The 66,936-nt window shown below is 29.1% G+C and overlaps 5 protein-coding genes across 6 annotated transcripts; 2 read left to right on the plus strand and 3 right to left on the minus strand.

Annotated features, from left to right (window-relative positions):
• The first annotated feature begins 3,619 nt into the window (after positions 1-3,619).
• LOC137833531 (uncharacterized) lies at positions 3,620-4,264 on the plus strand. Its single transcript, XM_068641878.1, has 2 exons — positions 3,620-3,703; positions 3,749-4,264. The coding sequence occupies exons 1-2, from the start codon at positions 3,620-3,622 to the stop codon at positions 4,262-4,264; spliced, it is 600 nt and encodes a 199-aa protein (XP_068497979.1).
• Positions 4,265-11,168: 6,904 nt separating this feature from the next.
• LOC137831729 (GABA transporter 1-like) lies at positions 11,169-14,997 on the minus strand. 2 transcript variants are annotated; one of them, XM_068639528.1, is made up of 7 exons: positions 14,706-14,997; positions 14,338-14,568; positions 12,956-13,053; positions 12,624-12,810; positions 12,140-12,270; positions 11,832-12,065; positions 11,169-11,602 (listed from the first exon to the last, which is right to left on the minus strand). In XM_068639528.1, exons 2-7 carry the CDS (start codon positions 14,558-14,560, stop codon positions 11,222-11,224), a joined length of 1,254 nt encoding a protein of 417 aa, XP_068495629.1. In that variant the 5' UTR covers positions 14,561-14,568; positions 14,706-14,997; the 3' UTR covers positions 11,169-11,221. The 2 variants fall into 2 exon arrangements, with proteins under 2 accessions (XP_068495629.1, XP_068495638.1); XM_068639537.1 differs by having other exon boundaries at positions 14,689-14,817.
• Positions 14,632-29,715, minus strand: LOC137833540 (uncharacterized). Its single transcript, XM_068641884.1, has 9 exons — positions 29,702-29,715; positions 29,445-29,554; positions 28,706-29,350; positions 28,107-28,595; positions 27,637-28,001; positions 26,881-27,447; positions 22,442-22,647; positions 14,906-15,012; positions 14,632-14,819 (listed from the first exon to the last, which is right to left on the minus strand). Exons 1-9 carry the CDS (start codon positions 29,713-29,715, stop codon positions 14,632-14,634), a joined length of 2,691 nt encoding a protein of 896 aa, XP_068497985.1.
• A 1,265-nt stretch (positions 29,716-30,980) lies between these two features.
• On the plus strand, positions 30,981-32,741 carry LOC137833547 (uncharacterized). The gene is made up of 3 exons (XM_068641892.1): positions 30,981-31,367; positions 31,763-32,002; positions 32,331-32,741. The coding sequence occupies exons 1-3, from the start codon at positions 30,981-30,983 to the stop codon at positions 32,739-32,741; spliced, it is 1,038 nt and encodes a 345-aa protein (XP_068497993.1).
• Positions 32,742-37,242: 4,501 nt separating this feature from the next.
• LOC137827976 (GABA transporter 1-like) lies at positions 37,243-42,428 on the minus strand. The gene is made up of 7 exons (XM_068634364.1): positions 41,985-42,428; positions 40,462-40,692; positions 39,006-39,103; positions 38,674-38,860; positions 38,270-38,400; positions 37,962-38,195; positions 37,243-37,676 (listed from the first exon to the last, which is right to left on the minus strand). The coding sequence occupies exons 1-7, from the start codon at positions 42,091-42,093 to the stop codon at positions 37,296-37,298; spliced, it is 1,371 nt and encodes a 456-aa protein (XP_068490465.1). The 5' UTR covers positions 42,094-42,428; the 3' UTR covers positions 37,243-37,295.
• Between the last annotated feature and the right edge of the window lie 24,508 nt (positions 42,429-66,936).

Here is a 66,936-nt window from a genome sequence, read left to right on the forward strand (position 1 = left end):
AACAAAGATTCTAATTTGAAGAAGTCACTGAATGAAAGTTGGATGAATGAGTTTCATTACAAGTAAGGTTCTTTTCTTCACATACTTGTCCGTGAACAAATTGGGAGTTGTTACGCCATAGTCAACATAAGTTAGGTAGTTATGAATAAAAATACTAATGATGAGAAACATGATGAACTGATAGTCAGAGGTTAACATAACATGACTAAGGCAGAATAAATGACGGTGTTGATTAGATTGTAGATGGAGCTTGTTGAGCTAAAAAGAGTCGTGTATTGGCCTAATACCCTGTCCCACACCTTTGGAATGGTAGGAGCTGTTGAACCAAGTGGTGTTCAATGTTTTGAAGAATTTAAATCCTTTGAAGGATGTTGAAGCCTCTGCTATGCTTGATGTTGCTGTACTGGTTTAAGCTTTGTTCTGGGGTAGTTTATATGTTGTAATCCACCCTGTGATTAAATCTAAAGCATTAGCATTCTCAATCTTTGTGAAAACAAAATGATTTCAAACTAAGTAAAAACAACCGATTGTTTTGTCGAAACAACCGATTGTTTATACTTAGGTGTTTTGAGAAAAAGATTGAAAACTGTTTTGAATGGTTGAACTGTTAAGTACCAAAACAACCGATTAATTTGAGGAAACAACCGATTGTTTGTTTTGGGACCATAACAAAAAAACTGTTTTCTTTGACTGAGCTTTAAATGATTTAACTGCTTACGCTCCAGTCATTAAATGCTTTGACCAATCTTTTAATGCAATTTAAGAGTTTGTTAAGATTTGATAACAAACTACATCTTTGAATATATTCAGAAAAATAGATTTAAGAATTAAGAATTTTTGACAAAGTTTTTCTAAGAGAGTTTTTCAAAGTGCTGAGATTGCTAAGTGTTTGTGATTGATCAAAGTGCTGGAATAGGATTCTGCTTGTATTGATTTCAGATTATCTTCTGTAACAAGTGTAATCCTTGTACTCTGTTGAACAATTTCGTTTCTGTGTTTGCTGAGATTGGCTGTGTGTTCTTGAGGTGTTCAAGATCAGCAATCTTAGTGTTGGCCAAGGAGAGTGTGTTTCTTGAGGTGTTCAAGGTCATTCTCTTGGTTGTTGTGTAAGTGATCAAGTGGTGATTGCTTACTGGACATCCTCAGGGTTTCTGAGAAGAATGGATGTAGCTCTGGATTTGGAGTGAACCAGTATAAACAACTGTGTACAATCTCTCTATCTCTAACTCTTTAAATTCAGTTTATTTATTGGTTGCTGGTATAAACAACCGATTGTTTCTACGAAACAACCGATTGTTTTTCTGGTACTATAGCTTTTGCTTGCTGTTTTGGCTAACTGAATTACTGAATCAATTGGTTCCTGAGATAAATTCATTCTAGTTTTGAAAAGTTTGCGAAAACCCTCATTAAACAATTCACCCCCCCTCTAGTTTAAAACCATCTTTTCTAACAGGAGCAACCCTCTGAAACCCCTTTTATGAAGGCATCTTGGTAGCAAAATTTTCCTCAAGTTGGAAAGGACAGTTGGTGATAAGTCAACCTCATCATCTAACCTCCGTAGCACTAGTAAATATCTTGCAAGAAAAAGGGGAACCACTATACCTATTTATGGAAAGGTTCAAAAAGTAGCGTTGAACATCCAAAACCTTAGATCTAAGGTAGCTTTCCACCACATGGTCACGACTTGAGATTGAGGCCACTCGCGAATAACTTGTGTAAAAAGCTAGCGGCCAACTTGGATGAGCTATGGTTAAGGGCGCAAAATTTATGTAATTGGAGGAACTGTGACAATTTATAAGCAAGGACAAGTTCGAGATAGCCCTCAAAGAGAAAGCATGCTGAGAAGTTTAGCCGACAACAAAATACTATCAAAGTTAGAGAACACAAAATGAAAAAATTCACCAAACATACCCCTCTAACTGCAAATCAAAGTCGAATCCTAGAGGAAGCCCTCAATGTTGAAATCATCCCTATGTAGAAAGGTAACAACCCCATCGAACCCTGACACAAGAAATTAATATTGGTACCAAAACAAATTCGGCCACATAATTGAAGAATGCCAGACTCCGAAAGACAAGATTGAGGAGCTAATACAAGTATAACACCTCAAACAATACATCAAGGAAGCCATATACCCAACAAGACCTTGGTCCTTAGAAAGAAATAGTTGGAATAGATATGACTATCGTGGAGGTCATTGTTGAGAAGAGAACGAGCAGTAAAGACCATCCCAATGACCTAGATCAAGGGAAACCCGAGACACCCCCCTAAGGGGGTGATGAACACAATCGCTAACTAATTTTTTGGATGTGGGCCTTCCGCCTCTGCTTGAAAGAATTACCTTTAAGTAGTTCATCAGTAATGCAATGACGTCCTCACTATTGAACAAGGTGCTTTGATGTTTCCAAATCTTCTTTGAAGACTTGAAGAATTTGCTACTGTGTGTATTGTTTAGTAGATTTTGAGTTGTTAATTTACACCTAGTTATGATCCAAGTTCATTTGATTCTAAATATCTTTTAAAAGTTTTGGTTTTCAAATCTGTGTTAATTTTAGTTAGTTCTTGTGTGGTTTAAATAAGTTGAAAAAATTTATGTTCAAAGTTTGGTGACTACAACAATTTTTCAACCGGTTGATTTATGTGACAATTGATTGAATTACACTTAATGTTTCTAAAAGGATTTAAAAATTATTTGTTTCTCTTTTCTCTTTTTTGTAAAGAAAAAAAATCGGTTATTTTGATAATTGAATTGGTTGTTTTATGTGCAATCTTTAAGAAAAAAAAAATCAATTTGTTTTGGAAATCAATCAAGTGTTTTTAACATAATTTTGTTATGTTTTTCAAACTATTTTTAAATGCTTTTAACTGATTTATTTCAATTAATGATAAAATGATTTTAACCTCTTTTTTAAAGTTTATATAAAGACTTTTATGATCATTTCAAGTAGAAGAAGAGAGTTTTATAAAAAAAAACTTTTCCAAGAGAAGATCAAAGAGTTTTTACTCATTCTTGGAGTCTTGGATCATTGCTTGTGTGTGAAGTAGGAATCTAGGTTTTCTATTCAATTGTTCTACGAATTTGTACGAATTTGTAAAGCCCAAATGTATTATATTTCTTTATTTTAATATTGTATTATGGTGTAAAACAGTTTTAGAAAGTGGTTTTGAAAAGTGTGATGTTGGCTAAGAGTGTTGTGTGTTATTGAGGGGTTTAAGATCAACTTTTTTTGTGTGGTTTTGTAATTTGATTTTGATTGCATAGTGAATTCATAGTGGTTAGCTGAGGATTAGATGTAACTCTTGGTTAAAAGTGAACCTGTGTGAATCTCTTTTTCCTTCTCTGATAAACTGCAATATAATATTTTCTATTATGCTGCATTAAACAATCAGTTGTTTCAATTAAACAACTGTTAATATTTCTTAAAGAACTGCTAATCTATTAAATATTCCAGTTGAATAGATAAATCAATTGATTGATTTTACAAATCTTTTCACCCTACTTCCAATATTTGCGAAAACAATTCACCCCCTCTTGTTTAGGCCATACGTTCTAACAATTGGCATCAGGAGCTGAGTTTTTGAAAGTTACTCAAGTTTCAATCCTAAATCTTTTTGAAAGATGGCTAAAAAACTACCCTTTAGAGAGGTGGCTTCTATAAACAGACTACCTATGTTTTGTGGGCTGGACTATAAATTTTGGAAGGTAAGAATGAAAATTTTAGTTGAGTCAATTGATAGAATAATCTAGGATGCTATCATCAATGGTCCTTTTATTCCTAATCTTGAAAAAGATGATGCTTTTATTGAAAAAGCTTGGTCCCAATGGACTGGGAGTGATGGGAAAAAGACTCAATATAATTATATTTCCAAGAACATCATAACCTTTGCTTTGAATTCAGATGATTTTTTCAGGGTTTCTCAGTGTGGATTAGCAAAGAAAATTTTGGACATTCTTGAGGTGACCCATGAAGGTACAACAGACATAAAGAGGACAAGGAAGCATGGATTAGTTCAAGAGTACGAATTGTTTAGGATGCTAAAAGGGGAAACCATCTCTGATGTACAAAAGAGATTTACTCACATAGTAAATAATCTTATTGGTCTTGGCAAAGTGTTTGAAAGAGAGGAGTTGAACATCAAGATCCTAAAATGTTTGGACAGATCTTGGCAGCCAAAGGTCATTGCCATTTCTAAATCAAAGGATCTGACTGCATTGACAACTGCATCTTGTTTGGAAAGCTCAGAGAGCATCAACTTGAGATGAATCGATTGAATGACCAAGAAAATGAAGAAAAGCATGTGAAAAACATTGTTTTAAAAACTGCAGCACAAAAGATTGATCAAGACTCAAGTGACTACAGTGGCAGTGAGACTCTCAATCTGCTCACAAGGAAATTTGGGAAGTTCTTGAAAAAGAACAACAGGGACAAAGCTCAATCATCAAACATGTATAATAACAAGAAAACAACTTTGTTTAATTATGCAAATTATACTTGTTATAGATGTGGAAAACAAGGTCACATAAAGGTTGAATGTCCAACCACTATGAGCAAAGAGAAAGGTGTTCACAGGAAGTATGAGAAGAAAGGCAAAGCAAGAATAGCATACATAGCCTGGCAGATCAATGATGATTTTTCTTCAAGTTCTTCATCAAAGGATAATGAGGAAGTCAACCTATGTTTGACGACAAATGAGGAAGCTAACACATTATCCCTGTTAAACAATCGATTGAAAGGGTTAAACAAATGGTTGAAAAATCGAGTTAAGGCCTTAAAAGAACAGTTAAGTCATTCAAAAACTGATTTTGAAAACCTGTAAATTATTTACAAAAACTCTTCTTGTAAGTGTGCTAATTCAAGCTTTTGTAAAAACTTTGATTTCCTTCAAAAGAAGGTTCACTATCTTTTAAAAACAGTAGAAAAGTTTTCCAAAGGGCAGTCCAATTTTGAAATTGTTCTTGCTTTTCAAAGTTGTGCTTTTGGCAAGGCTGATCTAGACTTTAACACAAACAACAAGAACAAACCTTTTTCCAATTTCTTTGAAAAAAAACAATTATTAAATCATTTCAACTGGCTAAAACTTGCTTTTACTGCATGAAAAATGACCATACTGTTAAATTCTACAAAGCAAGAAGGTTTGTTGTTCCTAAAGATCTTTTGAAATGAACTCGCAAAGTTCAAATTAATACCATTGGACCCATATTCATAAGGGACCAAATCTTGCTCCTTAATCTATTTCTTGCAGTGTTCTTTGATAGCCAAGAAACAACTTTGGTACTTGGACAACAGTTGTTCAAAGTACATGACAGGGGATAAAAGCAAATTTGTCAATCTGCTCCTTAAGCAAGAAAGTCATGTTATATACAGGGACAATAACAAAAATAAAATTTCTTGTAAGAGGAATTGTTGGAAACAAGAACACATTCTTGATCAATGATGTGTTGTTTGTTGAAGGTCTAAATCACATCCTCCTCAGCATACGCCAATTGTGTGATAAAGGTTATCAAATAACCTTCAAGCCCAACACTTGTGAAATATGCTTGCCCACATCACATGAAATATTGTTAATTGGTAAAAGAATCAACAATATTTATTTGCTTGATATTTCAAACTCTGCATCTGAAATAGGTTGTCTCCTAACCAAACATGAGAAATCATGGTTATGGCATAGGAGAATAACACCCATTCACATGCGTCATTTAAACAAGTTGATTTTGAAAGATCTAGTTGTTGGTTTACCCAAACTCAAGTTTGAGAAAGACCATATATATGAAGCATGTCGAAATGGAAAGCAAATTAAAAATTCTTTTAAACTGAAAAATATAGTTTCAACTTCCAGGCCTCTTGAGTTGCTTCACATGGATTTGTTTGGTCCTTCAAGAACCATGAGTATTGGTGGAAACAACTATGCACTTGTTATAGTTGATGATTTCTCTAGATTTACATGGACACTATTTTTGGAATTCAAGAGTAATACATTTTCTACATTTAAAAATCTTGCCAAGAGATTGCAAAATAAATGTTGCAGTAATACTTGTGTCATTTGCAATGACCATGGGGGAGAATTTCAAAACGAAAAATTTAGTTTTTTTTTTTTTTTTGAAAACTGTGTCTTCATAATTGTCTATTCCTAAAACTCCTCAACAAAATGAGATTGTTAAAAGGAAAAACATATCTATTGAGGAACTTGTTCGAATCATTTTAAGTAAATCTTCACTACCAAAATATTTATGGACTGATGTTGTAAGCACAACTTGCTATGTAATTAAAAGAGTCCTCATTAGACCAATTTTGAAGAAAACTCCTTATGAACTATTTAATGGAAGAAAACCCAACATTGGTCATTTCAGAGTGTATGGTTACAAATGTTATATTTAAAATAATGGGAAGGAAAACCTTGGCAAGTTTGATGAAAAAGCGGATAACGACATCTTCCTTGTTTATTCCTTAAGTAGTCATGCATATAGAGTTTATAACAAAAGATTAATGACCGTGGAAGAATCTTTTCATGTTGTTTTTTTATGAAACTAACCATACAGAACATGATTATCTTAAGAAATCCACAAAAGAGGATGATTAGGATACAATTCTGCAGAAGATGCATCTCTACCTTAAAAAATAACTGGATGAAACTGCGAATCAACCAGTTGAAATCCTGCATCAGACTGATCTTTCCAAAGAATGGAGAATCCCAAGAGACCTTTCTCTGAACAACATCATAGGACAAATTGATAAGGGAGTCTCTACTCAAAACTCTATTACTAATTTATGCAAACACATGGGAATTGTTTCTTAAATTGAACACAAACCTATTTCTTGTACCTAAATCTGATTGCATGAATGTCATTAGAACAAAGTGGATATTTAAAAATAAATTGGATGAATCTGGTATGATAACTAGGAACAAAGCTAGATTGGTTGCTAAGGGGTATAATCAAAAAGAAGAAATCTATTATGATGAAACCTTTACACTTGTTGCTAGATTAGAAACTGTGAGATTACTGCTTGCATTTGCTTGTATGAGTGGCTTCAAACTTTTTCAGATGGATGTGAAAAGTACATTTCTCAATGAATTTATCAATGAAGAAGTTTATGTTTCTAAACCTCCCAACTTTGAAGATCATATACATCCAAATCATGTATACAAGCTTAAAAAGGCTTTTTATGGACTAAAGCATGCCCCAAGACAGTGGTATGAGAGGTTTAGTAATTTTCTCTTATCTCATGGCTATGAGAGAGGAAAAATTGATAAGATTTTTTTTTTATTAAAAGGTCTAAATCAACTATGAATCTAGTTCAAATATATGTTGATGGTATCATTTTTGGAGCTACTAATGAAAACCATGATTGTAACAGCTATGCATGGAGAATTTGAAATGTCCTTGATGGGGGAGTTATCCTTCTTCTTAGGACTACATGTTAAGAAATTAAAGCAAGGAATTTTCCTAAGTCAAACAAAGTACTGCAGGAAGATCCTAAAGAAGTTTGATATAGAAAACTACAAAAAGGCTTCCACTCCAATGTTAACAAGCTCTGACATGAATGCATACTTGGCTGGAAAAGTTGTTAATCAAACGAAATTCAGAGGGTTGATTGGATCTTTGATGTATCTCACTACTAGTAGGCTTGACATTATTCAACATCACCTACGAACTATTAGCCAAAGATCTCTATTACCTATCAACTATTACCCATTGATCTTTATTACCTACCAACTACTACCATTGATCTCTATTTACATACCAACTACTACCCACTGATCTCTATTACATACCAATTATTATCTATAGATCTCCATTACCTACTAACTTTTAACCCACGAATATTTATTACCTACTAATTATTATATCTCTATTACCTACCAAATATTCTAATAATAATAATAATTATATACATAATATTAAAAATATTATTATAATATGAATATTTATAAAATGATAATTAATATTCATAAATAATAATAATCAAAACTAATAAATATACATATTATTAATATTATAAAATAAATAATACTAATATAATAATATAAATAATATTATTAGTATTATATTAACAATCTGAAAAATATGAATATTATTATTAATAATATTAATATTATTAGAAATATTAATAGTATTAATAATATTGATAATATGAATGAAATTAATAATATTAGTAATAACAATATTAATAATATAAATACTATTTATATATTAGTAATAACAATATAAATAATATAAATACTATTTATATATTAGTAATAACAATATTAATAATATAAATAGTATTTATATATAAATACTATTAAATATTATTTATAAAATTAATAATATTAACACTATTTATAATATTAATAATACTAATAATATTTAATAATATTAATAATGCTAATCATATTTAATAACATTGATAATATTTAATAACATTGATAATATTTAATAATGTTAATAATATTTAATAATGTTAATAATATTTAATAATGTTAATAATAATATAATATTCAATAATATTTAATAATATTTAATAATATTAATAATATTTAGTAATATTAGTAATATTTAATAATATTAATAATATTAATAATATTTAATAATATTAATAATATGTAATAATATTAATAATATTAATAATATTTAATAATATTAATAATATTAATAATATTTAATAATATTAATAATATTTAATAATATTTAATAATATTAATAATATTTAATAATATTAATAATATTTAATATTATTAATCATATTTAATAATATTAATCATATTTAATAATATTTAGTAATATTAATAATATTGAATAATTTTAATAATATTTGATAATATTTAATAATATTAATAATGTTTAATAATATTTATAATATTTAATAATATTAATAATATTAATAATATTTAATAATATTTAAAAATATTAATAATATTTAATAATATTTAAAAATATTAATAATATTTAATATTATATTAATAATATTTAATGATATTAATTTTTTATGATATTAATAATTTTTAATAATCTATACTTATACATACCTCTTTAACTGCTTTCAATTTTTTATTTATTTTATCTTTACTAGCGGGAACACAGGCACTAACGTGCCTGTCTATCCGCATTTTTTATTTTTTTAGTATTTTTTTATTTTTCAAAAACAATTTTTCTTAATAACATTAAAATGAGAAGTTAAAGAGTAGTGGAGAAAGAAAGTGGGAAAGTTGAAAGTAGGATATGTGGGTTATGTGTAGTAGAGAATCATAAAATCTCTTTCTTAAATCAATTTTAATAAAAAAAATATCAGTTTAAATCAGAAAAAGTAACGTACCAAATTTTCACTCTCCGGCTAAAGTGGTCCACAAAATATTACATTATTTAATAGAGAAGAAGATCTTTAATAGAGAAAGTAACTAATCAATCTCTCCACTCTCTCCATTCTCTCCACTCTCCAGTTAAATAATAACAAATAAAATAAATTAAAAAATTATTTTATTAATTTTTGAAATTATAAAATGTCCAAATAACCAAAATAAATTAATACAATCAATTATTAAGTAAGGATAAAATGGAAAAAAAATTAAGAACAGTTAAGAGGGGAATAAGAAATGACACAATGATCATAATACAATAATAAAATTAAATATTAATATAAGGATAAAATAGGAAAAAAAAAATTAAGAGCAGTTAAGAGGAGAATCCCCTTTATATATATATCCCCTTTATATATATAATATATATATAGGTATAGATATTAATATTTAATTTTATTACTATTATGATCAGTGCGTCATTTTCTATTTTTTTTAAAACATATTAAAATAGTTATTCGAAGTAGTTTTGAATATAGAATAGTTTTTTTTAATATAATTTTCTGTAATATATCTCAATTTCTTCCATTTTTGTTGTTTTACAATTTTGTATTTTACCACCATTCTACTCTCTTCGCTTTTTGTTACTTTATCTCTCTTTTTTCACAAGTGTTTGGAAATTCAATAGCATGCTCTCAAGCTCTCTATATCTCTCATACATATAAATACACATAAATTTATATTTTATTTAAATAAATATAAATAAACATAATAATAATAAAAATATAGTAAAAATGCTTGTGTTCCTACTAGTATTAATAATATTAATACTATTAATAATATTTAATAATATTAGTAATATTAAAAATATTTAATTATATTAGTAATATTAAAAATATTTAATAATATTGATAATATTAATATTAATATTATAATAATTAATAATATAAATTATATTAAATATATGAATAATATTAATAATATTTATATTATTATTAAAAATCATACAGTATAATAAATAATCATGAATTGATTCACTTTATATTTATATACCACCTGTTTGACTTTGTTGCATGTTGGTGTGGATGCGTGTGGTGTGGGATATGAGAGTGATAAGAGTTAGGTTAAGATTTTTATAAGAAGGGTGGACAATTATAAAGTGAGGGGTATGTGTTTCCAAATGAGAGGGTTTCCAGAGGGGTCAAAGAAATGAGATTTGCAAAAATACAATGTTTTAGGGAAAATATATTTTTGGGAGAATGAGGAATGTTGTGGAGGGAATGAGAATAAAATTATTTTTTGAGAAAAAGAGAATGTTGTGGAGGGAATGAAGAAAAAATATTTTTGGGAAAAAATAATGTTGTGGAACGAATGAGGAAATCTATTTTGGAAAAAATATGAATATTATGGAGGGAACAAAAATGCGGAGAGTGGTCTACTTCATAAAATGACAATTCTAAATGACATATTTTGAAGTAAAAATGTGTCACATATTAAATTGTCGTATTATATGGATAATTATAGCAGTTTTTAATAATTGTCGTATTAAAACCATCACACCTTACATGTTTTCTTAAAGTGTAAATAATTAGTTTGAAAATTTAGAGACTACTAATGGTAAGGAAATTGTCGAATAAAGTAGTTACAAGTTTTAGAAGATTAAATGCATATAGAATATTTCTTAAGAGTATCTAGTAATACTATTAACGATATTATTTATATTTTGTAAATGTTAGAGAACATTGTTGTAGAATTCTAAAAGTTATTTTCAATGTATAAAATACCTTTGAATATAGTACACAAAGCAAAGCAAAGAAGAAAAATAAAAACACGAGTTCAATTCTCAATTATTTATCTTCGTCTAAATATTGCACCTTTAAAATAACACCAAGATATATGAATTGTACCACCAGATTTCATTAGATAGTTCGATGTATGAACAACCAAATCATACATTAGCAAATAATCTATAACTTTTGGCATCAAGAACTATTTGTCTAACTGCTGCAACTGCTGCTATTGCTCCCAATGCAGAGAAAGCCACAACAATAGTTACATTCAACCAGTAAATAGAGCTTCGCTTAGATGGCTTAAATGTGAAATTGTAGAAAATCACTGGCAGAATGAAATCAAGAGGGATAAAGCCAAAAGCTCCAATAAGAGAATTTATGTCTCCAAAAAATGGAAGCATGGCTGCTATAATGGTTGAAAGAGTAATAGCTAGTGATCGAGAAATCACTCTAGGGATTACATTGCGTTTGGAAAACTCAGGGCTTTTTGGATCTCCAAATGTTTGCTCCAACACTTCATTTGTTGGTTGCAAATAAACCTACATTCAAATTCAATGATTATTTTGCTTAAGATGAAACTCTTTTAAGTTATTTTCATAAAAAACAAATGATGGTGTTAAAAGTACTGTTATTTGTTTCTTATATAAAGAATCATAAACAAGAGTAAAAATGTGTTGGCATATTTAATGTTATTGTTTGAACATGAGGTAAAATTTAATTATGCATGCTTTAATAGATCAAATGAGCAATAATTAGTATATGACATACCACACCAACGGCTGATAATTGTGTTATAGTGAAAATGTTGGTCATGTAAATGAACCATGTGGGCACCAGAGGGTTCCCATTGTCCACAAAATTGCTTAATATGAGGCCTTCAGATTTGTTGCCAAATGCCCAATAACCAGATACAGATACACTAAAAAAAGTGACAATAAGTGCAAAATAACAAACACATAGTGCCTTGAACATCTTCCCTTTTACTGGTGGTGTTAGTGTTGCCTACAACCACAGAAGAAATGCAATTAAGCACAATAAGGTTGTTTTTAATGACAAGATTAGTTATTATGATGGACCTGAATTTCTGGAATGATTCCATTTCCATAAGTCGTGGCAATGATGACAATTGCATTGAAGATTCCAAATAAGCGATTCTTAGTATCACCTTTCAAAGAGTAGTCTTTTTCTGGTCCTTTGGATGACTCTCCTGTAACAACATTGTAAATTCAAAACCAAAAGTTTCAATTCAATTGCCAAAGCATAAAGTGAAAAATGCTAAATTACCAAAAGAAGTCTTAAGAAATGAATTTTAACCCTAACTAAACTAATGAGTTCTGCATTTACTAAAATATTATGAATTGGTATTATTTCTAGTCGACTTGGGATTATGAAAGACTTTAAATGGTTCTGATATCATCTTAAGATGTAATACTTTAAGTTTATATGAACTTTACAAAATCGACTTGTAAGATGAGATTTGTATATATATATTATGAATTGACTTTATCTCTAGTTGACGTGGAATTTCCGATAAGAAAAAAAATTAGTTTAAAAAATTACCAATGTAAGTGGAACCAAGAGTAGCACAACCACTATATGCCAAGCAGAGAATCAATGACACTAGATTAATGTGCCTCAATGAGTGGAAAGCTGGAAGCTGAGCCAAAATTAGCATGAAGCATCCAAATATGATTACAAACTCGTAAAGCTTCATGGTCCCGTTTGGATTTGACAACAAGTAAATTGCCTGCATATAGAATAGGGAGTCATCTTTGATTAAAGAACCAATGATTTGAAAATTACAGAAAAATGCATGCACATAGTTTATAATATATAAAAATATAGTTTTTTATTTGATAGATAAATAAGTGGGATAAATAGTTGATGATAACCTTCATGCATTGTCCTCCTAAAAGAGTGCAAGCCACTACAGCACCAAAACAAACTGCGAACTGAATTGGACCAACAAAATAACGACCCCATCTTGGACCTGTCAAGATTATATTTACATTAGTAAAAGAAAGAAGAGTGTTTCTTAATGCACCCTATAAAAATTCTTCCTGCACCCCATCAATTTCAGAAAAGAGTGTTTGGGTTACTTTTTTTGGAATGTTTCCAAGACATATTTTCCCGAGTTCATGAATTATATTCCTGGAAAATGTTTTCGAGAACAAAATTTTTGGAATAAACTTTCCAGAATGTATTATATATGTTCTAGAATGTGTTTTCTGGAATAACTTTTTTGGAATGTGTTTTCCAAAATAAATTTTCAAGAGTATACAACTTTTCGGATGATAGTGAATTAGAGGGGCATTTTAGTAATTTTGTCTAAATGATGAGGTGTAGGAAAAAATTTTAGGATGTAGGAAGAAATTTGACGGAGTGCGGAAACCAAAGACAGCTTGAAGAATTATAAGAGAAAAAAAAAGCCTATAAGCGTTCTACATACTTTTAACTATAGTTTCATAGAAACAAACATACTCATTAACACTTTAGATGATTAAAAAACCATTTTTATGCACAAACTAGAATAATTATCTGATAATGTTTTAAAAATTTATTGTTCAATAAAAGTGTTTTTTTAATTTTTTTTCCTTTAGTAATTATATATATAAATATATATCCTTCAATTTATTATTATTTTTTTAATATTTTAAATTAAATTATAATAAAAAATAAAATTGTATCATAATATAATTAATTTCAAAAAATTTGATTTTTTTAATACTAAAGTTGTGTAATTTATGCACAATGTCATTTGTTTTCATTTAACACTAAAGTCACAATTTTTGTGTAATTTTTTAACCAAAATAGTTATACCATGATATGACTTTTAACTTCAAATTTCACCACACTAAAATCATTTCATTGATCCAACTTTTTCACACAAAGTCATGCTCTCAAAGTATGAATTACCAATATCATAATAAACTTTTTTTTAGTCATTCTTGTACTTACAAAATAAAATTATAGCATTTTATTGCAAAAGTTACTATTAACTTAATTAACTTAATGTCTACAAAATTTAGTAACAAAATCTTTCATTGAATAAATTGTGGTACTTTCTTAAAAGGATAGATGTAATATACATTTAAGTTTAAATAACCAAATCAATCACACTCATGAAATTAACCTCATGTGAAATCCTATTTTTTCTTTAATATACTAAACCTTAAACAAAACCCACATGTCACACTTAATCTCACATCCTTAGGTTTACAAATTATAGTGACAAAGAAAGATTCAAGAGGCGATTGAGTAGGAAATGAGGTACCTAAAATATCACGAGCCATGTCTCTGAAACGTAGCTGACGTTTACCATTTTGGGCGTAGTGTTCAAGAACCCTAGATATTAAATTATATGAATAGAAGGTCACCAATGCTCCAATCACCAAGCTTAAGATCCCAGCCGTCCATCCAAGGAAGGTAAATGCATAAGGAAGACTCAAAAGAGGTGGTGCCACAATCGATGTTGTCAAATGGTATCCACAATGCATCCAAGAACCTGCAAAATCACACAAAATAAATAATATCAACAACAACAACAATAATAATAATAATAATAATATCATTCGGTTTCTAAAGAGTTTTTCCGCAAAAGACGAAGCACAGAAGAAGGAGATACATAATATAAGATAAAACCTTCAGACTTGAGGACAAAGAGAGCTCCTGCATCAACATCATTTTGGTGGTGAAGCTCTTGAACACCATTTGGGTTCTCAGATTTTTCATCTGGAAACAGAGTTCCTATCCTCTCTTATGAGTGAAGAAGATCTTAATCAAAGAATAGAGTGATTGAGAGCATAATATATAACACCATATATATGCATATATAAGAGAACCTCTGAGTAGTTTTACAGAAAAAGCAGTGTGAATGCATAAGGAATACTCAGAAGAGTTGGTGCCAAAATCGATGTTGTCAAATGGTATCCACAGTGCATCCAAGAACCTGCCAAATCACACACAATAATATCATAAATAATGATAATAATTATAATATCCATTTTTTGAATTGTAATTTTTTTCATGTCATAATTGCTTGGTGTACGTCCACATGCTCTTCAATTATTAAACACCAAACAGTCAACAGTTTGGTGATAAAAAATTAACAACCACACAGTCAACCAATTAAGTCAACCAATTGGTTCATCAAAGTCGGCTAGGAAAAGCCAATAACAACAACGAATTGATTTCTACGATGAAATCTTGATTCATTTGAAAGCTAGGTTTTATCATTAACCTCCATTAATTGTAATATAACTAATATGTATCGATCGAGTTTAACATTCTTATAAATTCGAACAATATTTCGAGAAATCCAGAAATTATAAGATAAATAAATTAATATTATTTTATTAAAGATATCAAGTACATTTCATGAATGAAATAGTACACTATAAATAAGTCTTGTTATCCAGAGTTAGGTACGTTTTTATCAAATACATCACACACTCTTAATACAAAGTAGTTACTTAATCGTCAAAGAACTCTTTGTAGGTTAACTTTCAATCTAACACCAAAGAGCGAGTACAAGAAGAACTGAGAAATACAAGAACACGAAGAAAAGAATATGAGAATAACAAAAAAAGAGTGACAAAAAATAAAAAACAATTGTTATAACTAGCTCCAGATATTATTTAGACTATATCCGTGTGTACAAATACAAAAAGTATATATTTAAATGTTTATATACTTTTTAGTTAATTCTTACGGATCATAATGCTTAGAAGTTTGAGACGTTGTGCACAATGTTTATCTACCATATCTGGTAAATACTTTTCATACTCAATTTGAAGAAACATAGTTATCTATTAATTATGGTAACAGTCCTCTGTATGGTGTTGGTTTATGGGATGAAATGTGAGAGTTTGTAGTAGTTATTTTACTTTTAATTTTTTTTTAAGAAATAAAATCTAAATTTAACTCAATTAGTTTATACAAAAATATTTACATTTATTTATATATCACAATTTAATTTATTATTAATTGATATGAGATATTTAATACACATTTATCATGAGACAAGTTAACTTATACATGTAAGACTAGATATTTATAAATATTCTAAAATAACATAAGATATAATAAATATTAACAATTTTTTACTCAAATAAACTTTAAATAACTATCATATTAAGCAAACTTTAAACTTAATTGAACTTTTAAATAACTATCATATTAAGCAAACTTTAAACTTAATTGAACTTTTATAAGAAAATTATATAAGAAGATGATAAGAAAGAATGAAGATCTCTTTATTCTCTTTCTATATTTACATAACTCCATATACAGTAAAATATAATATATAATATATACAAGTGTATGGAGACTTTCTCTCTCCAGATCACAAGCTAATTATGTAGGATCCATTAATCATGGAATTTTATCATTATTAAATTAATTGCATATAATTGCATACAATATAGTACAATAATGTACTATAGTTGCATACAATAATTATGTATAATTTGATAATTATTATTTACTTAATATTCCCTTCAAGTTGGTAGGTGAAGATCATGACCCCCAATTTGTGTCGTAGCGTCAAAAAATGTTCTTTGCCTAGTGCCTTCGTAAAAATATATGCGAGTTGATATTGTGTCGGTACAGATGAATGACTGATTATCCCGACTTGTAACTTTTCTCGCACAACGTGGCAGTCTATCTCAATGTGTTTTGTGCATTCATGAAATACTGGGTTTACTGCTATATGCAATGCTGTTTGATTGTCACAGAAAAGTTGAGTTGACAAGTTACATGACACCTTTAAGTACTGCAAAAGATATCGCAACTAAACTATCTCCAAACAAGTATTGTCCATCGCGCGGTATTCTGCTTTCGCAATGATCTTGATACATTTGTCTTTTTTTTTTTTACTTCCATGAGATAATAGAAGAACCAAGAAAAATGCAATACCCAGCGAATTTTCTGACAACCTCCCAGTCTGAGCCGCAATAAGCTATCAAATGTCAGATTGTTCTCGGATGGCAATAGCAATTCTTGTCCCGGTGATCCTTTGATGTACTTTAGGACTCAAATTGCGGCATCCCGATGAGGTTTTTGTGGAGTCTGTGTATATTGACTTAGGGTCCGAACCAAAAATACTATATCAGGCCGAGTAACCGTTAGGTATATTAGTGGTCCCACAAGTCGCATGTATTTGACTGGATCCTTAATAACTTTCCATCGTCTGATGTGAGTTTTAGGTATTTCTCCATGGAAATTTTTCTAAACGAGCACCTGTGAGTCCAGTATCCTGAAAAATATGAAACACATATTTTCGGATTTTTTACCATCATGGGGTTATTTTTTTTGCTTTTTACCAAAATGGGGTCCGTTTAAAAAAAATTACAAATTTAGGCAAGTCGTGCCAATTCAGCACGACTTCATATGCACAAATCTTCCCAACTAGACATGACTTTGCCATGTCATAATGAAGTCGTGCCAACTCGGCATGACTTCTGCCTTATCATATTGAAGTCGTGCCAACTTGGCACAACTTCTGCACGTCATATTTTTTATTTCTTTTATTTTTATTGTTTATATATTGGTAGTAAGTTATATAATGTTAAAAATTAGTTTGATACATAATTTTCTAAGAGGGTTAGTTTTAAGGAACAAAAAATTGGATAATCGTGTATGGATCCTGTTTTAATAGAATGAATAAATACATAGATAAATAAAATGAATGTTCTAAGAGTGTTATGAATGAATAAATACATAGATAAAGAAAATGAGAAAATTAATAATCAAACTTGAGTTGAATTTTATTATTAAGCTTGTATGTGCGGACAATTGCTTCTATTGTGACATTCCGTTCTACAATATGAACATTTTTTTGGCTTATTTGGAATTGAATCATCCATTTCATTACGAATGTGTTGGGTGTTAGGTCTTCCTGATTGATGTCGACGCATGATGAGGTCAGGTAAGAAATTTGGTCCCGTGTAAGTAGACCAATAATCCTGATTTCGAACTGGATTAAATTGGACCTCGTAAGCCTTTAAAATATTGTGCAGATTGTATATTGGGGCCTTTTAAATAGCGACATTTGTGGCTCAATATATAAACAATAAAATTAAATAAAAAAATAAAAAATTATGACATGGCAGAAGTCGTGTCAAGTTGGCACGATTTCAGTATGACAAGGCAGAAGTCGTGCCAAGTTGGCACGACTTCAGTATGACATGGCAGAGTTGTGTCTAATTGGGACGATTTGTGCATATGAAGTCGTGCTGAATTGGCATGACTTGCCTAAATTTGTAATCTTTTTTAAACGGACCCCATTTTGGTAAAAAGCAAAAGAAATAACCTCATCATGGTCAAAAACCCTATATTTTCTTTGTGACATGTAAATACTAGCTTTGGAACGGGAAAATTCAATCTCTATAAAATATTTTAAGTCTCCAAGATCTTTAATGCGAAATTGTTGTAATATACAGTCTCAGTCTTTAACACGCTGAATTTCTGTCAAATCATTTCATATCAAAAGAATATCGTCCACATAAATCAAAAGGGCAGTAAATGATGAGTAGTCCGTCTTGGACTGTTGAAATCTTGCAGATTTAATGACATGAGAAAATGTTGAAAACCATGTCTGGGATGTCTGTTTGAGACCATAAAGGGATTTGTTGAGTCGACATACAATGTTCTCCCCTGTGGATGATGCCCGGGTGCCAAGTCCATGTAAATAATTCATGCAATTTGCCATGTAAGAAGGCATTTTGCACATATAGCTGGTGAATAAACCAATTTCTGGCTACTGCAATGGTGAGGAGACACCTCAAAGTTGTTAATTTCGCTGTTGGTGAAAAAGTTTCACAATAGTCGACACCTTCAATCTGAATGTACCAAGGCACGCCTTATATCTGTCGACACTGCCATCTGATTTGTACCTTATTTTATAGACCCATTTGCATCCGATGGGTTTCTGTCAGACAAGTAACAGTGTCAAGGTCCACGTTTGATTTAGCTGCAAGGCAAAAAACTCTTTGTCCATTGCTTTTTGCCAATCTGGATCAAGAATAGCTTGAGCATAAGTGTAAGGTTCTTTGGTGGTTGTGATGTTAGCAAGATATGCACTATGTGTAGAAGAAAATCATGAATTAGAAAGAAAATGATGCATAGGATACCTAGTTCCATTCGGCCGGTCTTGGGCAGTGGTCGAATGATTGGCTTAGGATCCCGTTATGTAGTTTTGAAGCCAGGAAGGTGGGGTTAGAGCCTGTGGACTGGGCAGATTAACATTTGGAATAAATGATGATGAATGATGAAGTAGCAAATAACATTTGGAATAAATTATTGATGTTGATGCCCATATAAAATTCATTTATATTGATTCCTTGCATATACAATTATTAAGAGAGTCTCCTAAAAATTGATTCCTTGCATATTTATAAAAACTCCTTGCCATTACGATTAGATGTTGATAGCAATTAATATTTCAAATCTATTCCTAGCTTTCAAATTAGTTAAGCATTATCATTTGGGTCAGAAACCTAGAAATACTTTCCAGTCAAATCTAAGGATCTTGATCATGGTAAACAAGCATTACAAATAAAATGACAATACTAATCATCAATCAACAACAAAATATTATATTTAAATATCACCTCAATTCATAAGAGTTTGAACAGATTACTCCCAATTTCATAGGGTAGAATTAGACACTCATGTTGGCCATTACAAGCATGGAAAGCAGGAAAAGAAGATCCAAGATGTTTCTCCTTGACAGATGCCTCCTCTGGGGTTTTTTATCGCCTCCTATTCTCCCAATTGATGTCTAGGATTGTGCTTCATGTCTCATATTTAACCTAGTTGGGCTTGGGTTAAGTGACTTCTCGCCTGGACAAGTTTGACGAAAACAAGCCCAACGTCTCTGGAGTAATCTTGCTTGGGCAAGATTGGGCTCGCTTGGGTGAAATCCTCTAGGAGATTCTGGCTTGGGCGAGTGCTTGAGCTTTCCAACTTTCCTTTTATATCTTTGTCTATTCTCCTTTTTCCATTTCATCTCCATTCTTCCCTAGAATCCTGAAATGAACACAAATTTGGGAATAAACTCTTCTTATTCAACTTATAATCACAAAATATGTAAAAAGGTTTAAATTCATAAACTATGGGTAATATTACAGTTATTTTATCAATTAATATCCATAGGTGTCTGTATTTTAGTATGAAATATTACTGAAATATGACACTTATCACTACCCTTGAGACCTTATACAGTATTGTATACAATGTTGATGTCATGATTCCAATTGAAGTATAACTACTGCAAGTCTCATCGCCAACCTACACCTACCCAGTGAGGTATGAGTAAAAGCTTAAATCATAGACGAGGTCTGCAAAATTAGAGCATCCAAAAGATAAAACTCCAAGGTGAAATTGAGAACTTTCGACCAAAGAGATCTTGTGTAGAGAATGCAAAGTGAAGAAAAGAAAACCAAGGAAAAATTCTCAACCAACTGGGAGGGACCATTTCAGATTCAAAGTGAAGCCAAAATGGGATCCTACCAACACCAACACCTATCAAGAAAACAATACAAAAGACCTGGCACACAAACCATTTAAAATTTTATTTTAGTTAGCTTTGTAACAAAATGATGTAAGTATCAATATGTACTCTTTCCTCATTCAACCTTTTGTTCCTTGGAAGTGTTTTAGCCGAAAAGGTTTTAATGAGGCACTTAATAAAATTACCATTTTCTAATCAAATTTATTTTGGCCAAAGACGTTCCAAAGTTGTTCATGCCGACAACTAAGTGTTGAACCAAGTGTGTTCAAGCTTTGAAGAATCCAAACCATTTGAAGGTTGATGAAAGGTTGGATGTGCTTGTTGTTGCTAAGTTGTCTTTTAGATCGGATCTGAGGTAGATTTCATGTATAAGCATTCTCAATCCTTTTAAAAGAAAAGTGTTTTTCAAACTAAGTGAAAAACAACTGTTGTTTTGTCGATACAACCGATTATTTTATACTTAGGTGTTTTTAGAAAGTTTAAAAATTGTTTTCAATGGTTGACTTGCTGTCAAACCAAAACAACCGATTGATTCATGGAAACAACCGATTGTTTGTTTTGGGACCATAACAGAAAACTGTTTTGTGCTTTGACTGAGCATTAAATGATTTTATAACTATTTACGCTCCAGTTTTTAATGATTTGACCAATCTTTAAATGCAATGAATAGTTTGTTAAGATTTGATAACAAACAACAACTTTGATTATATACAGAAAAACAGATTTGAGTTTTTCAAGAGATTGAGATTTTGAAAAGTTGAGAATTGCTTAGAGATTGCATTGATCAAAGAGTGTGAGATAGGATTTTCATTTTGTATTGATTTCAGATTTGTTCTGTAACAAGTGTAATCCTTTGTATCTGTTGAAAGAAACTCTGTGTATTGCTGAGAAGTGTTGTGTGTTCTTGAGGGGATCAAGATCAACATTCTTAGTGTTGTTGTGTTGGACCAAAGGGAGTGTGTGTCTTGAGGGGATCAAGGTCACTTCTTTGGTTGTGTTGTAAGTAATCTAGGGTTGATTGCTTAGTGGATTCCCCAGTGGTTTCTGGGAAGACTAGATGTAGCTCTGGGTTTAGAGTGAACCAGTATAAACCTTTGTGTGCATTCTCTCTATCCTTAATCTCTTTAAATTCAGTTTTAATATTTGTGAACTGGTATAAACAACCGATTGTTTCTGCGAAACAACCAATTGTTTTTCTGGTGTTGTGCTTATTTGCTTTGTGTTTTAGCAAACTAAATTCTGATTCAAGTGTTTCTCGAAGTAATTTCATTCTTGACTTAAAAGTTTGTGAAAACCCTCTTTATACCATTCACCCCCTCTAGTTTAAAGTCATTCTTTCTAATACTAAGTTGGCCATGGTCAAAACACATTGATCCCTCCCGAATAAGCTATCGACCAAAGAATATTCACAATCGAGGGATCCCTTCTCATTTACCTAAACTGAGAGGTAAAAAAAACAAAGCACCAAGTAGCAAATAAGAACAAATAACATAGGCAAAATTTTGGGGAAATGAAACTTCATTTATTAATTAAAATACAAGCCATATGTCTTGGTTGTCACTTACAAAAAATCAAGTATAGAATATAAAACTTGCCCTCCTCAATAGCAATTCTGTAAAAAAAAGGTTGTTTGCAAAATAGCTTGGCTAAAGCCTTCACCACGAGCTCCAAGAACATACTTCTGGAATTTCCGAAGCTTGACCTCGACATTCTATTTCCCTGAAACAACTTCCTCATGAGCCAGAGTCATTTCAATCAAACTCAACTCGAGCTTTTTCATTTTGGCATCCATTTTGTTTTCACTTTGCTCCAAGGAAGTACACTTTTGTTCCAAGAACATACACTGAGCCCTCCACGACCTCACCTTCTTGACATTAGCTTCCTGGTCAACTTCAACAATTTGAGCCTCTCTTCCAAGTTGGAGTTAGCTTCCAAAGTTTCCTTCAACAAGTTAGTTGACTCAAGGTGCTCGCACTTTAGTTTTTCAACCTTAGCGAAAGATATTTTGGATGCCTCAACACCAATAACCTTTGTTAGCACTAAAGTCCAACTTTGCATCTCCAAGTAAACCTAGACCAACTCATTCAACAAGGTCAAGGCAACGACCTCCTTCTCGAAAGAAGTTACATAATTAAGGCCCTTTGTAAACTTTAAGTTCCTCCTGAGCAAAGGAGGGATAGTCTTGGTCTCGATATCAAAAAATAACAACCGAGATTGTGTAGGAGATCTCCTCGACAACTTGGAAGGCTTCTCAATTTAGAAACTAGTTTATAATTGTTTTTATTAATAATAAAAACTACTTTAGATACCAATAATTTATATATATAAAATAGTATTTAATTTAGTCAATATAGTAATTAATTTTTTTTGTCTCTAAAATTAATTTTTGTTTAATGATTTTCTTGTAGTTATATTAATCAATAACACAATTTGTATAAGATGATACAATTTTATTATTAATATGGTGATAACATACCTAAAAATGAAAAAACAAATCATGGCAAAAATGTGATAAAAAATTAATATGATAAAATATTTAAAAATTGATAACTTAAGGAAAAATTGAATTTATCTCGTTTGAAGATATGTTAAATTACTATGGATGGCAATGCAGGTTGTCCCACCTTGCGTAAAATATGCGAACTGATTTTATTGGCTAGCTCCGATAATGGTTGGTCGGTGAGCCTGAAGACTAGCCTGCATAAAAAATACTTTTTTCAAAAGGTAATGAAAAATAATTTTTTAAATATAAATTTTGAATAAGTTTAATTTATTTTATTTAGATGAATTAGGTAAATGGTCTTACAATATTATTCTCATGAGATATGAGTAAAAATTTGTGTTTCAGATTATACAATATTCTAGATTACACAATCCAAAATACAAATTTGTATTCTAGATTGTAGAATTTGTAATGGATAATTTTAGAATTTTTTAAAATATAAAATAATAAAATTCCTAAATAATATTAATAATAATATTAAAATGAAAAAAAGTGTAATCAAATAAAATCTTTACACTTTCATTTTCTACAACGAAAATAAGGTGGAGTTAGGACACTTTGTTACTAGCTACTGTTACAAGAACTCGAGGTCTTTGAAAATTTCATTGTTAAGTCTATCTTAAAATTAAATTCGTTTGATAATATATTTTTTTTTCATATTCTGAAAGCAGCAATTTTTTTCTTTGTTTGTTTGACGGAATAAAATTTGTTATTTTATATAGAAATTCTGAAATGTACTTTCTAACCTTTTAAATCCAAATATAGCCTCAAAGGGTGCATATATGAGTAGAAAGAAGAGAGAAATAAAGTAAAAAAAAAAGGAAAAATATCAATATATACTATAATAGATGAGATATTGAAAAAACAAATATGTGTAATTTATTTAAATTTTTAAAATAATTTATATTCGTTACAATACATTTTTTATTTTTTTAATCGTTTTGTGATCAAATATATGGTTTGAAAACTCTTATGTAATAAGACACCACTGTAACACTCAATAATTTACATATAACTATTACAATAAAAGTTATACCCGTTTCTATACAAACTTGGAGTTTTTCAAAACATTCCTAATACATGATTAGGATTTATAGAAATACAAATATTTACATATCCATAGCTCAAAATAAAACTCTGAAACCTCTAAGGCTCTCCTGCACCTGTATGGTCATCTGCTCGTGTACATAGTACAATCATCGCAGTTAAAACACAACACGAAAAGTAAGGGTAAGCTAGTGTAAAGAAAATCGATAACATAATTCATGGAAATATAACCAATTTAGACTAATAATTTATAAACATTTCTTTAAATGATTTCATGTAAAACTTCAATACAAATTTCATCATTCGTATAGACCACACATGGATCTATTTTCAATCATAATCACTGGATTTCATTTCAATCCCACTTCGTCTTCCGAAGACTCATTAAGTATGCCCCTACCAGATACTAACACCTGATCCAAAGATTACCAGCGAATCCAATAAAGGATCAGGGTAAGTTCAAACATCCAATACCGAGTGTCTACAATGGGACCCGGTGTGTATGAACTCCCTTTCAGCTTCTCACCACCTGATATCTTAGTCTACATGACTTAGATCATCATTGAAGTCATAGGATCTCCGTTAAACATAGGATTTTCATACTTAATGTACCATCAAATAACAACTCATACATTATTCCTAATGTATGACATCAATTTCATACAATTTTCATCATTCATATATAATACACATCATTCAATCATAACATTTTAAAAATTTATACCATTCAAGAACTTTTCCAACATCAAAACAATATTTAACTTTCAAACTATCAAAATATAATATTTATAAAGTTTAAATAATATATAAACAAACACACAATATATAAACAATTGTTTCCCTTACCTCAATTGTTAGCCTAAGGTACTATTAAATTTAGCTTCCCTTACCTCAATTACTTGCTTTCCAAACAACTTCTAGAATTTTATTTCCCACCGTCTGGATAAGCTTCAAGATTTACGGGCCTAAAGCAAGTTATCCAAACAGAACAAAAATGCAGTATATAGTAGAATAAGTTGAGAGGATTAAACTTCTCAACTGACCCCACCAAGATTGATGACTAAATCCTAAGGAAAAATAGAGAACAAAGAAACTTTAGAGCAAAAATAAACTTACTCTGTTTAAAAATTTGATGGGGTAGAAATGTTCCTTAACTCGCCAGCTACAACATGGTCCAATCAGATTCTAAAATAGATGAGGTATGGAGTGAGATATTAAGAGAGAATATAGAAGAGAGAGATGGAGAGAGAAAGAAATGGAAGAAAAAGAATGGTGTCGTGACAGGGGCACATGTTCTGTTTTGTTTTTTTAAAAACAAGCACGGTTACAACCACGGAATAGATATTTAATAAAATTATTTAGCCAAAATACATTATTAATCCCCTTTAACTCTAATTCTTTGTTTACATGACCAATTAATTAGTTTTATAATTTCTAATTATATTCTCAACCTTTTAAATTTTTTAAGAAATTACATATATTTTTCTCTAAAGACTATCATCTAATCTTATAGGACTACGACAACCTGTTTTTATTTTAGTAAAAACATGTTCAAAAGAAGAATATGTAAATCTAGATGTTCCACTAAAAATTATATGTTTTGCTTCCAATTTACTATTCAATATGTTAATTTTATTTATTTTTAAATTATGTTAAGGTATAATTGAAAAAGAACTTCGTTAAGACACACCGTGTGTCGAATGCATTGAGCTAGGCCGGACACAGCCTAGATTATGGACACGCGGTGGATACTTTTAAATGCGCGGAAAATGCAAAGGAGAACGGAGAAGATGAAGAAGTGACGAAGAAGACTGTGAAGTTCTTATGAAAGAAAGAAGAAGATGAAGAGTTAGGAATTTTTTTTTAAAAGGGAAAGTGGGATTCATTAATTTATTACTGGCATGACATACATGACATGTGTTTGCTGCTTTTCCTTTATTTATTTCAATAGTGACATTCACACGGTGCTGGCTTTGGACTTGCCATTAAATTACATTTTATAATTTAAATTAATTTTTAAACAGTAATATTTTATTAAATATTAATATTATAAGATTCAATTTTAACTTTAAAAAAAAATATTTTAAATCACAATATTTTATATTTAATTATAATACTTTAAATAACTTTAAATAAATATAACTAGTTATTAATTACTACTTATTATAAATATTTATATGATAATATAAATATAATCAAATAATTATTTTTAGGATTATACTTAATCATAAATATTTTTTATGATTATATAAATATAAACACTTAAAAATAAATATTTGTATGATTATGTAAATATAATCAATTAATGATAAATATTTTGATAGTTATTATGATAAATATTTTTATGATTATGTAAATATAATTACTTAATTAATTAATGATAAATATTTATGTTTATTTAAATATAATGACTTAATTATTATGATTATGTAAATATAACCCCTTAATGATAAGTATTTATGGTTATGTAGATATAACCACTTCATGATAATTATTTATGGTTTTTTTTATCGACAATAATAAATTAATAAATGCGAGCCACTTCAGGGGTGGTTAAACCCTTATACAAAGGAAACAAGAGATACCAAACCAACTACTAGCTAAAATTCGCAAACTAACAAACACAATCACTAACCGGACATAGACTTAAACTACATCAAACAACCATTCTCATACACTCCAAAGGTACCATACACCAACTAGAAAAAGGGAAACGAAGCGAATCGAGATCTAGTATTAATCCAAGACCAAACCTTTGTTTGCACCCGTGCACACAGTTCAGACGCATCAGCCACTCCCCTGTTGAAGATAATAAAATTCCTGTGGATCCAAATTTCACCCACCACCCCAACCCAAATTGTGCGCCACACTTCATTAACCGACTTTGAAGACTGACACATCCTAAACTGTGCAAAGTTTAACACCGGATCAATATGGGACACAAACGCCACCCCCAACCACTCTAGGCAAAGGCACCAAACCCACCAAGCAAATCTGCAATCGAAAAACAAATGGCGGTAAGACTCTTCCTCCTTCCCACACAAACAACACAAAGGGCTACCAACCAACACACCTCGCCTTTCCAAATTGGCCCTAGTAGCGATCTTATTCTCCAACACCCTCCAGGCAGTGACTAAAGCAGAAGGTACTACTTTACAGCTCCATAGCTTACTGTATGTCGAGGAGAAAACAACCTCACCATCCCTCCTAAGAAGAGAATAAGCAGAACTAACTGAAAACGTCTGAAGACCCCCTGCCTTCCAAACCCACCTATCCGCTTCTCCCATGACCAACCTAACCTCAAGTAAAGCCTGATATAACTGATCCACCAAAGGTTTCTCTCATTCAAACAAAGATCTACGCCATGCTAAATGCCAAACCCACACGCCATCAGACCAGGACACAATCTCAGCTACCTTTGCATCTTTGATCGGACACAGGGAGAACAGTCTTGGAAATACTCTCTTCAGCGTATCTTGACCTAGCCAGCAGTCCTCTCAGAAAAGAACATCATTTCCATCACCAACTTTCCAACTAATCCCTTCTTCAAAACTACTACCCCACCCCTCCAAAACCCACACCTTTTTTAAGTCTTTCCACCAAAGAGAGCACCTACTACTTTTCTCTTCCTCTCTCAAACTTCTCCAACCACCATATTTGGAGACAAGAATCTCTTTCCAAAGACCATCCTTATCCGAACCCAACCTCCATATCCACTTGCCTAACAAAGCCACATTAAAAGTCTTCAGATCAATGATACCAAGGCCCCCAAGTTCCCGAGGTTTACAAACCTTCTCCCAGGAGGTCCAAGCGATCTTCCTTCCTTCAGATCCCCAACCCCAAAGAAAATCCCTTTGAATCCTGACCAACTTGTCTGCCACCCCGGAAGGCAATTTAAACAGTGACATAAAGAATAACGAGATGGAAGAAAGAACGGACTTGATCAAACACACTCTCCCTGCGAACGACAAGCACTTACCTTTCCACCTGCTAAGCCTAGTCTTAACCTTCTCAATCACCCCATTCCAAAAGTCACTACGCTTATGACTCCCACCAACAGGCAAACCCAAGTAAACAAAAGGAGAACCCATTACATCACGCTTAAGGATATTTGCAAAACTCCGAAGCGAACCATGACTCAACCCCATTCCGCCAATCCTACTTTTCACAAAATTAACCCTAAGCCTAGAGGCAAGTTCAAAGCATTGCAAAATCGCCTTAATATTGAAAATGCTTTTGGTGTTAGCTTCACAGAAAAACAAGGTATCGTCAACATACTGTAACATATTAACCTTCACTCTATCCCTGCCAACCTCCAAACTATCAATCAAATTCTTTTCTTCAGCCATCCTTGATACCTTGGCCAACCCTTCTGCCACAAGAAGAAAGAGAAACGGAGCTAGTGGATCACCTTGACGGAGACCCTTCATTGGAAAAAACTCCTTAGTTGGGCACCCATTCACAAGGACTGAAACAGACGCAGATTCTAAACAACCCTTAATCCAACGAATCCACAGATCACAAAAACCCAACCTCCAAAGCATATAATAAAGAAACTCTTAACTGACCGAGTCATACGCTCATAGTCAACCTTAAAAACAACACAACTCTTTCTCTTTCTTTTATACTCCTCCAAAACCTCATTAGCTACAAGCACGTTGTCCAGCAAACCCCTTCCTTCAAGGAAAGTCGATTGTCTAACATCTATAACCTTACCAATCACCTTTTTCAAGCGTAGGGAAAGTGCTTTAGAAATGGTTTTGTACATGCAACCCACTAAAGAAATAGGTCTAAACTCACCGAGCTGCTGAGGATTTTCAACTTTTGGTATGAAGCAGAGAAACAAAGCGTTTGTACCTCTAGGCCAATGACCGTTAACCGCAAAATCCTTCACTGCCGCCATCACGTCTTTTTTTATAATATCCCAGCCAAATTTTAAGAAACCAAAATTGAAGCCAACAGGACCAGGACTCTTGGAGTTGTCACAACTCCAGACCGCGTCCCTAATCTCCTCTTCAGAAAAGTCACCAATCAGCAAATCATTGTCAGAGTCCGAAATGGAACGGAACCTAACATTATCCAAACACACCTGACAAGCATCATTCTTAGCAAACCTGACATCAAAGAACTCTTGGACCTTGTCCTTGATCACACTCTTATCATCGCACCATTTGTCGTTAACATAAATTCCATGTACCTGATTCCTTGCTCTTCTCCATTTAACTGACAAGTGAAAAAAACTTTGTGTTAATATCTCCCTGTTTTAACCAATTTTGCCTTGCTTTCTGAAACATAACCGCTTCCTGCTTAAACTTACCCTCAATAAGATCAGCAAGGAGAACCTTTCTTTCTTCCCTTTCTGACTCAACTAACCCACGATCATCATCCCGTGCGTCTAAAACATCAATCCTCTTTTGCACTTCCTTGCTAGCAAGATTTACGTCTCCGAAGACTTCTTTATTCCATACTTTAGATCTACTTTTAGCTTTTTCAATTTTTCTTTGAAAATAAATAACCCACTTCCAACGACCTCATACGAAGACCAACATGAACTCACAAACTCCTTGAACCTACTGTCTCTTTGCCATACGTCCAAACACCTAAAAGGTTTCAGACCCCAACCCACAGACACCTCTCTAAGTATAACTGCACCGTGATCGGAGATTAATATGCTTAACACGAGTTGCTGGCAATTTGGCCAATATTCCAACCATTCCTTTGAGACCAACACCTTGTCAATTTTGCTCTTTACCAAACCGTTGGGCTTATACCAAATAAACTTTCTGCCAACCAACGGGATATCAACCAACTCCGAATTTTCGATAAAGTCATTGAAGCCTTTTATTATTATTTATGATTATGTAAATATAACCACTTAATGATAAATATTTATGCTTATTTAAATATAATCACATAATTATGATTATGTAAATATAACCACTTAATGATAAATATTTATGGTTATTTAAATATAACCACTTAATGATAAATATTTATGGTTATAAAAATATAATCACTTAATGATAAATATTTATGGTTATGTAGATATAACCACTTAATGATAAATACAAGTCTATAAATACAATAATGAAGGAGTATTTCTCACTTACTTAATACTCAATACATTTAGTTATTAATCATATATCTTACTTACACTCTTTCTCTTGAGCATCGGAGAGGTAGACTTCCACTAGATTTTCATCGCTAAAGCTCAACAAGACAATTAGTCTCAAGACAGAGATTGGTCTATCTGATCACCTCAGATTCACCACCTTGGACGACTCAATCTCTAACTCGGTTAGAATGTTTATTTTAAAAAATCTAGTATATTATACTACTATTAATTTTTAATTTACTACATGTTTTGTTTTTTATTCATGAATTATATCTATTAGATGAATTTATTTGATTTTTATATTTAAGTAAATTTATTATATTTAATTTATTTTTGTTAGGAAATTAAGAGGAATATACCTAATCAAGCTATCGAACAAGAAGATGAAACAAAACCTTTGTGCAAATATGTTTCAAAGCTAAGAAAAACAACTGGTGGCGAAAATAATATGATCCAATGTAGTTTGTGTAATTTTATATTCAATTTATTAAAACTTACGGGAGCAGGAGTTAGAAGTTATCCGTATGTGACTGCGTCAAAACTTGTTGAGTTAAGAAAATTAGACAATGAAGCAAAATTGAAAATAGAGGGTTTGAAACAAAAAAAAAGGTCTCTCTACCACCTGTATCTGATGAAGGAAATCAGACTAGGAGTGATGTTAACCCAAAATTCAAAGGTTCTTTACAAGTTGCTTTCAATATTCAAGCGAGAGATACTCTTGATTGTGAAATTGCAAGAATGTTTTATTCTTCAGGACTACCGTTTCATTTAGCAAGAAGTCCTTATTATAGAAGTGCATTTTCTAATGCAGCCAATACTTCTAATCTTAGTGGATATGTACCGCCAACATATAATAAATTGAGAGGTCCTTTACTTTCAAAGGAAAGAAGTCATGTAGAAAATCTTTTGCAACCTATACAAAACTCGTGGAATCAGAAAGATGTAACAATTGTTAGTGATGGGTGGAGTGATCCTCAAAGAAGACCATTCATAAATTTCATGGCTATCACTGAGAGTGGACCAATGTTTTTAAAGTCAATAGATTGGTCTGGTGAGATAAAGGACAAAGAATTTATCGCTAAACACATGAGAGATGTAATTATGGAGGTTGGACACAACAATGTGGTACAAATAATAATTGATAATGCAGTTGTATGTAAGGCAGCGGATATGCTCATAGAATCTGAATTTTCTTCAATCTATTGGACTCCTTGTGTAGTGCACACCTTGAATCTTGCATTTAAAAGTATTTGTGCAGAAAAAATACTGATAAAAATAGTGATATTTATCATCAATGTTCTTGGATCTCACAAATTGTTGATGATGTTACCTTTGTTAAAAACTTTATTATGGGACACTCTATGAGATTATCAATGTTCAATAATTTTAACTCATTGAAGTTGCTCTCTGTTGCTCCAACAAGATTTGCTTCAACCATAGTCATGTTAAAAAGGTTTAGAAGTTTGAAAAAAGGACTCTAAGAGATGGTTATTAGTGATGAATGGTCTTTTTACAAAAAGGATAATGTGGATAGTGCACAATTTGTGAAAGAAACTTTGTTGACTGATAATTGGTGGATGAAGGTTGATTATATACTTGCTTTTACTGCCCCTATTTATGATGTTCTTAGAAAAACAGATACGGATATGGCATCTCTTCACTTGGTATATGGAATATGGGATTCAATGATTGAAAATGTGAAAAGAGTCATAGACCAACATGAAAGGAAGACAGAAGTTGAATATTCATCATTTTTCAAGGTAGTGGAGTTAATATTAATTGATCGTTGGACTAAAAGTAGCACACCTCTTCATTGTCTAGCTCATTCTTTAAATCCAAGGTAATACATTATATAGTTAAATTATTTTATAATTATATTTTGTTGTGTACATATTATTTATAATATCATAAATTTATAATATTATATTGATTTATGTTTATATATTTTTAATTTTGTACATATTATAGTCGTGAATGGTTAGATGAAGATTCAAAAAGACTTGCCCCACATCAAGATCACGAAATTACTCAGGAAAGAAAAAAAAATGTTTTATGAGATACTTTGATGATGCAGACATAAGGACACAGGTAAATATAGAGTTTGCAAACTTTTCAGGTGGAAGAGAAGATTTTGATGATGCTGACTCTTTAAGGGATAGAAGTAAAATGGATGCAAAATCATGGTGGATTGTTCGTGGAACTCATGCACCAACACTTCAGAAGATAGCTCTTAAGCTACTTGGACAACCATGTTCTTCTTCTTGTTGTGAAAGAAATTGGAGTACATACTCTTTCATACATTCTCTAAAAAGAAATAAGATGACACCTAAAAGGGTAGAGGATCTAGTATTTATCCATAGTAATCTTCGCCTTCTATCAAGAAATTCCTCAAAATACAAAGAAGAGGAAACTAAATTGTGGGATATTGCAGGAGATGATTTTTCATTGGATGAAAATGGAATTCTTGAGATTGCTAATTTATCTCTTGATGGACCATAATTAGAAGTTGTATTTTTCAATGAGGATGAACAAATGTAAAATTCAAACATTATAATTTAAATATGTTTATCTTTTGTTAGAGTTTTTTATAAATATTTTTTTTTAATTTTTTCAGATTAGGAAGTATATTAATATTATATATATATATATATATATAAATATATATATATATGTGTGTGTGTGTCGTGTCCCATATCCTATATTTTTCAATTTAGTCATATCTCTGTATCCGTATCGGTGTCGTGTCCGTGTCTATGTTTCATAGATTATGGGTATTGCGTCATTTCCTATTTTTTCTAAAACATATTAAAACAGTTATTAGAAGCAGTTTTGAATCTAGAGCAATTTTTTTAATTTAATTTTTTGAAATATATTTCAATTTTTGAAATTTTTGCTTTTTTTCTATTTGGATTTTGAATTTTTGGGATTTTATCACCGTTTTTCTCTCTTCGCTTTTTCTTACTTTATCTCTCTTCTTTCACAAACAATAATATGCTCTCATGCTCTTTGTGTCTTCAATGCATATTCAAATACACATAAATATATATTTTATTTAAATAAATATAAATACACATAAAAATAGTAAAAATAAAAATAACAAATACGAGTATACAAGTGCGGGAGCATCTGTGTTCCCACTATTATTAATAATATCGATAATATTTAATAATATTTAATAATATTAAAAATATTTAATAATATCAATATTATTTAATAATATCAATAATATTTAATAATATCAAAAATATTTAATAATATTAATATTATTTAATAACATTATTAATATTAATAACTTTTAATAATATTAATAACATTATTATAATAATTAATAATGTTATTATTTAAATAATAATAATATTAATGAAATTAATAATATAAATTGTATTAAATATATAAATAATATTAAAAATATTTATATTATTAATTACATTATTATTTATAATCATACTAATAAGTATAATAATAATTATAATATGACAACAAAACTTGACTGGTAATAATTAAAGTTTCTTTGGTCATTTGGAACTTGCCTTTAAGTCTCACATGTTGATATTTAGTTTTAACTTTAATAATAAGAAGAATTTAAATAATAATTAAAAATTTAGAATTATGTTGAATTATTTATGAAATTCTTTCATAAATAAATTGATTTTATTTTATAATTATTTTTAATTACATTTTTTATTTTATAATTTATTTCAAGATAAAAATTACCCAAAATAATAATAATAAATATTATTTTGTGCATTATTTTCAACCTTGGGACAACTTCTGGGTGTCCTTTAAATTCTGGGTGTTTCTTCAAACACTACATGAAATTCTTGGACATTTATTTATTTATTTTGGAATGAGTTTTCAAGAATATTTTTTTATATTTCGAAAAATTAATTCCGTAACAAGAAGAGATGTTTATGAAAGTGAAAAAAAAAAACTGAAATTTCTAATGGCGGGTCTCGCAAACAAGGACTATTTTTCTTTTATTTTTTTGGGTCTATTTAAGTGTAATGAAAGAAAAAAACCTAAAATTCCAGTGCTGAAGGATTGGACCCAAACTTTGGGACCGTATTGCCAAAGTTAACAGACTGGTCCAATTATATTTATACCACCTGTTTGACTTTATATACCCTCATTTTCTTTTTTATATTTCAAGATAATTTATTCCATTTCATCTCCGCACCACTAATTTTGTTTAGATTCCATCAAAAATAATTTTCATTATATAGTCTAATATATTACAAAAATTAATTTCAGAAATTTTTTTTCTTGCATAAGAAATTCAGTTTCCATAATATATTACTGAAATTAGTTTCTGAAAAAAGTTAATACAAAAATAATAAATAAAGATAAATATTAAGAAGAACAAAAAGGGTGCAAGCACCCTCTCCTTGGATCCTCTCATAATAAGCATGTCAATGATATTTTGTTAGGAAAAAGTTAGAATCCATTCTAATGGTTACTGAGTATTTTTTTTTCCTACACTCTCATGATTACTAGAAGAGGTTGTATTATGATGGAAGTTCTTTTGATACTCAACATTGACTTTTAAATTATTCGATTCAAAAATACATTCAAATGGTATAAATCATAAGTTCTTTTGTGTGAAAAAAAATGGCTTCTAAATTATGTAATGTGAAAGATACTTTTGAATTACCAATTTGGATGTTTTTTTAAAGAAAAATTACTTTAAAATAATGAATTTCAAAAGTTTTTTTCATGCAAAAAAAAATAACTTATAAATTAATAATTTGAAAATAAAAAATAACTTTTAAATTATATAATATGAAATCTAAATAAACTTTTTTTATTACACCATCCAAAAGTAAAAAAAAACTTTTACATTACACAATTTGAAAGTACAAAATTACTTGTAGATTACACAATTCAAAAGTTATTTTTTCATAAATTAGAAATGTACAATGAATATTTTTATATTTATAAGAATATAGAACGAAAATACGGGTATGAAAGAAATCCTTGTTACTTAAAATACATAAATTGAAATGGACAAAAATAGAAAATGAAAGCCCAAATGGAGTTATTTCTTTTGAACTAGAAAGAAAAAAGAAAAAATGTTAATTAAAATTATTGGATATGAAGTAATTCTTATATTACGTAGATAATACAGTTTATTAAATAAATATGAAAATTTCATGACATTTTTTTTCTTTTATAAGACTCTCTTTTCTATTCTAGAAAAATAGGAAAGAAAAAAAAATAACAATATATAAAGGTGAATATTGATATCACACTTTAATTTTTTTTAATTTGGTGGATTCACAGTGGGAAAGTCTATCTCGCCCTATTTTTCATGGGCTAACCATGGACCTGACTAGCTCGTTTTAGCACCCCTAATTAAGATGTCATTTGTCAACGAGATCTTACAATTAATGATTTTTATTATAGGATCATTAAGATGATTTTTTTTTGTGGACAAGGTCCTACAATTGATGACTTTTATTATAGGATCCTTAAAATGATCATTTTGTTAACGAGATTTTATGGTTGATGATCTTTATATTAAAATTATTAAGATGATTATTTTATCTTATGGTTGACGACCTTCATTATAAAGATCCTTATAACAATTATGCTTTTTATAAAATCTTTTTATTGATAACTTTCATTATGAGATTGGTAAACAATTTCATAGTTAAAGAAGATCAAGTTCGTATAATCCTTAGTAAAATCATAAAAAAAGAATTTACTTGTTGAATATGACAATCCTTAAGCATTTACTATTTTTCAAAAATACTAGTGAAGATTCTCACATCCCAATGGTGTGCACTTAAACATCTAGTAGGAGAGGAAGCAAAAGTCAAATTGACTAACATATATAGTTTAGCATTTCCTACAAAATAACATGTGCACAGAGATGTGTAAATATATGCTCTTTAAAATACCGACATTTTGTGAAGAGCTAATGAATAATTGAAAATGTGCAAGGTGAAGGGATAAAATGAGACCGTGTGATAGGTTCTTGAGAGAGAAAGTAGAAGTGGATTGGGTTTCCTTGACCAACCTAATCTATTTCACCATACACAGATATTAGTTTTTTCAATCGAAGGATGGATGTCGAAAAATATTTCAATGAACCTCACGGTGAGCGACATGGTTGTTTTAACATCTTATAAAGATCATTTTCATGTCTCGTAGTTCCTTTGTTGCATGTTGGTGTGGATGCGTGTGGTGTGGGATATGAGAGTGAGAAGAGTTGGGTTAAATTTTTATGAGAAGGGTGGACAATTCTAAAGTGAGGGATATGTGTTTCCAAATGAGAGGGTTTCCAGAGGGGTCAAAGAAATGAGATTTGCGAAAATGCAATGTTTTAGCGAAAAAATATTTTTCGGAAAAAGAGGAATGTTGTGGAGGGAATGAGAAAAAAATTATTTTTGGGAAAAAGATAATGTTGTGGAGGGAATGAAGAAAAAAAAAATTAGGAAAAAGATAATGTTGTGGAAGGAATGAGGAAAATTTTTTTGGAAAAAATATGAATATTATTGAGGAAACGAAAATGTGGAGAGTGTTCTACTTTATAAAATGAAAGTTCTAAATGACATATTTTGAAGTAAAAATGTGTCACATATTAAACTGTCATATTATAGGGATAATTATAATGGTTTTTAATAATTGTCGTATTAAAACTGTCACACGTTACATGTTTTCTTAAAGTGTAAATAATTAGTTTGAAAATTTAGAGACTACTAATGCGAAAAAAATGGTCGAATAAAGTAGTTACAAGTTTTAGAAGATTAAATGCATATAGAATATTTATTAAGAGTATCTATTAATACTATTCACGAAATTCTTTATATTTTGTAAATGTTAGAGAAAATTGTTCTAGAAATCTAAAATTTATTTTCAATGTATAAAATACCTTTGAATATAGTACACAAAGCAAAGAAAAGAAGAAAAATAGAAACACCAGTTCAATTCTCAATTATTTTTCTCCGTCTAAATTTTGTACTATTAAATATTGCACCTTTAAAATAACACCAAGATATATGAATTGTACCACCAGATTTCATTAAATAGTTCGATGTATGAACAACCAGATCATACATTGGCAAATAATCGATAACTTTTGGCATCAAGAACTATCTGTCTAACTGCTGCAACTGCTGCTATTGCTCCCAAAGCAGAGAAAGCCACAACAATAGTTACATTCAACCAGTAAATAGAGCTTCGCTTAGATGGCTTGAATGTGAAATTGTAGAAAATCACTGGCAAAATGAAATCAAGAGGGATAAAGCCAAAAGCTCCAATAAGAGAATTTATGTCTCCAAAAAATGGAAGCATGGCCGCTATAATGGTTGAAATAGTAATAGCCAGTGATCGAGAAATCACTCTAGGGATTACATTGCGTTTGGAAAACTCGGCACTTTTTGGATCTCCAAATGTTTGCTCCAACACTTCATTTGTTGGTTGCAAATAAACCTGCATTCAAATTCAATGGTTATTTTTCTTAAGATCAAATCCTTTTAAGTTATTTTAATAAAAAAAAACTAATGATGGTGTTAAAAGTAATGTTATTTGTTTCTTATAAAGAATCATAAACAAGATTAAATGTGTAGGACATATTTAATGTTATAGTTTGAACATGAGGTAAAGTTTAATTATGCATGCTTTAATAGATTAAATTTTCAAAAGTGGCATAAGTTATCTCTTAGAAACTTTCTCAGAAGTTAACAAAAAATGAGCAGTAATTAGTATATGACATACCACACCAACTGCTGATAGTTGTGTTATAGTGAAAATGTTGGTCATGTAAATGAACCATGTGGGCACCAGAGGGTTGCCATTGTCCACAAAATTGCTTAATATGAGGCCTTCAGATTTGTTGCCAAATGCCCAATAACCAGATATAGATACACTAAAGAAAGTGACTATAAGTACAAAATAGCAAACACATAGTGCCTTGAACATCTTCCCTTTTACTGGTGGTGCCAGTGTTGCCTACAACCACACAAGAAATGCAATTAAGCACAATGGGGTTGTTTTTAATGACAAGGTTAGTTATTATGATGGACCTGAATTTCTGGAATGATTCCATTTCCATAGGTTGTAGCAATGATGGCAATTGCATTGAAGATTCCAAATAAGCGATTCTCAGTGTCACCTTTCAAAGAGTAGTCCTTTTCTGGTCCTTTGGATGACTCTCCTGTAACAACATTGTAAATTCAAAACCAAAAGTTTCAATTCAATTGCCAAAACATAAAGTGAAAATTTCTAAATTACCAAAAGAAATCTTAAGAAATGAATTTTAACCCTAACTAAATTGATGAGTTTTGCACCTACTTAAATATTATGAATTGATATTATTTCTAGTCGACTTGGGATTATGATACACACGCGCGCGTATATTATGAATTTACTTTATCTCTAGTTGACGTGGAATCTCCGATAAGAAAAATAAACTAGTTTAAGAAATTACCAATGTAAGTGGATCCAACAGTAGCACAAGCACTATATGCCAAGCAGAGAATCAATGACACTAGATTAATGTGCCTCAATGAGTGGAAAGATGGAATCTGAGCCAAAATTAGCATGAAGCATCCAAATATGATTACAAACTCGTAAAGCTTCATGGTCCCGTTTGGATTTGACAACAAGTAAATTGCCTACATATAGAATATGGAGTCATCTTTGATTAAAGAACAAATGATTTGAAAATTACAGAAAAATGCTTGCACATAGTTTATAATATAAAAAAATATAGTTTTTTATTTGACAGATAAATAAGTGGGATAAAGAGTTGATGATAACCTTCATACATTGTCCTCCTAAAAGAGTGCAAGCCACTACAGCACCAAAGCAAACTGTAAACTGAATTGGGCCAACAAAATAACGACCCCATCTTGGACCTGTCAAGGTTATATTTACATTAGTAAAAGAAAGGTGTTTCTTACTGCACCCTATAAAATTTCTTCCTGCATCCCCATCAATTTCGAAAAAGACTATTTGGATTACTTTTTTGGAATGTTTCCAAGACATATTTTCTTGAGTTCATGATTTATATTCCTGAAAAATGTTATCCAGAACAAAAAATTTGGAATAAACTTTCCAGAACGTATTATATACGTTCTAGAATGTGTTTTCTGGAATAATTTTTTGGAAGACATTATATACGTTCCAAAATATATTTTCCAGAATAAATTTTCAGGAGTATGTTCTAGAAACAACTTTCCATAATGATAATGAATTGGATGGGGCATTTTGGTAATTTTGACTAAATGATGAGGTGTAGGAAGAAATTTTAGGGTGTAGGGAGAAATTTGACGGAGTGCAGAAACCAAAGATAGATCGAAGAATTATAAGAGAAAAAAAAAGTTTATAAGCGTTCTACGTACTTTTAAATATAGTTTCATAGAAACAAACATATTCATTAACACTTTATTTAGACAATTAAAAAACCAATTTTAAGCACAAACTAAAATAATTATTTGAGAATGTTTTAAAGATTTATTGTTCAATAAAAGTGTTTTTTTAATTTTTTTCCTTTAGTAATTATATATATATCCTTCAATCTATTATTTTTACTTTTTAATATTTTTAAGTAAATTATAATGAAAAATAAAATTGGATCATAATATAATTATTTTTTACAAAATATGACTTTTTTTAAAATTAAAGTTGTGTAATTTATGCACAACGTCATTTGTTTCCATTTAACATTTAAGTCGAATCATGTATCTACAACTTTGATGTAACTTTTTAGTGGGGTGTAAAGTGGAGCAATGGGTGTCAAACCATCATTTTCCAACTTTTTAACCAAAATAGTTATACCATGATATAACTTTTAACTTCAAATTTCACAAACACTAAAATGGTTTTATTGATCCCAACTTTTCTTTACTATCATTATTGTAGTTACAAAATAAAAGTATACCATTGTATTGCAAAAACCACTAAGACTTAATTTCTACAAAATTTAGTAACAAAATCTTTAAAATCTTTCATTGACTAAATAGTGGTACTTTCTTAATAGGATAGATGTAATTATACATTTAACTTTAAATAACCAAATTAAGCACACCCATGAAATTAACCTCATATGAAATCCTATTTTTTCTTTAATATACTAAACCTTAAACAAAACCCACATGTCACACTTGATCTCACATCCTTAGCTTTACAAATTATAGTGACAATAGACAAAAAAAAGAGATTGAAGAAGTGTTTGAGTAGGAAATAAAAGCAGCATAGTATGAGAGTGAGGTACCTAAAATATCACGAGCCATGTCTCTGAAACGTAGCTGACGTTTACCATTTTGGGCGTAGTGTTCAAGAACCCTAGATATTAAATTATATGAATAGAAGGTCACCAATGCTCCAATCACCAAGCTTAAGATCCCAGCCGTCCATCCAAGGAAGGTAAATGCATAAGGAAGACTCAAAAGAGGTGGTGCCACAATCGATGTTGTCAAATGGTATCCACAATGCATCCAAGAACCTGCAAAATCACACACAATAAATAATATCATAAATAATAATAAAATAATAACAATAATAATAAAATAATAACAATAATAATAAAATAATAATAATATCATTTTTGAATGTGTGGACAATTTTTTTTCTTGTCTTAATTGCTTGGTGTACATCCACGTGCTCTTCAATTAATAAAAACCAAACAGTCAACCAATTGGTTCATCAAAGTCGGCTGGGGAAGGCATTAACAAAAACGAATTGATTTCTACGATGAAATCATGATTCATCGAAAGCTTGGTTTTAGCAATCATCAACCTCTCCAATAATTATAATAGAACCAATATATTTATTTAAATGGTTACTATTTTATTCAATTCAGCATGTTTATGAACTATTCAGTAAAGTCTTACAGATTATAATGCATAGAAGTTTGAGACCATTTGCACAATGTTTATCTACCACATGTGCTCAATACTTTTCATACTCCATTTGAAAAAACATAATTATCTATTAATCACTGTATACCATTTTCTTAAAATAGTGTAGGAAATGGTAATACTCCTCGGTATGGTGTGGCTTTAGGAGAAGAAACGTGAGAGTTTGTATTAGCTGTTCTATTTTTAATTTTTTTTATTAAAAAATAATTTCAAGTTTAATTCAATAAAAATGTCTATCTATTTATATATTTTATTTATATATTTTAGTTGATGTGAGATATTTAATACATATAATAAATATTGAAAGATAAGTTAAACTAACTTAAATGTAAGATTAAATATATATGAATTTTTATAAAATAGTTGATTAATTTTTTATTAAAATAAAATTTAAATGATTTTAATATTATATTAAACATTAGTCTAACTTAATTTTATAAAATTAATTTACAATACAAAATTTACATTAACTTATAGTTAACTCGCTTGACTTTACCTAGCAGGATACTTTCTCATACGCTCATTATTCTGACTAAAAGCATACAATGAGATATCAGATAACTATGTAGGTAAGGCTATAATTGGTGATAAAGCAATCAGAAATCTTATATAAAAAAATTATTTCTAGTATTACGGGATATGATTGATTAGTTAATGATTTAAAATTTAATGTTTTCTTACGAGCTGGGCTCGAACCAGCGCTTTTCAGATTCAGAATCCGGATTTCCAACCTTCTGATCGTGAGTTCATGTAAAATCCAAACTCTTAAAACAGTGCAACATACTAGGAAAGCAAGAGGGAAAAGAATCCTTGTAAACAGTTTTCTACAAAAGACGAAGCACAGAAGAAGAAGGAGATACATAATATAAGATAAAACCTTCAGATTTGAGGACAAAGAGAGCTCCCGCATCAACATCATTTTGGTGGTGAAGTTGTTGAACACCATTCGGGTTCTCAGATTTTTCATCTGGAAACAGAGATCCCATCCTCCCTCTTATGAAGAAGACCTTAACCAAAGGATAGAGTGATTGAGAGCAGAATATGTAACACCATATGCATATATAAGAGAACCTCTGAGTAGTTTTACAGAAAAGCAGTGTGAATTTTGACCAGGATCTATCTCAGTGATGCTACTTTTATAGACGCCTTGTGCAGTATGCAATCAGACCAACTTGGAAATACCAAGATATATGACCTAAGCCTCATTCAGATGATGACCAAAATGGCCTCACTCTACATCTATGCTTCATGATATTTCCACACTTGGGAGGAATTTTCCTGTTACTTTTCTCTTTCTATATTTAATTCATCTTTCCTTTCTTTCTAATCAATATGCTAGTTGAGGGACAAATTAGAAATAAGAAGACAAAATGAATACTCACTTCATTTGGTTGACTACAAAATTCAATGATACTTAAATAAAAACAAAAAATATTTTCAGCATGCAACAAGACAAAAATTGTTAGAAGAAACTCGGTTAAAGATATACATAATTTTTTTAAAATAGTTAAAACTTAATTAAATTAAAAGATAATTTGTTTATCGAATATCTTGATGTTTTCCTGTTTTTTTTTTTTTTTTGCATTAGATATTTATCAACTTTATCAATAATTAAAATTTATGAAGGACCATTTTACAAAAAAGAATTATTAAAAAGTCGATTGACTATTATTCGAGAAAGCTTATCAACTTTATTGATGATTAATTGCATATAAACATTTTGGTTGACTAAATTGTTTGGTTTAGTAGTTACATGCCTACTTATAAACCGGATTATTCAATTCTCTCATGTAATAAATTGGTAATATTAACTTTAAATAATTATACTATAATAATATATAAATATAATAAATAATATTAATAGTAATAGCAATAATAATATGAAAAAAATTGACAAGAAAAACTCTCAGAAAAGAATTTCAAGCTTAAATAAAATATTAATAACTTTATTATTACATATAATTTGATTGAAAAATGTTTATATAAATTATGGATGCTCTGAATGATCTTTCTTTTTAATTATATGTTACTAAAATAGGAAACCATGTTGAAAAAAAGCTTGTTCAATATATATTGTAAGTGTTAAGGTCACGAACAACCTTGTGGAATCCAAATTGGAACAGAGATTCCAATTTGAAGACGTCACTGAATGAAAGTTGGATGAATGAGTTTCATTACAAGTAAGGTTCTTTTCTTCACATACTTGCGTGCGTCCTACTGTCCGTGAACAAATTCGACCTTGTTACGCCATAGTCAACATAAGTTTGGTAGTTATGAATAAAAAAAATGGATTTAAGTGGTTTACTTTATATGGCTGAAGTCACTTAAATTCGAGAACGATTGTGGAGATCGATTTAGGAAACATGTCTGATCACAGATGAAACCTATCACAAAACCCATTTAAGAAATGAGATTAATGAAGTCTACTTGATATTAGATTGATAATGATGATTAAAACCAAAATTTTCGTGTTAATTAGATTTATTGATACAAGACTCAACACAATTTTATAAATAGAGTGACCAAAATCAAATAAAAATATATATTTAATAACATTTATTATTTTAACCATTGAATATTGACTTAAGTGTTGGTTGATCTTTTACAAGTACCTCTCACTCTTGTTGAGATCTAAATCTCGACCTATATCCAAAAGTTCTAGACCATGTGAGAGCATAAGAGGAGAGATCATCTCGGTCCATACAAGAATAATTGGTGTCCACTGTGAGACGGAGAATAACACTAAGGATACTTTATGGTAATGATGAGAAACATGACGAACTGGCAATCAGAAGTCAAGAAAAAATTATTGAGGTAGAACAAATGGAGTTTGTCAAGCTAAAAAATAAAATGTGGAGGAGATAACAATACTAAAAAAAAGATTGAGACGATGAGAAGAAAGTTGTCAGAAGGGACACATGTGTGCCAGAGCCCAAAAATGAATCCTCAAAGCACACACCACCACACTCAATGCATTTTCCATCAGTCATGACCAGATCACTAGAAGTTGAAAGTCAAAGAGTCGTGCATCGGCCTAATACCTCATCCCACACCTTTGGAATGGTAGGAGGAATCCTTCTACACTCCTTTGATGAAGGCATCTTGGAAGCAAGATTTCCCTCAAGTTGGAAAGGATTGATGATAGATTGATATGATGGATCGATAGACCCAGACAAATATGTCAATGTATATGTAACCCAAATGAGTTTATATACAATAGACAACATTGCCTTCTGCCGACTATTGTCTACCTCATTAAAAGGCAGAACCCTTAGTTGGTTTACTAGACTTCCACTCCTATTGATTGACTTTTTTTATACACTCGTAGCCAAGTTTGGAACGTAGTGCGTGATAAGTCGACCTCATCATCTAACCTCCATAGCACTAGTAAATATCTTGCAAGAAAATAGGGAACCACTACGCCTATTTATGGAAAGGTTCAAAAAAGTAGTGATGAACATCCAAAACCTTAGCTCTAAGCTAACTTTCTACCACATGGTCACGACTTGAGACCGGGGCCACTCACAAATAACTTGTGTAAAAAGGTAGTGACCAACTTGGATGAGCTATGGTAAAGGCCAAAAAAACTAATGTAATTGGAGGAACTGCGAGACTTTATAAGCAAGGACAAGGTCAAGATAGCCAAAGAGAAATCATGCCGAGAAGTTTAGCCCACAACAAATTACTCCCAAAGTTAGGGGACACAAAATGACAAAATTCACCAAGTATACCCCTCTAAATGCATATCAAAGTCGAATCCTATAGGAAACCCTCAATATTGAACTCATCCCTACCAGCAAAAGGTATTGACCCCACCGAACCCCGACACAAGGAAGAAATATGAGTGTCAAAGCAAATTCGGCCACACAACTAAAGAATTTCAAGATCTGAAAGACAAGATTGAGGAGATAATACAAGCATAACACGTCAAACAATACGTGAAGGAAGCCAAATACCCAACAAGACTTTGGTACTTAGAAAGAATGAGTCGAGATAGATATGACCATCGTGGAGGTCATTGTTGAGAAGAGAATTAGCAGCAGAGACCATCCCAACAACCTAAAGCAAGGAAAACCTGAGACGCCCCACTAAGGGGAGTGATAAACACAATCGCTAGCGGATTTTCCGAACTTTACAATGACCAAATTGTAGACTTCTCAAGTGAAAGGGTTGATAAAAATAGTAGGATGATAAAAATCTGAAACATCATCGTTAATGCTAACACATCGTACAACATTATGTTGAGGAGACCTTCATACAATCTCAAAGCAATGTACATACCATACTTAACTATGAAATTCCCTTCAACTTTAAGAGACATCAGCATGATCCATGTCGACCAAAAGACTTCCAGAGAATGTTACATGACCAGTCTACGTATAGAGCATCCATTGTCGAACATTGAGCTCATATGTTCAAGTAGAAGCATGGTAAGCCTAGTAGATGTCAACCAAGAATAAACGATGATACACAGTTGCGGCCATGATAAAGACACCAAAATCCTCTAATTGAAGAACTGAAGATATGTTAAATTGCATTAACCTCATCTCTTGTAACATTAAAATAGATATTTTTCTCTTTTTATGTTTTAATAAAATAATATTACTTTATTTTATTTTAAAATATTATATTCACAAAAAATTAAATAAATAATAAGAATAAATGAAAATTCTAAGTTTTAAATATAAAATATAAAATATTATTTTTATAAAAGATATAATATCTATAAATAAATTAAGAAAAGTGAGTTACACATTTAAAATATAATAGAGATGAATGTTTTATATTATAATTTTTTTATTTAAAATATTGGTAGTTAATTATATATTAATTTATAAATTATTTATTAATAATAAAATATAATTTAAATATCGATAATTTTTTAATTTTTAAAATAATATTTAAATTAATTAATATAATATTTTCTTTAAAATATATTTTTATGTATTGATTTTGTCGTTGTATATACTAAACAGTAGAGAGATGTAAATGTCAAGTATAATTATTGAGAAGTAAATGTAATTTCAACAAAAATTAATTTTAAAATAGTTTAATTATAAAATAATAAAATTCATAAATAATAATAATGAAAAAATGAAAAAAAAAGTCTAATAAATAAATTTTTTACACTTTCATTTTCCTACAACCAAAAATAAGTGGAGTTAGGACACTTAGTTACTAGCTACTGTTTCAAGAACGCGAAGTCTTGGAAATTTCACTGTTAAGTCTATGTTATTTTTCTTATTCTGAAAGCAACAATTTTTTTTCTTTGTTTGATGAAATAAATAAAATATGTTATTTTATATAGAAATTCTGAAATGTACTTTCTAAACTTTTAAATCTAAATATAGCCTCAATATATTTAGAACCAAAAATATCACAAGTATACTTTATTTTTAGGGTGCATATATGAGTAGAAAAGAGAGAAATAAAGTAAAAAAAAAAAGGAAAAATATCAATGTATACTATAGTAGATGTAATAGATGAGGTATTGAAAAAAAATTATGTGGAATTTATTTAAATTTTTAAATAATTTATATTCGTTATAAGCAATTTTAATTTTTTTTAATAATTTTGTGGTAATAACATATCACGGAATAGATAATTAATAAAATTATTTAGCCAAAATACATTCTTAGTTCCCTTAACTCTATTTTTTTTCTTTACATAACCAATTAATTAGTTTTTTAATTTCTAATTACATTCTCAACCTTTTTCTTTTTTTAATAAACTACATATATTTTTCACTAAAGACCATCATCTAATCTTATAGGACTACGACAACCTGTTTTTATTTTAGTAAAAACATATGGTCAAAGAAAGAATCTATAAATCTAGATGTTCCACTAAAAAATTATTATATTTTTCACTTCTCATTTTTTGATTCAATATGTTTGTATATTTTTTTAAATTGTGTTAAGGTAAAATTGAAAAAGAACTCCTTTGGTATTTAAGAAGTTATTAGGGTCTTTCCAATTTCATTCACAAAAGTTTCAAACTTCTGAAAATGGCAAAAAAGAATGGCAATTTTTCATTATTTTTAATTTCTTTTTTAATTTTATGATTTATTCCAACATAAAAATCACCCAAAATAATAATAAAAAATATTATTTTGTGAATCTCATGGTAATGCATTCAATTTCAACCTTGGAACAACTTGTTTCTCCTTAAAATTCTGGGTGTTTCTTCAAACACTCCATGAAATTCTTGGACATTTTATTTATTTATTTTGAAATGAATTTTCAAGAATATTTTTTCTATTTCGAAAAATTAATTCCGTAACAAGAAGAGATGTTCAAGAATTTTATGAAAGTGAAAAAAACTGAAATTTCTAATGGCGGGTCTCTCAAACAAGGACTATTTTTCTTTTATGGTAGTTTTGTCCTGTACCCCACAATTTGTAAATTTTGAAACTGACCTGCACTTTTTATTTGAAATTGGGATTTGGGAGTGTGCTACGGATTCATCAATCCGGAAGTGAATCATGTTGCTCGTGTTGCTTTTCAGATGAGGAGGTGTTCCGGAAGCAATGTTTGCATAAATTGTTGATTTCCAGATTGCTAAATCTGAAAGCCTAAATTCTATCACGGATTGGTGGATCCGGAATGATTTTGCAATTATGGATTTCTGAATTTGGAATGGATATTTTGAATTACAGATTTTCGGATCAGGAATGGTTTTTTTAATTATAGATGTTCTGCATTTTTTTAGTGTGGATTAACACTGCCATTCACGGAAACACCAATCCAGGAGATTACCGGACGCAACAATCCAAACTTTTATCCGAAACACTAATCCAAAATTTTACCGGATTTCGTAATCCCAAATGCCAAAAAAATAAATGTACAATTTTTTATAGGGATGGTTTTGTCTTTGCACAACATTGTCGGGGTGCAGGCGGAAAAATGTAAGTGTGCAGGAAGAAACTGCATTTTTTTATTTGTTGGTTCTATTTCAGTGTAGTGAAAAAACTGAAATTCCACTGCTGAAGGATTGGACCCAAATATCGGGCCCGTATTAGCAAAGGAAACAGACTGGTCCAATGATATTTATACCACCTGTTTTGCTTTTTATACCATCATTTGTTTTTTTTTATTTCAAGATAATTTATTCCCTTTCATCTCCAGATCCCTACTTTTTTTTTCTGTAGATTCCATCAAAACTAATTTTCATTATATACTCTACTGTATTACAAAAGTTAATTTCAGAATTTTTTTGCATAACAAAATTCAGTTTCCATAATATATTACTGAAATTAGTTTTTAAAAAAATTAATAAATAAATAAAGATAAACATTAAGAAGAATAAAAAGGGTGCAAGCACCCTCTCCTTGGTTCCTCTCATAATAGGTTACTGCCTCTCAACGATATTTTGCAAGTTAAAGGTTACAGTCCATTCTAATGGTTACTTAAGAGTTTTTTTTTCCTACACTCTCACAATTACTTAAGGGTATTTTCTTACAACTTTGTGGAGTGTGTACATGCTTTCTCCATCTTGAAGATGTTGTATTCTGATGGAAGTTCTTTTGAAACTCATCAATGACTTTCAGATGCTGCAAATCATAAGTTTTTTGTGTGAAAAAAATCACTTTTAAATTGTGTAATCTGAATGACATTTTTTATTAGATAATTTAGATGTTTTTTTTATGAAAAATTATTTTTAGATTATGTAATTAAAAAAAGAATTCATAAAAAAAATGATTTTGAAATTGTATGATTTGGAAGTAAAAAATAACATTAAAATTACATAATCTGAAAGCCTAAAAAGCTTTACACAATACAGAAGTCAAAAGTTTTTACATTACACAATTTTAAAGTAAAAAATTACTTGTATATTCAAAGGTCATTTTTTTCATAAATTAGAAGTGTAGAGCGAAGATTTTCATATTTATAGGAATATGGAACGAAAAATTTGGGGTGTGAAAAGAAATTCTTATTACTTAAAAGACATGAATTGAAATGGAAAAAAAAAAAAGAGAAAAGGCCAAATGGATGCGTTATAATTTTTGAACTAGAAAGAAAAGGGAAAAAATGTTAATTAAAATTATCAGATATGAAGTAATTCTTATATTACATAGATAATATAGTTAATTAAATAAATATGAAAATTTCATGACGTTTTTTTCTTTTTCTTTTATAAGACAAACTTTTCTGTTCTAGAAAAATAGGAAAGAAAAAAAAATAACAATATACCAAGTTGAATATTGATATCACACTTTAATTTTTCTTTATTTGATGAATTCACAAACAAATTTGTTTACAATAAATTAACCTAGTTGACTATTACACCTTTGTCACTTTCAATTTTTTTAGGTTTTTCTATTCTTCAACTTTAGTAGCATTTTTTATGGTTTTTTTTGCATGAATATGGTCTAATTTAAATGAGATTTTTTTTTTTATAAATTTAGACAAGTCTTGACACAACTTTACTAAGAAAAAATCGTGTTAGAGACACATGATTTCAAGTTAGGATGTGTTTCATGTGAAAGTCGTGTTATCATGATACCACTTTATCGTCAAATTACTATAATTAAAGTAGTCATAGAGAGACGACTTTGATTGATTATGCAATTAAGATTTAATTAAAGTCATGCATTCACGACTTCAGCATAAAACTAATGTTATTGAAGTCGTCTCATTCATGCACAACTTCGGTTATATGAAATTTAAACGGAAGTCATGCCTCCAAAGCACGACTTTAGCTTATATAAAAAAAATTGAAAAAAATCAAAATTTTTTTTTTTAAATTGAATTATTAATTAGATTTTTTTTATAAAATTAAGAAATATTTAGTTATTTTTTAATTTAAAAATTAATTTAAAAAATGGTGTTAAAATTCTAAACCTAAAACATAAACTAAAAGTCTAAAATATACAAAAACATCTCAAAAATACAAAAAAAATTTATTAATAAATGGTTTTTTTTTTAAAATTTGGTATCTTCAATCCCTTTTCGGTATTGGCCATGACATTTTATACCTTATTTCAATCAACTTTTATTGTTAACGCATCTCAATCTGATATCAAAGGTTATGACCATTTGAAGTTTTTTTCCTACAAAACATTATAAAAAAAAACTTTATATATTTTATCACAGAAAAATAATATTTTTTATAATTTAATTAATTATTCTATTTTTAATTAAAAAAAATCAGTAAAACTGAAGTTGTGCTCAACATGCACGACTTCAGTGTAAAATTTGTATAACTAAAGTCGTGCATTGGTGGCACGACTTTAGTAGTATTATTTTTACACTAAAGTCATGCTACCATGATACGAATTTAATTAAGTCTTAATTGCATAATTAATCAAAGTCATCTTTACCCATGATATGACACAACTTCCACGTGGAACACCTTCTGACTTGAAGTCGTGTGCCTTGGACACAATTTATTCTTAATGAAGTTGTGTCAACGACACACGATTTATCCAAAATCATTAAAAAAATTCTCTTAATATGATTTACATTTCAAATTACATCAAATTCGTGTAAAAACAATCATCACCTACTAACATCTTTTCAAGCACATACTATACATATGATCAACTCAGATAATAATGTAATAATGTAAGGAATTTTTTTTATATATATAGAATTAACAATAAATTGAGGAAGAAAATTAAGGGAGGTAAAAACAACTTATTTAAAGAAATCAATTTTCCACACATATTCAAGATTAACTATCACGGGTTAATAATTTATTATAAAATTGATTAATTATGCATTAATCAATATGAAATTATGATAATGAAAACTTAGTTGATTTTAATTGAACTGGGTTTAGTCAAATACTTTTCTAAGATTTGAATCTCATCAATCGATACATGAGTTCAAGCAATTCAAATTTTAACCTCTAATCAATCACATAATCTTAATGAAAAGTTAATATTTGGAATTCAAACTTCCATAATGAAAGGCATGAACAACAATGAATAGTAAATGAAAAATAAAGAAAACAGTGAGAAGATGAAACAAAAGAGAGAACATAAGATAGAAAGAACTTAGATATGAAAATTATCAAAATGAGTAAGTCTCTTTTTAATCAGAACTTTGTTAGTTTATTTATAAGTTTTGATTAGTGATGTATTGTGAGTGGTGTATTTATAAATCTAACAAGTAATTACATATGGATTTATCCGTATGTAAATCTAACAGGTAATTACATACGGATAAATCCGTATGTAATAGTTACCTACGATAGTTTTACATACGAATTTTTGTGTGTGTATATAATCAGTATATAACTATGTTTTACATACGGATTTAGTCTCTTACATACGGATTTGTATTGTATGTAATACTAAAATTCTTATAGTAAACCTTGATTAAAGTAATGTGACACAACAATAGTTGTTTTAACATTAAATTTAATAAGTAATTAAACTATTTTGCTTAAACTTCAAAAAGTCATAACTATGAATATTTGAATAGAGCAAATCAAATTTTTCATTTTGAAATCTTTGATACAAATAATTTAATAAAATAAGAATCAACAACAAATTATATATGTAGTTATAGGAAAAATATAACACATATGACATTAAATAAAAATGTTAAATCAAAACATTTATGTCAAAATAAGATCGATTTATTAGAATTGATAGGAAATGGTAAAAATTCAAAAAAAAATTGAAAATCAATAAGATATTAAAGATACTATAATTAACAACCTAATGAGTTATGGAATTAAGATTTTGTGACAAGCAACGAGTAACAATGGTGAGGTATTTTAGAGATTATAACGGTAACAACTATATTTGATTTTCATAGTGTTTGAACTTGTATTTATGTTAAGAGATATGACACTAATGTGGATAGGAAGAAAAGTCTTTCGTGATCAAATTTAAAGAGATTACATTGTTTTCTTCATTATTTTAATTCTTTTTATTTCAATAATCACTTAATGTGTGATATCTTCTAGAATATATTTAAATGAAGATGTAAATGGTTTTACATTTATTTACTTTAAAGATGTGAACTTTCTAAAATTAACTCAATATTCAGTTTTTGTTTGGATTGAGTGAAGGAAAATAAGAGAATAAAAAAAGAAATAAAAATATTGCAAGTGATTATAACTTATTTAAAATAATAAAAAATATAAGCTAATTTAATTATTTATCAATTATTCTAGTAGCCCTTATTCAAAAGATAAAGTGAAATAATAACATGTTGTATTAAGGAGAAGAGAGTGAAAAGAGAGGATAAATGACTAAAAAATGTGTAAGTAATTGTGATTGATTTTAAGAAAATAAAAAATAGATGGTAATTTGATTATTTATCCAACTATTTGGTTAAAAAAAAATAGTTGGTTAAAAAGTATATACAATAATGTGTTGCATTAGGGGAAAGAGAGTGGAGAATAAAAAAGATAAATGAATGATTTTTTTTTTTCTAAAACTAGTGATTGATTTGAAAGAATGAATAGATGATAATTTGATTATTATCCAATTATTGGAGTACCATAGGTTTAAAAAGTAAATAAAGTGAAATAACAATATGTTGTATTAAAAGGAAAAAAAAAGTGGAAATTTTGTAAGTAATTATGATGATTGATTTAAAATAATAAATGATAATTTGATTGTTTGTCTAATTACCATGGTGTTCTTGTTAAAAAAAATTAGGGAAAGTTAAATAGAAATAAGTACTTTGCAATGTGGGACCTCCAAATTTTGGAAAAAGATGATAATGACATAATTGATTATGTCCTTGAGAAACATTGCAAAGTGATGTCCTTTTTACCTATATAAATTCATTTTGTAGGTCTTTAATATGAAAAATACAAGTGAGACACGATTTGCATAGATTATGAAACATAGATAATTAATGTAATTATACAAAGTTTAAACCTTTTTTTAAGTATTTTTATTTTAATTTGTTTATTTATTACGGACAATTTGAATTTTTGTTATTTGTTAATTGAATTGTGAAAGTTGGTGATGTAACTCAACTCATTATTTGAAATACTCAAATTATCCTTAATAGTTTTTTTATTTTGAAATAAGAAGTGTTTTTTTTAAGAAAAAAGTGTTTATGAAATAAAAAATGTAAAAGACAAAAAACCATTTCAGAATAATTTTTTTAATATATTTTTTGACTTCCAAAATAATAAATTTGAAATTTATAAAATGTGTTTCGAAAATATTAAAAAAAATCGTATGTATTATTTCTAAAAGGGGGTAAAACAGTCCTTTCATATAATAGGTTGCAGGGAAATTTGTTAGGGGTGCAGAAAGAAACAATCCGAGATAGAAAAGGCTAAAAAAGACTTATAAAATTGTTCTCATCAAATCAATAAATATAAACAAAATTAATTATAAACAATAGTTTCATATGATAATATAGTAATACATTTATACTGCATGGACAATATATTCATAGATCTTTCTTCTTAATTTAGACATTTTTTTTCATTTTATCTTTAATTTCTGAAATTTCACTACTCTAATTTATTTAAAGAAATAAAAAATTACTACAAAACATTTTTACATCATATTTTATTTATTTAAAACCATTTAACTTTGTCGGTAATTATCATATATAGTAATTCAATAATTATTATATATATAATAATAATTTACAAATAATTAACCTTTTCAAATTATCAAATAATTAAATTATTTATGAGAGGTTTATGTTTTTTGAGCATCTCATGTTGGTGGGTGTATAGTCTTTGTCTCTCTCATTTTTCTTCTTTTTTTGTATTTATATTCATTTGTTCTTACACATTAATTATACATTAATTGTATACTCTGGACTTGGACATTGATGTTTGTACTGTTGGCCCAAAGTGCTTTTATTTTTCTTTTTTTTGTTATATATTGAGCTTAAAATGAAGCAATTTATTTGTTATTAGAATTATAGTAAATACCAAAGTAAAAAATAAAAAAAGAGTAGAAAATTAGATGTTATATAGGTTGATAGCTTTTTAAGAGACATACATCACACCACAAAAAATTAATTGTTATGAGTAAATTAGATATCATTTTAGAAACTAAACAAATTTTAATTTATAAATTAGTTTCTATTATTGTTAAATAATTTTTAAATTGGTGTTTAATTAGCAACCAAAGCTTTTAACAAAAATATTAATTCCTAATTAGACACTAATTTAAAAATTATTTAACAATAATAAAAACTAATTTAAAAATAAAAGTTTTTAGTCTCAAAATGATCTCTAATTTAATCACTATAACAACTAATTATTTTTTTTTCTAAAAATTAGTTTCTATTTCATGATTTTTTTTTTCAGGTTAACTATGCTTATAAAAAAAATTACAACAAAATATTTTACATCATTTTTTTTATTTTATCTTTGAACTGTATAACTTTGTCAGTAGCTATTTATATATATATATATAATTAATTAATTACTAGATATATAATAATTCATAAATAATTAACCTTTTCAAACTCTCAAATAGCTCTTTAATTGATCTTTTTTACATTAAATTTTACTTTTGTATGATATATTTTTTCTAATATACCACCACACACACAGAAAAAAATTATTTTTAACTAAAAAAACAATACAATGCACAGGAAGTTAATCATTTTAAACCTTTTATTTCTGGAAAATTTGTTTATGTTTAAATATTTAAAATGATTAAATAATTTGATATAAATAGTAAAAGGAAAAGACATTTTCTGATGAGTAAAAGAGATAATTTATTTAAACAATTGAAATTATATTACAAAAAATACCTTTATTATTATAACAATTTAACCAAGATTCAATTCATTATTGAATCCCATTTCTTGTTCAAGTGATTAAGCTGCCACTGGTGAAGCCACACACAGTATTCTGCAGACTCCAATTCAGATTCAATCTGAAAGAAATGATGATACCAGAACTTAATATTCCATTCATGATTATAATTAAATAAGGTATAATTATTAATTATAAAATGATTAAGAAAGTTGGTCCGTGCAAGCATAATGAAGAGTTGAACATTTGGAAGAAGATATGATATGAGTGTCAAGTGGATGCAGACAAGTCCTCACAGAGCCAGCTAAGTTGGTACTGTGGATCAAGTAGATATAAATTGTACACAGCTGCATGGTGGGATACCTTTCTTTTAAAACATTTATCTTAAAAGTTTTTGTCAGGGTTACAATTTTTTCAAGAGAAATGTCGGAGATAGTAGAGGATTATAAAAAGTTGATTTTAAGTATAATTTAATTTTAGCGTTTTTGGTACAAATAAATGTTTCATCTTGAATTTCGATAAAAATATGTTTTGTTTCTTTTTTTATTCTAATTGGTGTTTGGAATCTTTAGTGTGTATGAGGATGATTTCTTTAAGTTTTTATATTTTTTTTAGTACGGGTAGGACTTTTGTTAGTTAGTTTGATAGTATTTATTAAAAATTGAATTTTGTGTATTTTGCATAAGGATTAAACCATCCTGAAGTGATTTTCATTTATTTATTTTTTATTATTGATAAAAAAATATAATTTAATTTTATAAAATTGATTTATAAAGTAAATTTTATATCCATTTGTGATCTAATTAACTCAATAAATTTTAGTTAGAATAAATTCTGTTATCATATCATATTAAAAAATAAATTTTAAGACAGAAGTTGTACCATTTATATATTATGAAATTTTTTTATTTTTATTTTTTTAAGATTTGCAAACAAATAACATGGTTAAGTTGTCTCAGAAATTTGAGAATGAAACAAAGAAGAAGAAAGTTGAACTGTGGAATTTTCAGGTAAATAATGTTGGACTTGGGATAATTGTCAAATACCATTTATGCAAACATGTGCTCAAAGGGGGGACCCCAAAGGAGTTCTTGGGTCCAAACCTTCATGGTGAATGAAAAATCAACACATTTCAAGTTTTCAACTGATATATCGGTAATTGGATGACACAGAAGTGGTGGCCTTACCACTGGCCTATAAATATCATCATTCTATAAGATTTCACAAATTGAATAAAAAAAATTGGTTCAGATTATTTCTTATTTTTTGCATTTCAGAGGAAAACAGACTGAATAAATCTTTGATCATATCAGACATACAGGCCATTACATGGAATTTTGTAACTATCTCAGAATCTTCATGTGATGTGGTAGGAAGGGTTTGTCTTATTTGCATCCAACTCAATGTTCTAAACTGACAGGATTGTTTATTTCTATCAATAAAGAAAATTGATCACCAGAATAAGTGGCAAACAAATGAAAAAAAAAAAATGAAGTGAATTGAAAATAGACTGAAACTTGAATGATTGGAGATGCAAATTGAAAACCTGGACTTAAGTTGAAGCACTTAAAGTACATGAAAAGCAGATTTACAAGAGAAATAACTTCTGGGAAATGTAAATGGAAATCATTGAAACTGTAAAAGTGCTGGAAAACTAAGATATGCAGAGGTAAAATACGGAAATGAAATTGCAGAAGAATGTGAAAATTGCTGGAATAGAAAAACTAGAATTGGAATGATTAGTTCTTGAGACCCACAGTAGCATATTTGAGATTTTGTACCAGAAAAATGACTATTCCCTTTTACTGGTAAATGACTAAATTCTAACTCATTATATTATATAAACTGATATATGCATAACTGCTGATATAACTCTTAAAAAGATTTCCTAATACATTGACAACTTTTATTTGTAAGTTTCATTTTCAGAGACTTATACAGCCTTGATTTTCAATCTTCTTCACATTCTAATCAATTGAAATGTCTTTTTAACATAGGCAAAATAATCTGTCAAGAACAATAATTTTACCATAAAACATCAATCCAAAGACTATTATAAACTATTTTTCAACACTTAGTTGAAAAAGATGGTGACTTTAACAGCTACTAGACTGGTCCTTAAATGAATTCACCAGCTTAATACAATTTGATAAATTATCTGCATGCAGAACAAGATTCTGCCATAACTCACCATATTGGTGCAATCTGCCAGTGACTGTTTGGTTGAGTAAGGTTTTGGCTAATAACATTGATTTTTTTTTGCCACATTCATGCTTTCAAGCAAGAACATTCTGATTTTCTCAACTTTTTTCACCCATTCAGTGACACAAAGTGTGTGATTAGGCTCCACCCTAACTAATAAAGTTACCTAGTTTATGTTCTTTGTACTTCCCCAATAACAATACATAATTTTGGCCTAGAAAAAATGCATGCTTTGGAATTAATGATTACCTTTGCCTCTAATGAAGAGTCAAACTGCTTAATGTGGCGTGCATTAGATTTGCCAAAGTTTCGGTTACAAAATTTTTGGAATTAAAGTGAAATCATAACTAACAATCAAACATTATTATTATTATCTTATTAATGCCCATGTCATATAATATTGTGTTCATTCTTTCCATCTTCTTGGCATGTATGTATGTGCTTTCTCCAACAATTATCTCATCAAAATCGATAAATCTGGTCATTATCACATTGTCTTCTAGCATGCAATATCTTCCGGAAAATCCCATGACAGTTTAATGTCACTTTCAATCTAAACATTTTCCTTTACACTGACGCAGTCATTTATCATAAATCACGGTCTTAATTTTCTCAAACCTATTTGGGTCTTTTTATAGAATTATAAATTGTATTGGAAGTTTTGATACGGTCCAATATAAATAAACGCAATAATCAAATATATGTTATTATTATTATAGTTATTAAGAGATATTTTTTTGACCAATAACTAAAATTAGTAAATTAAAATTAAAGAAAAAAACAAAGTCCAATCGAAATGAGAAAATTAATTATTCAAGTGGTAGAAGATAGTCTTAAGTCTTCATATAAAAATATAAATGATCTATAGACTCATGTGGAACAGAGAGTTGACAAAGATTGAAGGAGTTTGTTTTGTAGATTTGTAGTCTAATATAAGGATCAAGGTATCTGCTTTACGTAGGAAGTAAGTTTTTTCTTTTTAGAAAAAAAAAGAGAGAGACAAAGAATATGAAAGAAAGGAAAAAAAATAAAGCCATGTTTTTGGGTACAAAGAAAGACATTGGTCATGGTATTCTATTTACTCATGATGGAGAACATGTAATTAACGCATACAATTTCGATGTAGCTTTTTTTGCCCATACCCAAAGAAAAAAAATGGGGCAAGCTTATAAAGTTGAATTCTGAAGAGTAAAGAATTACAAACCCAGGAGAATAATCCAAAAAATTATAGATACAAAAATTATAGTGGGTTGTTCTTTTTCTTTAAGGAAAAAAAAAAGAGGGACAAAAGTAGATAAAAGAAAAAGAAATCGTCATTAGAGACAATGACCATGACTTAATTTGCTTTTTTATTTAAAAAACAAATCGGTTAGGTGGGCATAACAATTGATTTAACAAGTCATAGTCTTTTTTGAGTATGAGTTGAAGAATAGAGAATTTTCTTTATAATCTCTTTCTAACTAATTTAAAAAAATCCAAATTAAATATTTACAATTTTTGTAAGAAAGGGTATGTATGGTGGGTGGAGTCAAGGATAGTTACCAAGTGGGTCTCAATGATCTACATTTTGCAGACACAGAATTCAATTTCAGGGTACTCTTGCCCTTCTTGATCAACAAACCAAAGAATAAATGGTGGAGTTGAGATTCCTTTCTACTGTAGCCATTTCAATTGTGATTTGTATATCACACCTAAAAATCAGGATTTGATAAACCAGATTTGGCTAGATTAAGAGAAACAAAAAGGTTGAACCAATTTCCCTTGTAATTAAACTTTGGCATTTACATGGCTTGTTACACATGATGTTCCAAAATCACCGACCACCTCTTAATAATAAGAACAAGGAAGAGAAACACTTGAAGTTACCACAAATTGCAGTGATAATAATTGGGGTCTAACTATGAACAGAAGTAGAGAGAAACGATGGCTATTGGCTACCGACAGTTTCATTAGTTGAATAGTGCTAATAAATGGTTTCTAATACGTTATAGCAAATAACACCTAAAACTTAAACCTATTGTGTTATTTTAATATAAACCCTTTGCTTCCGTGGATATAGTAGGACCAAACAATCAGATTTTGTTCCTCATTTCCTTCATATTTCATTTTTTTTATCCATATTTTAGCCCAATTGAGTGTCTAAGAGGACCCACATGATAAGGCACCCACAATTTACAATTTTTTATGTACCCTTAGAAGAAAATGTTAACGTAAGGGACGAAAATTAGTTAAGTGTAAAAGTATAATGAAGAAAAAGTATATTTAACCTATTAATTATTATAAAAAATTAAGTTTTTGGTAAGTCAATAGTCACATTAAAAAAATCATAAAATAAAAATCAATAAATAAAAATCAATTGTAATTAGAGATCATTGTAAAAAAAAATTATAATTTCTAAATTAGTTTATATTATTATTAAATTATTTTTAAATTAGTATGATTTTAGTAGTTAAATTTATTTTCAGTCTTACTAAAAGTTAATTAATGTTTTATGAGAGTGGTGACTGAAAAAAAAATCGAATTTTTAAATTGAATTGAATTCATTAATAATTTTATATACTTTTCATATATGTAGATATCATTTTATTTATGAGGGTAATTATTAATGTGATTAAAATATGAAAGAAGCAATAAATGGGATGATACATTAGAGGGGGTAGTTGGTTAGTTAAGCATTGATAGGAGGCAGAAAAAGATTTAGAATGATGACTTTATGAGCATATCAAAAGGAGAGTCCAAGGGATATTCTTTCTTTATATTTTGATTTATGTGGTCGTTAAAGTCCACTTGTTCATTTTTGCTTGGAACATTTTGGAGATTTAAGATCAGAAAAAAAAAGGACCTTAAAAAGTGGGAGATGAGTGATTGTGCATGAGACAAAATTAGTATGTTTGAAGGCAACTATTGATTATTATTGTGTTATGGATGAACGATCCAAATCAAAGAAACCAGAGGCATTGCACGAGACTGAGTAGAGCGCAAAATAATGCGCATGTTACTGCGAAAATGGAATATCAATAACCAAATCAACTTAAAGACTTGTCAAAGTTAGTTGTTTTGATGAAAGTCTACAAGCCAAGAAAATGAGAAATTTTCTGAACTTGTGTTTTTCCTTTTTCTGATTATAAAGAAAGAAAGAAAAAGGGAAAAGAAGAAAAGGGTCACTGGGTTTGTCCAATTTGACTGCAAAAGTTCTTCTTGTTTTAATGTTCTTGATAGAGATTTATTGTTAACTGGGTCATTAAGCTGAAAGATCTATAAACAAAATCTAAGTTGGTGAATAGTGAAAAGATAGCAACAAATTGACATGTTTTGGCTCATTAAAAAGAGGGGGGGAAAAGTACAACTCATGAATTGAAGTTGTAGGGTTTAATCTTTCATTGAGTTAGGTTTCAGAACACATGAATTATATGATATTCCTTGAGTAACCTTTTTCTTTTTCCCCCTTTTTGTTTGAGAAAGTTAGTGTAGGTGTGTTATATTGATCCGTTTTTCATTTATACTGTGCAAGGAAAATTAAATAAAAGAAGATAACTTTAATTAAAGAGAACAATAAAGATAAGAACAAAAAAAGGTAGGTAGCATAGGTGTGTCCACAGTAGTACATACTCAATGTGGTGGGTAGGTCACATTTCCAACCCTTTTTCACATGTTCATGGGCATGCCAACATCAACAAAACCCTAAATCTAATGCACCTAGATAGAAATGAGATCTTTTATTTCTAGGTACATGGGAATCTGAAAACTCAAAAGATCCCAATACAGTTCTTCACTCACCAGAAATCTAATCTCAAAATTGTAAAAATTAGAAGAAAAAAGTTACACTTTTTTTAGGTATTTACATTTGGAGTAGTTGAAGGTTATATATAAGACGTTTTATAATATTTAAAATTGAATTATTATTTTACTTTAACCGAGAATTTCTTTATAATTTTTATTACATATGTGAATATAAGAATAATGCACGGTGGTGGAGATAAGATATGCTGAACCAAACTTAGTTAAAAGACAACCACATAATGTTGAATTTTTCACATGGATGAACAGTTTTTGACTTTTTGAAGGAGCGAAATTGAAGGAAAACTTCATTTGATTTTGAGATTATGAACAGAATGGTAATGTCTGGGGCTCTAGGTATGCAGTTTCCTGAACATGGTGCCGAAAGAAGAAGAAGAAGATCAGAAAAGAAGCACAAAAATTTGACAACATGACAGACATGACTCCTTAATCAAGGGATTGTTAAGTGTGTCAGGGTGCTTAATTATATATGAGAGGTCCCATCGAAAACCGATATGAGCATCATTCCAAAGCGCTAAATTTCATGTCACTCATTAATACCTCACATGATTACTTCTTTGATCTTAGCCAAGGTTAATATTTTTGTCCATAAATCACTAAGTTTAGTTCTTTACACAATAATTAAACTATGTTGTGTTTATGGTTGAGTTAAACCCTTCCACATGTTTTGTAGTACAACCAATACAAGGATCACGTTCTTGATAATGACACTGTCAATAAATTAAGGTTGGGTAAATCACACTTGTTGCATTATGGACAAAATAAATTTTTGACAATATAATTTGTAACATACTTAGTTTAGGGTTTACATAGTTTAGGGTTTACATGTAGTGAAATCTACATATACAGCTAAAATTTTAATAGTAATATTTTAGATTAGAATTTTGAGTTCTCAAATCTAGAATATTTAATGTAGTAAAAAATATGACAACTCTTATCGAATGTGTAATCTGTTTTTTTTAATGATATATATTAAGATTTTTTTATCTTCTTTGTATCAATTTTATTATTGGTCTAATTTAATAATAAAATTAGTCTCCTATTTAAGGTTGATTATTCGAAATCTCTTTATTTACGTTGATATGACATTAATGTCCTTAAATATAAATATCGGTAGACAACCTATTTATATGCAATATCGGGTTTGACCCATAACACTACAATCCCCAACCTCAGACATGAGCCAATGAGACTAAAAACCAATTTTACTTTTACAATCTTCAAACAACCTACTTAACTCTTAATGTCGAAATTAGTCCATGATGCTTCAAGTAATCTAATTGATTATGTAAAAATTAAGTTAAATTATCACTTAAATTTTTATTAATATAATTTGTATTTAAATTTTTATTAATACAATTCATAAAAATGAATATTTATTAATATTAAAATTAACCCAATAATTTAGGTTAAACTACATCCATCGATACAGATCCTTTTAACTTTATAAATGCATCGATAAGATAAATATTTTTATTTAATAATATTTATTATTCACAATCACCAAATAACAAATCCTCGTTTAAATATCAAAACGTATATTTTCACTTTTAACCCGAAATTAAAAACCTAACTTACCAAAAAGGGACATCGAAAAGTATTCAAAGTGCAACGAGACTTTTCCATATCATACCAGAAAATAATTAACCATGTATGGAAAATCAAATTTAAGAAATAGAGAGATGAATACTTTGATGTGAAAAGCATCTAATAAATAGTGATTAAACACATGATTTTTTTTGTTTTTTTTTTAAGGGACTCTCCCAAGAAGAAAAATGAGTGTACGATCTATTGGTTAGCTCATTTGATCATAATTCAGATTGGATCGATGATTTTGACAGAATATGCTTTTGTGTATGGAAACTGTACTATCATATGCTTCCCTTCTATTAAGAAAGTAATTAACTTTGCCATGTAGATTAAAATAAACCCATAATTAATTAACGTCTCTTGAACAGTTGTGTTAAATATATTATTCAACAAATGTGTTTGCCACCTGTATTGGGCACAATTTGGACTGTTCAGAATCCGTTTTTTTGTCTAAATGAATTTGAAGTTATTTATAACGTTATGCATAATTAAAACTCAATTTGAACGTTTTCTAATCAAAGTTAATCAACTCAATTAAACCCCCAATAATATTCTATTACAAGATGCTTACTTATTACCCATAAAGTTATTTTTATATATATGCCACTCATCACTCTTATTCCCTAATAATTGAAATGTTGTTAGAACTTGCATGGTTGTATATATTCTTTGGTAGGCACAACAACAAAAAACTTAAAATTTACATAATGCTACTGATTTCAGCTACCAATGTTTCATCATCTCTTCTTATTTAAAAATAGTACAAACAAGTCAATAAATGAAAATAAAACTTCATGGACAATAGCTAAAAATAGTTATCCACAAAATTTAAAAATGTACATAAGGTTGAATATGAACACTTGATTATATAAGAGTAGATGAATAACACTACTTATTACTATGATTCAACAATTCTAAGAAACTGCTTAAATGACCCCACAATCTAACTCTAGAAAGCATTTCTATGACATTAAAGAATAGGTGGGATCCAAAAAAGTTTAAAAGAACTCATTACTTGATTAAACAATCCATTGTTTTTTCGGTTGCTTTCCAATGATTTATGAATTACTACACGAATTGCTAATTTGAATAAAGTGAGAGCAACTTCAATTGGACTTGTCCTATATAAGAGATGGATCTATTTTGTGGATATAGGGGTAATTGTGTCCATAAAGTTTTATTTTTAAAAAGTTTATGATATGCATGTATAACTACAAATTGTTTAAATGATTTAAAATGTGAAATAAAAGTTCAATATATTATACTAAAAGATGTTTTTGAAATTGAACACAACTTTCAAATCCAAAACAAAAAACGCTTATTAGAGAAAGATAAAATGTGACTTATAAACTGAGAATTACTTAGTATCAAGTGTGGATTCTTTAAAATGAAGAAACTAAAAAAAAGCTAAAATATTATTTTCAACTCAAAACATTAAAACAATATTTGTAAGTTTTTCTACTTACATATTATTTATTTTTATTTCTAGCTAAAACAATTTTTCTACTCACATTAATTCCTAACACACTCTTAGATAAAATGATATAACTACACTCCTTTTAGCATATTTCATGATTCATATAATGTTTTAAGCCATTAACCATGTTAGATTTTCATTTAACATTGTTAATAATGAGAGCATACATAAATATATTTTCATTTTATATAGAATCTACATTAATACAAAATTATTTTTAAAATTTTATTCATTAGTTTACCATTTTACATTGACTAGAAGGCATAATTTACTAAAAATTTATCATTTCATTCAAACTACCACATGTAATCCCGACCAATTATTTTGAAGTATTACACTAATAATAGTATACTTAAAAACACTAGTTTAAAGATTTTGAATTATAAAAAATCTTCAGTAACTATGATTCTAAATGTTAAAAATACATAAATAATCAATTAAACTATCTATATATCAAGAAAATATTGATTAAGATTATAATAATTGACATGGTAGCAAGAGTAAGTATTAATTTGTGTTAAGAGGTTAGAAGAGAGAGAAAAGTACTTGTAAAAAAGTACTTAAACAAAAGTAACCCAGGTTCAGAAAATATAAAGAGAATCTGATATAGAAAAGTAAAAAGAAAAAGTGATATTTTATTTTTCTAGCAAAAGAATTCTATAGGAAGGTGTTTGGGAGTGACACTGCACAAGGCTCTAGGCTTAAAACACGTTCCCATAACCCATGTCATATATAGATTAGATTTGACTTTAATGTTACTCTTAATTTATATTACGTTGTTTTTACTCTAATAGAGGGTTGACCATAACTAATTAATCACTAATTTAATCCTACTTGAGTAAAAACATTTAATGCAACATGTATCAATCTCATATTAAAAAGGAATATTAAACCCCCTCCCAAAAATGTATTTTTTTTCAATATATAAATCAACATCTATCTCCAATTTGTCTCTATTACAATTTCTTATTCACATGCACCAATTAAAAATTTAGTTATATATATATATATATATATATCAATTTAGTATTTTTGGTCACACATTCTAGTATCCTAAAACAACAATACGAAGAGTAAAATTTTCTAAATAACACTATAAAAAATAATTAAATAGAAATCAATTTTAGAGACTAAAAATATCAGTTGACTAAATTAGATACTAAAAAAATTATTAGTTTTTAAATTAGTTTTTATTATTGATAAATAGTTTTTCTAAATTGGTATCTAATTAGTTAACAAAGTTTTAACTTCCAATTATTTATATTTTAAATTTGGTAGCTAATTAGATACCAATTTAGAAACTATTTATCAATAATAGAAACTAATTTAGAAATTAATAATTTTTTTAGTCTCTCTAAAATAATATCTAATTTAGTCAATATAACAACTAATTATTTTTTTTATCTAAAATTGATTTTTATTAAATGATTTTCTGTAGTGTAAAATTAAACCTTTTTTTATATCAATTGCAACAATTGAATATTATTTTCACTTCATTGGAACACTAATTCAGTAGAAATGTGTGATCAAGAAAAATTAAGACTTTGCTTTTATATTTGAGAAAGTTGTTATGCAAATAGTTAACTTGTTTGATTATGTGTTTAACAATTAAGAAATTATTAATATTTGAAATTTATATAAATTATTTCGTTATTGATATATTATTTACTATTTATTTTAAGTTTACATCTCTATTTTTTAAAACGAAATCTGTTTTATGGTATTTGTTACGAAATTAAATTAATAATTATACATCTAATAGAATTTTTATATTGCTTGTTTTAGTTATTTTATATCGATGGTGCAATTGATGGTGCAATTGATGTAAATAATACTAATGTAAAAAGAGTGTGATACTTCTTCTATTGGTTGTCATTCAATGTAGAATATCCTTACAAAGATCACAAAATAAGTTTATATAGCACTTTTCATTCTACTTCTTCTCATTATACTAGTGCAGATATGTAAAACAAATGCGGCTATTTTAAATTTACAAATGCGGTCATAGAACTGCATTTGATCAGCACGCATTCGTAAATCTAGCATTTACAAATGCGGTCATATGACCGCATTCATAAATCACATTTACAAATGCGGTTAAACGCAAAACCGCACTAAATAAAGGGTCGTTGTTTTCATATTTTGTACTAGTGTTACAACAAATAAGTTCTTAATGCATTTTTAATTCTTTCTTTATATGTTCTATATGAACATTGTAGCTTTAATAATCTTTACTTCAATATCTTGATCAATTTGTTATGTTATATTGATCTTCTTTTTCAATGCATTAGGCGCTTGAAATGGAAACCTAGTTTAGATGTGTTCTTTGCATCTTTGAACAACTTTTTGCTCTTCAAATACTTTCCTTATCTATAATCAACTGAACATCGAAGCTTGAATCATCTGAATGCATTCAACTGATTTGTAGTAGATGTTCAAAAAGGAAATAATGACTTTGATGTAATCGTCGAGTCCTTAAGCATATAAAAATTTCTTTATCTAAATGGATGGTGAACGTTGATGCTTTGACGATTTTGGATTTCAATCTTTCTTTTTATATATTATTCATCATCTTCTTAGTATAAAACACTCAATATAGAATGTTCATATATGAGCCTTCATTGTGTCACATCATTTGTTTATTATTCGAACATTATTTTTCTTTATAAATCTTTGTTTGCAACTCCTTAATATTACTTGAATCTTCATTTGTGTGAATCTCTCTCTTTCACTTCATTGTTTTCCCATTAAACACTTGATAATGAAACTTTGACTATCAACTTTATCTGCACCTTTATGATCCTTTGATAAATTTTGGGAATAATATCAATATCAATGAAAATTATAATTAACCGAATAAATTATGAGTATTACTGAAACAATATCTTATAAAATATTTAAATTACCAAGACCTTATTCTTAGTAGAGGTGGCAATGTGGGTTGACCCGTCCCACACAGACCCGTCTTGTGTTTAGCCCACAAAATGCGGGTCGGGTTGGCTCGCCCCACACAAGGAGTGTGGGCTCATTTCATTGGCCCGCCCTACGTAAGAAGTAG

This window comes from Phaseolus vulgaris, chromosome 11, assembly GCF_000499845.2.
Source record: "Phaseolus vulgaris cultivar G19833 chromosome 11, P. vulgaris v2.0, whole genome shotgun sequence".
Classification (NCBI taxonomy): domain Eukaryota; kingdom Viridiplantae; phylum Streptophyta; class Magnoliopsida; order Fabales; family Fabaceae; genus Phaseolus; species Phaseolus vulgaris.

What these genes read in the sequence shown, in the direction of transcription:
- LOC137833547 (XM_068641892.1), top strand. Translation starts at nt 30,981, where the DNA reads ATGTTTTATTCTTCAGGACTACCGTTTCATTTAGCAAGAAGTCCTTAT. An exon ending in AGGTTGGACACAACAATGTG is followed by an intron (nt 31,368 to 31,762) that starts GTACAAATAATA and finishes TTTTACAAAAAG; the next exon opens with GATAATGTGGATAGTGCACA. An exon ending in AATATTCATCATTTTTCAAG is followed by an intron (nt 32,003 to 32,330) that starts GTAGTGGAGTTA and finishes ATAAGGACACAG; the next exon opens with GTAAATATAGAGTTTGCAAA.
- LOC137831729 (XM_068639528.1), bottom strand. Translation starts at nt 14,560, where the DNA reads ATGCATTGTGGATACCATTTGACAACATCGATTGTGGCACCACCTCTT. An exon ending in TAGGAGGACAATGCATGAAG is followed by an intron (nt 12,811 to 12,955) that starts GTTATCATCAAC and finishes TTCTATATGCAG; the next exon opens with GCAATTTACTTGTTGTCAAA. An exon ending in TCTTGGTTCCACTTACATTG is followed by an intron (nt 12,271 to 12,623) that starts GTAATTTTTTAA and finishes ATGTTGTTACAG; the next exon opens with GAGAGTCATCCAAAGGACCA.
- LOC137833540 (XM_068641884.1), bottom strand. An exon ending in AAGTTGGTGATGGAAATGAT is followed by an intron (nt 27,448 to 27,636) that starts GTTCTTTTCTGA and finishes TTGGTGGATCAG; the next exon opens with TTATATCAGGCTTTACTTGA. An exon ending in GTGCACGGGTGCAAACAAAG is followed by an intron (nt 22,648 to 26,880) that starts GTTTGGTCTTGG and finishes GAGTTGGTCTAG; the next exon opens with GTTTACTTGGAGATGCAAAG.
- LOC137827976 (XM_068634364.1), bottom strand. Translation starts at nt 42,093, where the DNA reads ATGGGATCTCTGTTTCCAGATGAAAAATCTGAGAACCCGAATGGTGTT. An exon ending in GAATCATTCCAGAAATTCAG is followed by an intron (nt 38,196 to 38,269) that starts GTCCATCATAAT and finishes GTGTGGTTGTAG; the next exon opens with GCAACACTGGCACCACCAGT. An exon ending in AACTATCAGCAGTTGGTGTG is followed by an intron (nt 37,677 to 37,961) that starts GTATGTCATATA and finishes ATTTGAATGCAG; the next exon opens with GTTTATTTGCAACCAACAAA.
- LOC137833531 (XM_068641878.1), top strand. Translation starts at nt 3,620, where the DNA reads ATGGCTAAAAAACTACCCTTTAGAGAGGTGGCTTCTATAAACAGACTA. An exon ending in TGGACTATAAATTTTGGAAG is followed by an intron (nt 3,704 to 3,748) that starts GTAAGAATGAAA and finishes AGAATAATCTAG; the next exon opens with GATGCTATCATCAATGGTCC.